Source organism: Homarus americanus, unplaced genomic scaffold (genome assembly GCF_018991925.1).
Source record: "Homarus americanus isolate GMGI-L3 unplaced genomic scaffold, GMGI_Hamer_2.0 scaffold58748, whole genome shotgun sequence".
Taxonomy (NCBI): Eukaryota; Metazoa; Arthropoda; class Malacostraca; order Decapoda; family Nephropidae; genus Homarus; species Homarus americanus.
In genome coordinates, this window is record NW_024729645.1 from 400,292 (window position 1) to 472,380 (window position 72,089).

General features: G+C 36.7%; 3 protein-coding genes across 11 annotated transcripts; 1 reads left to right on the forward strand and 2 right to left on the reverse strand.

Annotated features, from left to right (window-relative positions):
• Positions 1-12,085: 12,085 nt before the first annotated feature.
• Positions 12,086-42,463, reverse strand: LOC121866778 (platelet-activating factor acetylhydrolase-like). Of its 3 annotated transcripts, XM_042366482.1 has the most exons (11): positions 42,334-42,463; positions 33,184-33,224; positions 27,319-27,453; positions 25,783-25,880; positions 21,658-21,775; positions 21,195-21,354; positions 18,863-18,974; positions 17,575-17,777; positions 16,705-16,878; positions 15,878-16,026; positions 12,086-13,532 (listed from the first exon to the last, which is right to left on the reverse strand). In XM_042366482.1, the coding sequence occupies exons 3-11, from the start codon at positions 27,368-27,370 to the stop codon at positions 13,405-13,407; spliced, it is 1,194 nt and encodes a 397-aa protein (XP_042222416.1). In that variant the 5' UTR covers positions 27,371-27,453; positions 33,184-33,224; positions 42,334-42,463; the 3' UTR covers positions 12,086-13,404. The 3 variants fall into 3 exon arrangements, with proteins under 3 accessions (XP_042222416.1, XP_042222415.1, XP_042222417.1); XM_042366481.1 differs by lacking the exon at positions 33,184-33,224; XM_042366483.1 differs by lacking the exons at positions 33,184-33,224; positions 42,334-42,463 and adding an exon at positions 30,259-30,368.
• A 3,498-nt stretch (positions 42,464-45,961) lies between these two features.
• Positions 45,962-51,376, reverse strand: LOC121866779. The gene is made up of 3 exons (XM_042366484.1): positions 51,064-51,376; positions 47,020-47,176; positions 45,962-46,788 (listed from the first exon to the last, which is right to left on the reverse strand). The coding sequence occupies exons 1-3, from the start codon at positions 51,374-51,376 to the stop codon at positions 46,326-46,328; spliced, it is 933 nt and encodes a 310-aa protein (XP_042222418.1). The 3' UTR covers positions 45,962-46,325.
• On the forward strand, positions 51,305-59,108 carry LOC121866780 (glutamyl-tRNA(Gln) amidotransferase subunit C, mitochondrial-like). 7 transcript variants are annotated; one of them, XM_042366487.1, is made up of 5 exons: positions 51,305-51,410; positions 54,653-54,790; positions 54,997-55,168; positions 57,302-57,370; positions 58,796-59,108. In XM_042366487.1, the coding sequence occupies exons 2-5, from the start codon at positions 54,676-54,678 to the stop codon at positions 58,965-58,967; spliced, it is 528 nt and encodes a 175-aa protein (XP_042222421.1). In that variant the 5' UTR covers positions 51,305-51,410; positions 54,653-54,675; the 3' UTR covers positions 58,968-59,108. The 7 variants fall into 7 exon arrangements, with proteins under 7 accessions (XP_042222421.1, XP_042222424.1, XP_042222423.1 ...); XM_042366490.1 differs by lacking the exon at positions 51,305-51,410 and adding an exon at positions 51,461-51,542; XM_042366489.1 differs by lacking the exon at positions 51,305-51,410 and adding an exon at positions 51,581-51,601.
• Positions 59,109-72,089: the final 12,981 nt, after the last annotated feature.

Sequence of the window (72,089 nt, forward strand, 5' to 3'; positions counted from 1 at the left end):
CGTTTTCAATTTCGACTTTGCATAGCGGTAAAACGCCTTTGTGTTTGACTGGACCTCGCTTGCAACCAGCCTCTGGAACTCCTTTTCAGCCCTCCTACACTCTATCTTTGCTTGGTTTCTGGCTCTTGCATACACCCTCCTGTCTTGCTCATCGTTTGACCCAACCCACGTCTTGAATTTCTGGGTTTTCTTCTTAATTTTGTCGACCGCCGCATGGTCCATGTGTAGGGATCCTCTCGTATTCCTAGAAGCACTGGGTTTGGTCTTGGGTAAATATTTATCGATCAAATGGGTCACTTTACTAGTTATGATATTCAGCGTAGTATCTGCGTTCTTGTACCTTAATAAGTCAGGCCAGTTGATACCCCTCATCTCTTCCCTCATCCCATTGTAATTTCCCTTGTAATATTTGCACCTTGGCCTGGCCTTATCCTGAACTAGGTAACAGTTAAATCTTAGTGATGTGAAAGTGTAAATCGATGTAGGATTTTTAATGCTAGACGCGATTGTACTTTTGAAAACTAAATTTCCACCGAGTTGGAGGTACAGCCAAGCAGGTCGGGAGGCCAACAGCCTACACCCACAAACTCGCTGCCATATGACAAAGCTTTTGTTGATTTTTTTTAAGGAGTTGTGATCACGGCTGTGATAAAGGCCAATCAGGGAGTGTAGTACTGTGATTTTAGGTAAATCAGTTCATAGTGTCATCAGTGTCCGCAGAAGAGCCTGTAAATAACTTAAAGTGAATACATATTGACAATCAAGCTGGTAAGGACCACTGCCAGCCTATTTGTGTCATAGGTGCCACAGAGACTTTAAATTTTATTTTGTTTGTGTGCTTTCTCAAGGACTGAAACTGTGTCTATAATACACCATTCACAGCTATATACAGTGAACACAGTGATAGTTCATAGTGTCATCAGTGACCACGGAAGTTGTAAATAACTTAAAGTGAGCGCTAACTAGCAAGCAAGCTGGAAAGGCACCGTGCCAGCTGAAACCAAGTCGAGTTATAGGTGCCACAGAGACTTTAAATTTTATTTTGTTTGTGTGCTTTCTCAAGGACTGAATCTGTGCCTACAATACACCATTCACAGGGAGATACAGTGTACGCAGTCACAGAAGACAACTCTATAGGCAACAGTGAGTAGCTAAGTACTGTTCTTTTTTTTCTCTCTTTACTTTTTTTTAAATAGGTGTAATCTACACAGTCTGCAACCCCCAACAACAACAACCATGAGTATATGTGATTACTGCAGCCTGCAGTAATCACATATCCGACGTCTGCAGTCTGCAGGGAGACGTCGGATATGGAGGATACAGGCCTGACTAATGCGACGTTTAGGACGTTACTAACTGCCATAAAGTATGATGGCTGTTGCTGGTATTGCCCTGACTGTGCAGTCAAGGTGAATGAGGCGATTGCAAACCATAAGGGAACGAGTTCTCTAGGGACGAAAATAGATGAAGCTGGAGCCCTGCTGGTTGCCAAACTGGAGCAAGTTGGGAAAGAGATCCTTGCTAAGACTGAGGAAGTAGCTGATAGAATGGAGGTGGTTGCTAAGAGGAGTTATGCTGACATATTAGGAGGGCCACAGGAGGGGGCGGGGAGTAATGCAGGATCAGAACAGGTTCTACAGCAGATTGGGACTCTGAAGAAGTGTGTCGAAGAAATGAAAATTAACGGACCTACTGTTAGGGGGAGAGGAGGAACACCAGGAACGTTTCCAGCGCAGGAACAACGTAATAGTTTTTGGAGTCCCAGAGAGCCAGGCGGAGGGAACTGTGATTAAGGTAACACACGATAAGATACTGTTTCAAAATATTTGTACAGAGGTTCTGAAGATTCCATTAACCCCTCAGGATGTGAGGAGGCTGGGACAAAAGCAGGGGTATAAGCCTCATCCCCTCAGGATCACACTAGCGAGCGGGGAAGAGAAATGGCAGGTTATTCGGCAGGCAAAAAACTTAGCAAGGAGCGAGGCATTTCGGGATGTATTCATTCACCCAGATCGCACGGTAATACAGAGGGAACAGCACAAGAAGCTCCTGCAGGACTTGAAGCAAAAGAGGGAGGAGTCAAAGAAGAACGGGGACGGGTATACATGGGTTATACTCAGGGGGAGTACTGTCACCCCGTCTGGTCCCCGAGATATGCTAGGGACTGTCAGTTGGTTGAAAATGTTCAAAGGAGGGCCACCAGACTGGTGCCTGCACTTCGGCACCTCAGCTACCCTGAGAGATTGGAGCGCCTGAACTTGCCTAGCTCATATAACAGATGGGCAAGGGGTGACCTAGTTGAGGTGTATAAGCATCTCAGGGGGCACTACTCAGTCGAGTGTCCTTACTTGGAGCTGGCGGATGCTCGCCCCACAAGGGGTCACAGCTCAAGATTGAAGAAGCCTTAAGTCCAGAAAACTGTGAGGGCAAACTTTTTTGGAGTGAGGGTTATAAACTCTTGGAACAATCTACCAGAGAGTGTTGTGATGGCACCGAGTGCGAGCTCTTTCAAGACAAGACAGTTGGAAATGCTTACATAATACATGGAAAATCTAAAATGGGGGTCTCTTTTTCTTCTCAGCACCACAAAACACTCACTTTTAAGCTTGCCAGCCATTTTAAAGTGAATTACAGATGAAAATTTTGTCTGTGTACTGACTTTGGGACTCAAAAATACGTAATTTGACCAAATTTTGGTACGACTGAGGCAGGTCGTAAGTGCGGGTGGACGTAAGTCGAGTAGGTCGTAAGTCGGGGAGGAGCTGTAGAAGAAAATAGGAAGTCCATAGACACTGTTTTAGCTGATTTTGGAGAGGTTTTTAAGGACGGTTTAGGACGAGTCAAGGAAGGATTGGCAAATGTCGGTCTCAAACCTTATGCTAACAGTTTTTTCTTCCCAGAGCTCTTCTTTTAGCAGTGAAACCTGCAATAGAGCAATAATAGCAGTCACTTATTCAGATCAGGGCACACCAATAGTTCCCAGTGTAAATCCTGATGGAGGAATATGCATCTGTGGTGATTAGAAAACCAAGATAAACCCACAGTTGCAGGTAGCGCAACACCCATTGCCAAAACTTGAGGACGAGTTTACAGAAGTGTATGCTCACAGAGAGAGACATTGCAGTAGCTCCCAGGGCACTCCTTTGGTACCCTCCAGTTCCACTGCAGATTTGGCAAATCAGTCTGCCCTTTTACTGCCTGTAATGTGGAAATGTCTGGGTATCTACACCAAGCAGAAGCTTTTGGTAGTTGAGTGGAGTTTGTTGATATTATCATCCTGTACTGTACAGAATTTCATTAATTTTTGTTTGGCAACTTTTAATTGCTTGAAGAGTTGACATTGAATCTGAAAAATACCAAATCATTCACACTCGAGCTGTTCACGTAATCAATGGCCTTGTCAAGAGCAATCAACTCTGCTGAGAACTACCAAAACCAATCCAAACAAAGGATGTGCAGTAAGGGCTCTTTTTCTGTTATGAAATTTGTGTGTTTCATCCACCCTCTCAAGTGTACTGATCTTCTAGTATTGATAATTTCATATTACTATCTAAACAGTATCCAATACTGTACCCTCTAACATCTGTCTCAGAAAATATATTACCATAGCCAGATATATAATGAAAGCAAGGTTCTGGAATGAATTCTTGTTTTTCTTATCAAGAATTCAATTTCTGTAGGGTCTAACTGCATTACCTATTTTGAGAGAGAGAGAGAAAGACTCTCTTCTACACATATTTGTAAATAAAATCACAAATTTAAAAGTATATTTATAGTGTAATAGCCTGACTGTACATAAAGATACAACTCAACTGACAGACCTGAAGTACACATTAAACACAGTCTTGACTAGAAAACAAAAACAATTAAAATACCTTAATAATTTAGAGAAGCAATAACAAAATTTAAGCTCATATATACTATAGTAATTAAAATATAACAAAATATAATACAGTACAGCTGTATCATGAATGAACAAATTTTAAGTTAAAAATGAGCGAATAATGTTTGGAAAGCATATAATTTTCCATCACACAATAAAACTCACTCCAAGGAAAATAACCTGCAAGACATCAATAATTATGAACTTCAACAAGATACATGAACACAAAGGTTTCAGATAGAAGGCTTAAGTAAAAATTAATTTATGAGTGCTGTACTGTATTAATGTCAAGAGGAAACATACATATGATAGAGAAAAAGGTGACCAAGGTATTATCCATCACTGCAATGCTCAAGTCCATTACTAGATATAAGTGCACTGAATGGAACTTTTAACATTATGACATTTTAGATTTCATATATACAGGGGGGTCTCCGGGTTATGAACGGGTTCCTGAGGACGGTCTTAAGTCGGAACACATGCTTTGTGCATACCGTACTTACAGAACAATGTTTAAACTCTCACTATATCATAGCCTAAGTCCTTATATACATTTAAAATCACTTAATTTAAGACAAAACAAGAAATAGAATGACAGAATTAAGTAAATGAAGGTAAAAAATAAATCATCAAATAAATAAAATACAGTACAGGAGGTCCCCGGGTTATGAATGGGTTCCGTTCCGGAGGATGTTCGTAAGTCGGATTTGTATATAAGTCTGAAACAATGCTATATGTTCTGTATACCGTACTTGTAAAATAATGTTTAAAATCCCACTATATTATGTGTCCTTATATACATCTAAAATCACTTAATTTACGACAAAAGAAGAAATAGAATGAACAAATTCTGTAAATGAAAGTAAAATTAAGTCATCAAGTAAATAATACATATACCCTGTACCGTAAATTTCAAGTTTAACCCCATTCGTATCGGCGGGCGTGCGTAAGTTGGGGACCTCCTGTACATACAGTCCTGTACAGTTTTGGGTAGCATAAAATCTGTTTTTAATAGAAAAAAGAAAAAGAAAAAAAGAACCTTAAGTATTAAATATAAAAAACTACAGTATATTAAGAAAGGTTAGGATTACAGAACAGGGGAGTGTAAACAATACTATTCTCACTAACTTAGGGTACTGTCCAATAACTTATATTTCTCATTTAAGGCCCGAATTCAGGGTGGTGGTTTGAGCCTGGTATTAAGAGCTCAGCTCAGATGTGATCCCTCGATCTGAGATTTCATGCAGAGGGTTACCTATATTCAGAACACTGGCATGAATCCCTGATTGGATAATCTGTTTCATTTTTTCAATTTCGAGCAAGGACTAGAATATTAAAAATCCAGCCAATCATGTTTCATTTACACCATTATGACAGCCTACCATTGGGAGCAATGTTTACAAGATTATGGCAGCAGACATGGCACAATACATATTCTTGGAGGAGACATATCTCCTTGCTAGTTTAGTTGCCAAAAACAGTGTCATAGAATCAAAGAAGACAGATGCGGTGTCATTTCTATGCAAAACAAACTATTGGAAGGAAGCACTTTGAACCTATGGGAAAATATGAAAGTGAAAGCAAGGAAGTATACTGCATATTGACAGGCGAGTTTTACAAATGTTATTATAATTTTTCCTTTAACTATCTCGTCATATGGATAATGATGCGGATGATAGCGGTAATATCGAAGAACTTTATCATATGAGTGTCATAATCTTATCTTGAATATAACATAAAGGTAATACTGTACAGTTAAGAATATGCTCCCAAGAGTATCACATCTTCACTTATTTCTGTTGCATCATAATTAAGTAGAAAAGTATTATATCTTCAGTAAGATAAATAAAAGCTCAAAATGAAGTCAGGAATGATTCGGTTATATTTATTATACATAAAAAATAATTCAAAGGAAAAACACTTAAATTACAGAAGTGTCCACCTTCTTTAACATTAGTCCCCTGATCTTCCTGGACCAGAATCATGAAAGTGTTGTAGCACATTACAATAACTTTTACAGTAATTAGAATCTTTCTTATCTGGCCACTATTCACTGCAAAGAATCTCAAGGCAATCATCAGCTAATGGATGGGAGGTAGAGGTGATCCATAGCCAACAGGTTTGGCAAACTGATGTTCCATATCACAGGATATATCAAGCAATTCCTCCTTGCTGAATATGTACAGTACAGTGTTTGTTGTCTGAATGACTATTTGTCATAAAAGTTGAAAGGATTTTGCCTATGAATCATCAGTCTTTTCTCGTCAACTTGACGATATTGCCAAAAAGCAAGCTCACTGTCAAAGTTTATGTTGGCATCTGCTATGTTGCATGACGAATCAACCGCTAAACCTGCCTCCAAGCTGGATTAAAGCGAGGAGCGATGGGTTCCAACTTCAAACCTGGTTTGAACCTGTGCACAAGCTCAAGCTAGCATTCTGAATACAGTACAGTACAAGTAAACTTCATTCCTAGCTTGATCCTTTTTTTAAACCTGCACGCAGGCTAAAAATATCATTCTGAATTCAGGCCTTAGGCTGCCCAATACTATTCCCCCTAACACTAGGGGGAATTTTACATAATCAACATGGTTATTAATCTACTGTATTAGCAAGACTCAACTCAACTAAACAGTAAGGAAAAGGTTTTACGCAAGAAGGGAGTAAGCTACACAACAAAAGTTATGCCATTAGTGGTAAAGGAAATATCTGCAACAAGTTGGTTCCTGTTGGGGATACATACAGGAGAGAAAAATAAATAAATAAATAAATAAACTGATGCATCAGTGTCAGCTCTGAAACTCAGTAGTAGCCAGGTGTCTTGTACTTTAGGTACTGAAATTTTACAAGTAACTGTGTTTTGCTGTTAATATGAGTGCCCTATAATACAAGTACGGTAATACTGTACTGCACTGGTATAATGGTAACATAGGAGCCTTATTAATACAATACTACTGGCATAATACAAGCACTAGCCTCTTACTACCTGCAGTAGATTCCTAGCATCTTCCTCAGTTATGATTTGACTCCAGATAAAGGATACAGTGTACAGTACTTCTAAAACTTGGATGAGTCTAACACTGTTACAAATCATGTTTGGGAGGTGAATAACATTTATTTCAAATAATTTATTCATAACAAAAGCACTCCCTGTGGATGAAAAAGAAGAAAAAAACACCTGTTTAATGCCACTCAACTCTGCATTATATTTTAATCAGACAATGAAGATAGGGAGGACACTTACTCTTCCTTTTTCCCCAAAGCAGATGAGTTAATAAGAATTCAATCATAATTATAATAAAGTTAAAAACTGTTACCAATAAATAACTATTATTAATGCATTTACAATAAAGCTTTCAAAATTTACAATATATATCACTTATATCTCCTATCCTGACTTCACATTCAGGTGAGCAGAAGATCACAATTACTGGTCAAGACATAAACTGCAGTACAGGTACTGTATACCTGTGGAATTTCTAACCAGGATGTATCAGCCATAAATGATCTTGAGTTTGTTTAAATCTTAAACCTTTTGTATCAAGCAAATTGTCAAATAAATTATATTGTCAGGTGAACTAAATACCTTTCATGAACTTTTAAAATACTGTACATGTAATGCAATAATTTTTGGCACTGAAAAAATCATTGCCAAAAGTATGACAGTTATAGCAACAAAATTATTGCTGTGTGCAGATGTGTAGGGGTTATTCTCTGATACATTTACCTTTTTTGATACAGTACAGTATTTCCATAGAAGCTCATTAGTTTTAAAGAAAAACTACAATAAAATGAAGTTACCATAAAAAGCTACATAGTGTATTACACAAATATAATGAAATAACTTACTACATGTTGTAAATGGTAAAAACAAAGTAAAAATTCCACATTTAACAGTTTTGCATCAAAAGTGAAAATGGATCCGACAGCCAGACAGCCTCTTACAGGCTGTGCAAATACAGCACACTATCTTGAGACTAGTAAACAGAAAGAAACTAAGCAAGCTCTCTGCCATTTCCTCAGCATTCTTCCTGCAGTGATACACAAGCTATATACAGGGTACTCCCGTCAATTAATTTTACTACAGGTACCTATTCATCTCCATATTTCTACAGTGATTACATCAACACAAGGCATTTTAACATTCCAAAGCTTGCAAAAAAATAACATCTTAAATGTGTTTTGTCTTAATATAAAATGTATTATTCTTTGGCAAAAAATTCAGTGATGGTGCTTCATATTTTGCAACAAAAAGTTACAGATAACATGACTAAACTCTTTGGAAAAGACTGCTTGCCTTACCTTACTCATTTCAATACCTGCACAATAATTTGTAACAGTTGGTCTTTTTATGGAATGCCCAAAACATTGTAAGTTTTATGAATTTGATAATGCTACTTATTATTTACTGTACATATTAATAAACTGTACAATTTGTGGGATAACATGTCCTTAGTTAATGTATACTGTATGTAGCCATGCACCATGTTTTCCAATGTTGAATTTGGAAAATGATAACACTGTACAACATGCATTTTGTTAGGAGGCATGATAACTCAGCTGGTTTCTCAATAATGATGAGTGATAATGTGGGGGTGATCATTATATGCTCACCACACAAATGAAATAAATGGGACTATACTTTACTGATTTCAGACTTTACTATAGTGATATAATTATTGTCTTCAGACTTCAATACAGCTATAAAATTATTGTGTAACTTTATTATAGAAATATGATAACTTTCTTTAGATTTATTATTCCCTGCGCAAGTACTACCGGTATTTTTTAACCAACCCAGGCATTAGGACAGGGACTTGTCCTTTGTATCGAGTGACTTCTCGTTAGTAATTTTTATCCTATGCCTTATTATGCAAATGGAAACCCCAAAATTACAGTAAATATTTTACTTCGTATCATCAGAAAATGTTAAGGTGCTGACACATGCATCTGGGAAACATTCCAATGTTGGTCAGTCAGTGGTGTAAGGTTGTTCATAGTTGAGAGTGGAGATACAAATGAAAGCTACACCTATGTCCAAAACTCCCTCCTATTGCAAAGAAGTGGTATGGGCGGCTTCCATGCCGGTGTTCTCTCCTGTGCAAGGGGAACTTATGAGAAGCTTCTTCAGCAAGATAAACAATACAGAACTGTCAATAAGTGAAAATTACTACCTGTGATATCTAAATACAGTGTATTAGTATTATGTCTTAATGTATCTATGGAAAGTAATCATTTACGGTAAATATACATTTAGATGTGTTCTGTATCTATTTATTTTGGTAAGTTTTAATTGTGTAGTGTGTAAACTTCATCCCCCCAGGAATTCAGCCTCTATTTCTAACACTGTCAATGGGAAAATTGGTTTACTATAATGTTTTTTGCCTTATCCACCAATTCTGCAGAATGCAACCCTTTCATAAAAAGAGGACTGCCTGTGTGTATATAATGTATACTATACTTACCTTTACACTTTTTAAAGCTACCCAGTTAATGCCCTTCTTCCTTTATACATAATTTACACAATTAACATTGATGAACACAAAATTATATATCCATAAAAAATGGTTATGTTATAAAAAATATGCACTCACTGGACACAAATTGGCTATGCTCTAAAACAAAGGAAAATTTAATAAATTGTGAAGTCAATCATACAACACTTGAAAATCTAAGTACAGTACTGTAGGCATTTTGAGAATGCATGTAAAGAAGCCTAAAAAAATTTAATTTCTATACAGTACTGAATATTTTTTGCAAAATCCTGCTTCTACAAGCACAAATTAACATGCTCCAAGCATACACTGTGTGGGCACATAATGCCTCAGAATTAAAAGGAAAAAAGAATTAACTCTTCCCTTTGTTAAGAAAATACTAAATTGTGATGTGTCAACACACATTCAAGAATTTTACTCCATAAAATTCTAACTCAGAACTGAGGTAGTTACATGTCATCATCCACATGGTGGTACTGTACTGTAGTTTGAGCTATTATCATATTATTAACACATGGCCCTTAAAACTATAAAAGCACACTCGAGGTAATCTTTACAGGGATAAAATATGGTTCTTAAAGCTAATCTTAAAATCTAAGTAATGATTTCTCCGAGCTAATAATTAAGAACTGATAAATCATTCGTTTCAGTAAAGTAGGTACAGTCGATCCCATCAAATCCGCATACATGTTCAAATCTGCAACTTCCCATCCATGATCTGATCCACTGGAAAATACCCCAGGGACTCGGAGAGCATTAGTTTCTACATAGCATAAAATATGCTTTATAATGTCTTAAAAGTGAACAAACTTTGTTAGCTCACCTGCATCTGTAGTTTTCAATACCAACAATAAAACTCCTCACAACTGTGGGAATTGTTTGATTAATCTTTAATCTTCTATTTTGAAACCAATATAATGTAATGCAATATTGAAGATATAGTCATATCTACATCTTTTCTCACATTTTCTGTATCCAATGTGTATTACCTAATAAAAAATATTTTACCTGTATATCTATACATGTACCACAAGATTGAACAGTTGGTGGGAGGTGAGAGGCTGATTATCTCCACTACCCCCATGCCTCAATCCACTGACTCAACTATTGTGAGTATCTTAACCTCCTGACCTGATCATGGCTTTACTTACATTTTTTCAATTATTACAGAGAGTCCTCACTGTTCATCATACCTTTGTTCAGTGTTTTGTTAATTCGTCATTCAAAGTAGTAGATAGTAGGCAGCTACCAAACAGGGAGGTACTACCGCCTGGGAAGATATTGGAAGCATAATGTGTTGTCTAATGGTAGACCCTGCTGCCATATGGCATCAAGAAAATTGTTACCATGTCCCAGATTGCTGATCTGACTTTCTGCCTCATTTACACACAATTGCAGGGCCTCAATTGTTTCTCTTACTTTGACAACACACTGTACATATATCGTTTCTCACTATTGATCTTTTTTCTTTTTTGTATTTCTTTATAGTTCTTTATTATTATTATTATCAGTTGTTATTATTATTATTATCAGTGTTGTTATTATTATTATTATCAGTGTTGTTATTATTATTATTATTTTATTTGTTATTTTGTATTATAAATTGTATTTATCATGAACTATGTATTATTATTCTTATTATTATTATATTTTCGCCCCACCAGGCCCGGATGTGGGTCAGTGACCTGTGCCCGGGTGGGCGGATCCCTGAAGAGGGGAAAAAAAGAAAAGAAAAAAAAAAGAAAAGAAAAAAAAAGGTAATTATAACATAACATATCATATAGCTTCCAGGTGCGGAACGGTGTTAGTTACCACGGGTTTATTGTACAGCAATAATATACAGTGACCGTTAACGAACTCAACTCCGTCCAGAAGGTCGTTTCGTTAACCGAAAAGTTCGTTAACAAACCATTGTTTCAATGGGTTTTTGGGTAATTGGTTCCAGCTCACTGAAAATTTCCTAAATTCAACAAAAATGGTAGAAAAGTTCACTTACTTTGAGGTGTGTATGTAGAAGGCTCCTGGATGATGATGATGATGATGATGATGATGATGATGATGATGATGATGATGATGGGATTTAGAATGGGGGTGGAGGAGAAGGAAGAAGAGAAGGCATTGGGGTGGAAGAGAAGTCACCCCATGGCGCCATTTCACCAATAAAATTTTAGCTCTCTCGGTGTAATTCAAGATTATTTTCTTTAAATCAACACTGCACTGCATTATATATTGTCAATATGTAAAATATATTTCAAAATGACCAATAATTTGCTTGGAAACACAGAAAAAAAGCGTTTAGTTGAAGAGAGTCTCAAGCAAGATGTTACCTCCAGTGAAAACAGAGAGAGACTAACGCCTGTTTGCTGTGTTATGAGGCTGGATGCCGCGCATTAAACTAGTCACTTTACCTTCAATTATGTTCAATAATTGTTAAAATCACTAAAAAATTGAATATTAAACTTTTAAAATTATTGTATAGTATAAACTTCTTGATATTTACTAAAATAGTAAGGAATTTAAGCCCTAGAACCGATTAATGTATTGGCGGACTGATACTAAAGCTGGTTGCCCGGTCAGTGCAAGCGAAAACATGTTGAGGTCGGTTCGTAAGATATTCGTTAACCGAATTGAAGATCCTTATGGAAGGCAGTTCGTTAACCGAAATTTCGTTAACCGAGGCGTTCGTTAAACGAGGGGTCACTGTATCTGTACTGCACATTAAAGCATTTTGTAAGATATTATTAGAAAAATAATGAGAAATATCATGTGGTCATAACATATTTCCATGTACTACTGTATAACATACAAGTCAATGGGTTAGTTGTTATTCGTCCTTTCGTTAATAGTCGTGGTCATCAGGAACATATCCCTGACGAACAATGAGAACTCCCTGTATATTTGGTTTGATTATGGTGATGCTTTTCTTATTTTGTGGGGAATCTTAATACTTTAGTAGACTACTATAAAAAAATTATAATTTACATAAAAAACAACGTCAAAGAAACAAATAAATCAACACCTAAACTAACACAAATTTTTTTTACTTAATTTGTCTCTCTTCCTTCTCACATCACTTTTGAGCAGGACAAAAAGAGAGATGGGAAAAAGACAAATGCGATAGAAATGATTTTCCTTTTTTCTTCCTCTGTCTCATTCACTTTCAGGAGAAAAGGAGGAAGTAGGAGGAAAGAAAAGAAAGAGAAGATAAATGGAGGAGTCTCTCTCTTTCCTCCTAAGTGCAGCAAACAGCTGTGTTGGTCACATAAAGGTAAAAGCAACATATTGATTCTCAATTGATCCATCCAGGAGAGGGTGCAGTCAATGATACTTCTTGCAGCTCAGTAGGGGGTGAAGAGAATGGGTGTCATCCAGTCTGGTATAGTTCCTATATATTTATACTGAAATTTCCATGAATTCTTTTAAATACCTTTTGACTCTACTGTACTGTATATCCAATAAACGAATATTTTCCAGAACAAATATCATACCAAGTAAATATATTTATTATTTTAGGGGTTTTATTTATTTTGGGTGTAATATTTCGGGACCCAGAATGTGACTCCTTATTTCTCATAAGTGTCAAAGATTCCAGTCTAATCTCTATGGATTAGACATGATATACTGTACTGAATTTGGTAATATGGTTGTCTCATTGAAGTAATAGCCTTGTGTAGTCTCTCCTGTAGCTAGAGTTTGGAACTAAGTTCAGGACTCCTGTCTCCATACAGGCCATAGATAGTGGAGCTCTGCCAGTTTTCCAAGAATAGTTCACTTTTATTTTGAAGTTCTAGTCTCTCTCCTGTGAAGGAATCTAACCTCAGTTGGAGTGCATTACATAATTTTTCTGCAGCATTATTACACAAACACACACACAATGTATATATCTTGCACCAACACCAACACAGCATAAATAGAAGCCAATGGTATATGTAGTTTAAGAGATCATGTAAATCTAGTATATCCTCCACCAGACTACAAAGTTTTATACTGTACAGGCAAATGTTAGTAGGACTTAGGTGTAATACAGTTAGACAGCATGGTAACCCGCATCCCAGCCAAGCATGGCTTTCCCTTTGCCATAGAGACCATACACAATTTTATCTTTCTGGATCTCAAGGTAAGGCACATAGGTGTTGAGAGAGGCACCTTTCTCACCTGTGAAGGAAGAGCTGTTTTTAGCCAAGGCAGAGAAATACCAATTCCAAGAAATTCTAAATGTTATGGAAACAATACAGATATACATAGTAATTAGTAAGTTAATGGAATACAAGAAAAGAATAATTTTTATATTAATTTTATATCTAGACCAAAAAGCAGACAAAATGCACCAAGGAGTTTCTGCTACATATGAAATGTTTCTTCTGTGTAAAACTACTCTGTACCAGAGAAAATTAGTACCTACAGCAATTTACAATACTTGTACAGTACATCAATGGTTGTATCTACATACCCCATCACCTTGTTAAAAACCGCAAAAAACCTGATATTACTGTCCATGTATGCAAACCGTTCTCCCAATCTATTAATTAAGTTCATTTTGTTCCAGAAAGAAAGTTCTACAAACCTTCATCTTTAAAAAAAGATAAACATATGGCAATGCAGTGAAGTCAGCAAATAATGTTTTTAAAAATAGATAATGTATAGTACTTAGACTTCAAAAACAGAAATTTGAGAGCAATTTTTGTTAAAAATTTATTATCAAATATAGTTCATTTGACAAAAAAAGAAAAGAAAAGTAATACAACATTTCATAGACAAATTACAATATTCTCAAGTGAAATTCACAAATTTAAGATGCAGCTGGCTTTATTTCAACATCACAAAAGTCTTTCATGCTTTGTGTCCTCCACAACTTCCTGGATTGCTGTGATTACAACCTTCTATAATACACCAACCACATACTACCTCTCTTCTTGAAGTGTTACATACTCACTGGCATACTCCAAAAACTTGAAGTCTATGATATATAATAGATTGGCTTAGTACACACTCATCCCTGATTATTTGCATAATTAGAATTTGCACCCTTGAAGATTTGTGGGAGACAAAAATACTTTATTTATAATTTGAAGTATGCATGTTAGAAAATTGCAGACAGCTACTGCAGGCCAAAGCATAACCAATAAGCTATGTGTGCATCATCGTCAGTCTCATTGTAACTACAGTACCTTATATATACAGTACTATGCATAATTTCTGTATGCAAACATGTATTCATTTACTGTACTGTACTGTACTGTGTAATTCACTGTCTTACATAAATGTTACAGTAAATGTATCTCATTGAAATGTGCTTTGATTATTAGTTTTTATTTACTCCACATCTTCAATATTTCTGTATTTTCAACTATTTATTTATCTTATGCTAACACTGATATTGATAAAATATGCTTATGTTTATATTGCATGGATACACACAAAGATTAAAGTGTTTTTCCATTAGACCACGTTTTCTACTTCATAATTCTACATTACCTCTGTACTTTCACTATTTATTTACGGCATTAATATACAAATATGATATTCAAAGGGACTTAACCAAAGGGAACACAATATTTAACTTGCTCTTTATTTATTGAGTAACTATGCAGCACATGTTGGTGTCTGTGTGAACAAAGGTTTATTACTTTATGATAATGATGTTCACAGATTAGTAGATATGTGGCCATTTCTATAACATATACCCCATGAATATTCAGGGATGAGTGTATACAGTGAATTAATATGAAATGTTGTCAATCACTGCAGGCCAGGGATCAACTTGGCATACTACTTGTTTCAGCACTTTCCTGTCACTTTCAATATTTGTCTTGAATTACTCTTACCTTCCACTTCTTCCTTCCTTATTTGAGTTTACCTCATCCATTCCATACAAGAAAATAGGAGAAGAATAGAAGTTAGATAGACAGACATGATCCAGCTTTCCTCTAAAGATATGATACCACTATTTAGTTTAAGTCAATCTCTATTTTTTTCTGCAACTAAAAGCTTGAAGCCATTCTCAGTCACTTAAGGTGGCATACAAACTAAAATTCACAAGGGAATGAACTAGAGAACAAGAAAAGTGCACATCAGAGCAAACATCCTGTTTCAATATCAAAATGAATAAAAAAAAACTATCAAAACTAGATAATCAAAGGGTATTACAATTGACTCATCACTAAAGGGATAAATATTTCCAAGAGAAAATTAATTTTGTTATTCCGATTACTCTGCCTGCAGGTACATAAAGTAGCTAACATCTAACAAGGCTTCACTAAAATAAATAAACATGTTTCAGGGCCTCTGATACTGTGTGGTCTTTTCTACCATATGCAAAAGGAAGGGCAGTTTGTTCTCGAGCAATATCCAACTCGCCTACTAATTTTCTTCAAAATCATTAGAACTCTGCTTGTGAACTAACTCACTCACTGAAAAGAATAATGACCTTTTTGACAGTTGGTGTAAAAATTACCTAATAAGTAACTACATATACATTACCTGTAATGTAGTTTACTCACCTAAATGCTTGGCAATGAAATTCAGCATGAGCCTGTTGTTGATATCCATGGCTGTTTGTGGGTCGAGAGGAGAAGAAGCTCCGGCAAAGACCCGACCAATGTGTCCAACAAGGAATGGGGTGTCACACTGATTTTGGTGTACAGTTCCTCTGAAGGCATAAATTACATAATACAGTTGAGTATAGTGAAGTGATTATATGTTTTGCATAAATCTTATAACCCTGAGGAGAAAAAAAATGCATGCAAAATTGAGCAAGTGCTTGAGAAGACCTGGACTATATTGCTCTTCTATAATTCAGTAATGAGGAACTACATAAATTCTCCCAGATGGTTCCTATTATTCACATACAGTCATCAAGGTAATGTTTTGTTGAGACAGATCACTTATCAGTCATTGAAAGTAGGTCCCATACAACTGACAGCCTAATAGGGGCAGTGTGGATACATTAAGGTAAACTAGGCTTTGATGCACAAAGAGGCAGTGTGGCCAATAATGCATTCCAACACCTTCACTTTCTCAATTATAGAATAGAGTACCCAATTAAAATGGGTAAACTAGTGGTGCCTTAGGGCACAGACTGGCAACACTTAGGACAGGAGGCAAATGATACTGTATATCCACAGGGCTGCCACACCCTATCAGACATTACAGATATGTTACATCTCTCTCACTTCCATACTTCTGCACTCTATCATCCCACCTTATTTGTCAGCTTTTTGTACTTTACCCATCATCCAACTTATGTGCATAATTATTTCACCATTCATTATACCCTATAATTACTGTATAAATTTCTCTTATAAGAAAATACACCAGAAGAACATACTTGATAGTAACGAAGACTGTTGTGTCTGAATTGAGTTTACTCATAGCCTGAAGATTTGAATCAGACTGAAATGCCTCAGTTGATATACAGATTAATGGTTGAGTGACACTTGGACACAAGGCATCAACCTCATCCTTGATAGGGAACATCCATGGGTCAAGTGCCAAACCTATTCTAGAAAAAATTAAACCATCAGCTAAAAAATGCTATACAGTTCTGTACAGTACATTATTGTACGTATAAAAAATTTCATATTTAAAAAATTCAAACTATTCTGCCATAATAAATGAAGATGTCGTTGTGCGTCGATGACCCGTGACCTGTGACCGGGTGGTCTATTCCCGTAAAAAAAAAAAAAAAAACCCTTGGAATGTAAAATTAATGTATTGAACTACAGTACTTTACAGTAGTATACCCAAAAGAAAAAGAAAATAAATTGACATTGAAAAGTTACAGGCATCAAGTAAATTGGGCTGCAAAATGTTGTTTTTTTTTCTAAGAGTCATTAGGACAAATAACTACCGAAATCTCAAACTTCTTACCCCAGACTCTTAATTAGTGAGTTAAGAAGTACTGTACCTATTTTGAGATTATGAACAAAATAAAAAAAATAAAAATTTACACAAAATACTTGAAATGTGAAATTCAGATAATTAATTACTTCAGTATACAATATCCAGAAAAGAATTTAGTACAAGAAATAAGCATAAAAAAATCAGAGAAGCCAAATAATTAGGGTTGCAAATGAATAAATTTATACGGAGTTATCTGGACAAGTAAGTACTGTACTGTACAGTGTACCCAAATTACAAATTGTTGACCCAATTGGTTTCAGCTATCTTAAAAAAAACCCAGTAACTTTCTACTTACTTGAATCTCTTATCTTTAGCCAGAGTAGATATGGCCGTTACACCTCCAAATGAATGACCCGTCATAACTGGCTGTGACATGTCAAGCCGCCCAAAAAGCTGCTGCAGATCAAAATTTGAAGGTAGTTCGTTTTTAACTTTACCCTCGTTGAGTTTCTCAAGAACATCCAAGGTGCGAATACACTCTTCTACTCTTATTTTTATCTAGAACATAAAATAAATGTTATTTTACTCTCCATGCTCAGAAGAAGTCAGTAAGGAGAAAATGAGTGATAGGTTAAACAGCACATATCATTTGATCTTATTGGTTCATGGAAATATATGATAGAATGTTGAGGTACATAAGAGGAGGGATACAAGGGAGTTAAGACTAAAAATTAGTTAAACTAAAATGAAATGGGAACATATTAGGGGCGAGGGGGAGGGGAATGTTGGTTTACATGAAACCCCATTTTATGAAGCCTATACAGTGCTGTATAACTGCAGTATAGATCAGCTCAATACAAATTATTTCCAATACAGTACTGTATTAAGTTATAGTAAAAGATATCTATCAAACGCTTTTCTTTTACACTGGCAAAGGAAAATTTAAATGTGACCTTTTTCTTTTTTTGCATTATACTGTACTGTAAAGGTAGCACCAGACCTAATATTAATTTATAAATTTTTCAGAAAAAATAATAGTCTGAGAGAACTCTAGGCCACACACTTGGCTCAAACGAAGCAAACAGCCTGAAGGTACATTACAAATAAATTTTAAGAATGGTTGAAAATTTTTCAGCACATATGAGCAACTATATTTATCAACTCTTGAGAGTGGATAAATTTTGAGTAGCCCAGGTGTCTGAGGAGGAATATACACACACTGTACTAGCCAGTGCTTGCTCTTAGATAGAACAGACACCACATAATAAGTGCAATTGTTTTTCCCCCTTCTTAAACAAAACAATAAGCAAAACTCTAGCAAACACTTTATGATGTGCATAAACTTCCAGATAAAAAGCAGAGCAAAACGTAGTAGTTCCCCAAATAACCCCATATGAGCAGTAAGAACATGAAAGTGGGCTCCATAAGCTTGATAGTTTGTAAGGGACAGTGTAAATTTGGTACACAAGGAGGCAAGCACTGCAATAGGCTGACTTCAATTCCCCAACTGTAAAATTAGGTACCCATTTACATCTGGGTGGCCTCAGGGGCACTGGGCTCAAATTCATGATCCTTTATACAGGAGACAAGTACTATATCCAGCATTTCATTTGAAGATAAGAGATGATGAAAAGTAAATGTACCTGTTGATTTCTCAGTTCGTACTCCTTCAAATCAAGTGGGGTCGGTTTGAAGAGTATATACTCCTTCTCTCCTTTCTCATTAAGTGTGAAGCTTGCACTTCCTGAACGGTCCCTGAAATTAAAAGCAGAGTTGCTTTGTACATCAATTACCAGAATCCAGTTTAAAAAATGTACATTATGTAGAATGCATAATGTAAAGACCCCTTGAATCTTAATTTTTATCTAAAACCAGACCCTACAGAGGATCACACATCAGCCCCTCAAATGCATACCAATGTCTGGCCTGCAACAAAAAGAAACTTTGAAATGCAAGATGTCCAGTCAACAATGAGTACTTAAAAGTACACACACACACACTACACTACCAAGTCCCTGCATTTTAAGTCATGTTAGTCACTAAACTGCCACTTGTACAATATAATGTTCACTATTTTGTGGCAATTATACTTTACTCCTATATTTAAATGCAATAATAAAAGTTATGACCATACTGTAATAACTTACAGTAGGGTCGGGATATATAGCGACTTTATATAACAATTTTTTCATATCGAGGCTACCAAAATCATCGACATTTTCCTACATATAGCGGTAATTTTTTTTTTCGCCAGGGAAATCGGGCAGGAAATATTTCAAATTTAATCACGACAACCAAAATTATAAAATTTTTCCAATATATAGCGATAAATATCTTTACAGTAGACTCACAACTTATGTGGGGTTATGGTCCTGGGATCTCACATAAAGATAAAAACCGTATAAAGTCAGAAACACTCCTAAAAATCCCCTAAATCGCCCCAAAAATACTAGTTGAAAAACTGTACAGTACAGAGTACTGTATATTTAAATGTACTGTACTATAAAAGACTAAAAATTTTATCTCATGCAAAATATATGATGTCTATATTCAAATTATTTGCTGTCTTGCAAGGATTCCAAAAATAAAATTTATATTCTGCTAACTTTAGACTGTGCCATTTTATGTCAAGTTTAGTCACTTTTATTGGCCTCCAGAACCTAACCCTATTTTCCCCATTGATTACATGTAATTATATATCGCGATTTAGTATATAGCGAACATCCTTGGACCCTATCTAGCAATATATCCCGACCCTACTGTATTGGCTTCACTATGAAAGATTCTCAACTTAACTTTGCCAGGTCCTCTGCCTGACTATGATAAATTCTTGGCCTGACAGGCTTTTGGCTTAACCATGACAGATTCTTGGGCTATAAACGGGTTAATGTCCTAACTATCCCAGGTCCCCAGTGCATATATGTATTGTATAGATTCCTGCCTAACGAGACATAACATGCTGTCATGTTGTATAGCAATGGGCTCCTTAGCCTGGCGTGCGTGTGGACTGATATTTGCTTGTGAGGGAGGGATCCAAGTCAGCGAGAGAAAAGAAATGAGCGAGTGAGTGCGTGCATGCACATGAACTATTTAGGGAGAATGAGGAACACATTTAAAAAATTTCCCAATTTTCTACAGCATAGAGTACAGTAAACTCTCTCTTCCATCATTTAGTATAATGTCACAAACTTAAAAGAAAACAGTCTTAATCCTTTAGTACAATAGTTTTACTGCTTTTCACTTCTCCATATCCTTAACAAAATAGCCCAACCTTACAACATTTTATTTATCTCCCTTATAATTCCTCTTTTGTCAACAAAGTATCCTCTCTTTCATTCTCAATGACAATTTCCATTTATTTTTTTACATTCTCAGCCAATTTGTGTCCCTATAGAAATGATTTATATTCTCGTTTTAACCTTGTACCCAACTTTCTCCCCAACTTTTTTCTGTCCTCTTTGCATTTTCAAAAATTTTCCTTACTTCATTTCTAATTTTTCTGCACTCTTCTCTTCTTTCACCTCTCCTTACCTATTACTAGTGCTCATATATCCCTCTATTTTCCTAATTTGAACTCTCAGCCTTTCATCCCACCAATCCCCTTTCTCATTCCAATTTTCTTTTGCATTTTTAAGGCATGGATTTCTAATCTTTTCTCAAACCATGATTGAAAAGAAATTTACATTTCCCATGAAATGGCCCTGATTTAGCTGACTGTGATGTAGAAACTTGTGTGAGTTCCCATGGTATATGGGTAAAGGTATACACTGATACAAAAGTTTGGGATTTCTTTTCCAGACCAGTAAATATGCACATTGTTAGTCTGGATAATTATCTCCAGGAAACATCCTACTTTACAAAGATAGGGGGCTCCTAAGGACCTAATTAAAGTAATTTGAGCAGAGGTACACATGGCAACAGCATATCTACCGTAATATGGAGTGAAATCAAATAAGAAATATAAGAAACACTTACCTGTGTTCAACGGCTGCAACAACAAACCCATGAGAGGCAAGTTCAGAGCAAACGGTGCTATAAATTGAGCGATTAGCACTCAACCCATGAGAAAATACTACAACAGGAAATTTTTTTTCAGCCATTGCTGCTTCCCATATTGCTGGGGTTGCTACTCCCCCTGAAAGTTAAATGAGATTGGTTACTTGAATTTCTTGCCAGCTCAGGTAATTGATGGTTAGTGAGGAAATGTGTGATATGGTCATTTGTACATTAGCAGTTCATACAGAATCAGATTAGAATGAATATAATGTACACAAGTCATAATATTTCAGTAGAAACAAAAAGAAAAAAGAAGATATGTTGGAGTGATATGAGACAGTGGTTGAATGTATCATACAAATAATTACACAGACCTAAAATAACTAAACTTTATATATCCCAATAGAGAAATAGCTAAAGGTGTTTCAAATTGCACACTTACGCATTTGCCAATTGAAGAGCATGCTGAAGAGGGAGGGTATGGAGGGAGCAATGAAGGTTGCCAAGCCCCGAGTGTACTCTTCCCCCAGAAACCAAGGGGTCCATTTCTCTGAATTGCTCTGTAGAAGTTGTCTGTAAGTTACTTCACAATTTTAAGGAATCAATTATGGTACATTACATAAAGTATAGGGAAAATGAAAAACTGAGTAGTCTGGCCAGTCATACTGTACTCCCACTGCTGGTGATGCCTCTTTAACAAAATATTGCACTGGATGAACATTAATTTATTGGAATAAAACACATTTTCATTAACACAGTCATAGTAAAAATAAAATACCTGTATGGAGGATATTAGTAAAATGGTATATTGCCTTTAAAAATCTATCTTTTCTTGCAATTTAGATCATATATTTATTTCACCTAAAAACCAAAGATATTGCCTTCCTTGCAGGACATGATGCTTTTCATATTCAGATTTAATTTCATGTGATCCACAGAGAAAGCAAATAAGGTACAGGGGTCCCCATTTATTGTCACAGATGCATTCCTGGAAAGGTTAGTCTGGGTTGTGGGGAAAAATTTTCACCGGACATAAGACTACTATAATATACTGTATTTGCTAAATTTTCAATAGAGGAAAAAAAAAAAAAGCAGTTATTTACTCTCCAGGAATGCACTTCTGGGTCTGCTAATTTTCTTGTATTATGGGGTGTAACACTGGCCCTGATCTTCTCAGCATTTTCATGAATGGATTTTATAGTGGAATACATTTTGTATACAAGCTACTGTACTGTATAAAACTGGGGGGAAGGTTGTTATGCTGCTCTAACATTGTCCAATTGGATGATATGTCCTGCCACTATACAAAACAAGCTCTAACAATGGCTGGTGAGTATCTAAGGTGGTAGCTATATAATGTACCTATATGTCACAATTGATGGTCCATATGATGGAAAAAGCATATTAATTATGGAAAAGAAAAAATAACATCCAAACTAACCTACAGCAGTACCAATCCTTAACAGCTCTGCCATATGTATTGAAATACAGTATACTCTTCATTTACGCGGTCAATTGAACCCGTGGAGGTCCACGTAAAACAAGAAACGCGTAAACGAAATAACAGAACATATGGGATTAATTGAAATAGAGACTGGGTCGACCCCCAAACTACACTTTTTCCGACACAATAGTACATTGTAGTAAAAATAACATCTTAATTTTATGATGGTATGCACACACAATTAATATTTAAGAGAAATACAGTCGCCAGTTAATGTCCAATCAAATAATTGACTCAACTCCACCCCCCCCCCCTCTTCCCACGCTCGCTGGCTCTCCCTCTCTAAGAAATGTTTGGGAGAAAAGACTAAGTTTTTATGTTTAGTAATAAATAATACCTCAGACTATGTTAAGGATATTATAATTGACATTGCTGGATTCCTTGCAAGACTGTGAATACAGCAAAAGTCCAAAAATCCGGACCACCCGAGAATCCGGACTTTTCGAAAACTCATTTTTTTTTTAATTTAGCGGGCTTTTGTGTGTATGTGCGCATGCGTGAGCGTCACAGCTGCACAGCGACAACAAGCGACCACGCGGTCGCCACTTTAAAACGAGCAATCAAACTGTGACAACGTACAGTATGAAATTTTGAGTCCTACTCTTTCCATTTACAGAGTACTGTACAAGCCCATAATAATGGCTCCTAAAGTAGATAAACTTCGTTGTGTGACGAGAAAGAAGAACACGTTGAAAATGAGTGACAAACTTGAAATAATTAAGAAATGAGAACATGGTGTGAGCAATACTGTTCTAATGGAAACATACGACATTGGAAAGTCTACAATTTATGATATAAAAAAGGCAAAGAATAAAATTCTAGAATTCACAGCTTTTTCTTTAAAACTGCTTGTTTTGATTAATGAAGCATGCTATATTTGCTAATGAATAAACTATCAAAATGTACCTGTTCATCTCTTCTTTATTCCTCCTTAAATTTGAATTTTAAAAGTACTGCCTGAGAATACGGAAAATCCGAAATCCGGCCTGACCCAATCCCCAAGCAGTCCAGAATTTTGGACTTCTACTGTAATTTGAATATAAACGTCATATATTTTGCACAAAAGATAAAATTTTTGCTCCCTCTAATAAAATTCTTAAATTAGATCTAAAATTTGTATGTCTAATGCAAATTTTAGGTTGTTTATATTTAAATTAATCACCATCTTATAAGAATTCCAGCAATGTAAATTATATTCTGGCCCGGTAATTTCTACGAATTTTATGAGCTAAAAACAAATATCTTCAGCTGGGCGACCTTGTGCGCATCCTGCCCACGCCGCTTCCCGTGTAAATGATGGAATGAACTGCGTAAATAAAAACTGTCGGTCTGGCAAGGTGCCGCGTACATGACCAAACGCGTAAACTAATTCCGCGTAAATCGAGACTATACAGTATTACCCCGCCTAACGCGGTTTCACTTAACGCGTTTTTTCATATACGCGGTGCCTCGCCAGAGCTGAACTTTCACTTAACACGGATTTTTTCCACATATACGCGGTGAGTGTCCGGCTCGAGACGCTATTTTTAGATTTGCCCCACCCGCCACCCTGCCTGACTGCATGTTTTAGCTCATAAAATTCATACAAATTACCCGGCCAGAATATAATTTACATTGCTGGAATTCTTATAATTTGGTGATCATTTTGAATATAAACATCATATATTTTGCATTAGACATACAAATTTTAGATAAAATTTTTTCTCTGAGTAAATATGTTATCTTTTGTGCAAAATATATGACATTTATATTCAAAATATTCCTGGTCTTACAAGGAATCCAGCAATGTCAATTATATTATCCTAACTTTAGTTTGAGGTATTATTTATTACAAAAAGTTAAAATATTCTGGTTTTCCCACACATCTCCTTGGGACGGTTGGTGGGGGGTGGGGGGGAGGGAGGGACCGACCGACCATCTGTTACCCTGTGAAGAATATTTTTTTTTTTTATTAACTGAAGATATTTGTTTTAGCTCATAAAATTCATACAAATTACCCGGTCAGAATATAATTTACATTGCTGGAATTCTTATAATTTGATGATCATTTTGAATATAAACATCATATATTTTGCATTAGACATACAAATTTTAGATAAAATGTTTTCTGAGTAAATATGTTATCTTTTGTGCAAAATATATGACATTTATATTCAAAATATTCCTGGTCTTACAAGGAATCCAGCAATGTCAATTATATTATCCTAACTTTAATCTGAGGTATTATTTAATACAAAATGTTAAAATTTATTTTTTTCACCCAACATCTCTTGAAGGGAGGATTGGTGGGGGGTGGGGGGGAGGGTTGGGACTGACCGCGCGGTTGGAAGAGGGGGGGAGGCAAGGTGGGGTACTTTGATTGACAGATAGTGTCGTGAAGAATATTTTTTTTTTATTAACTGAAGATATTTGTTTTAGCTCATAAAATTCATACAAATTACCCGGTCAGAATATAATTTACATTGCTGGAATTCTTATAATTTGATGATCATTTTGAATATAAACATCATATATTTTGCATTAGACATACAAATTTTAGATAAAATGTTTTCTCTGAGTAACTATGTTATCTTTTGTGCAAAATATATGACATTTATATTCAAAATATTCCTGGTCTTACAAGGAATCCAGCAATGTCAATTGTATTATCCTAACTTTAGTTTGAGGTATTATTTATTAAAATTTAGTAGTTTTCCCCCAAAAATTTCTCAGAGAGGGAAGAGCCGGCAGTGTAGTGTGAGAAGAGGGGGAGGGAGTTGAGTCCATTATTTGAATGGACATTAACTTGGCGACTGTATTTCTCTATTTCTCTTAAGTATTAATTGTGTGCATGTACCATCATAAAATTAAGATGTTATTTTTACTACAACATAGTTATGTGTCTTCAAAAAGTGGAGTTTGGGGGTCGGGCCGGTTTCTATTGGAATTAATCCCATATGTTCTGTTGTTCACTTAACGCGGATTTCACTTAACGCGGGACCCTCTGGGTTCTATTGACCGCGTTAAGTGGGGTACAACTGTACTGTATACTGTAAAGACATTACATTAAACCCTATGCCTTACCATAAGGTCTGTTACTTTTGATGGATAATAAAGGCGCATCAGCGTTCCTTCCTTTGTTCGACCAATCATAATATCAGTACAGCCTACGACATGTGGCCCTGAAATAAACAAACAATCATTAAATGATATGCTGAAATAAAACAATATATATATATATATATATATATATATATATATATATATATATATATATATATATATATATATATATATATATATATATATATATATATATATATATATATATATATATGTGGGGTATGCTATAACGAACGGATCCTACTACGAATATTCCTATAACGAACGGTTTTACCTATAAAATTGAGAATGCTATAACGAACGAAACTCCTACAACGAACATTATTTAATTTTTTTTTTCTAATTTATTGTTTTTTTATTACAAATATTAATGATATTCTTTATTTCAGGGGTTTAGATGCATATTTATGCACTTTTTTACAATTTTTACAATTTTATATTATATTTTTCAGTGTTAAGTGGTTGTATTTGGGGGCCTGGAACGGATTAATCCTATAACGAACGAATGCTATAACGAACAAGGTTCTAGAACCAATTAGATTCGTTATAGCATACCCCACTGTATATATATATATATATATATATATATATATATATATATATATATATATATATATATATATATATATATATATATATATATATATATATATATATATATATATATATATATATATATATATCTTGATAAAATCACACGGGAAAAGGGAAACAACGGAGCACCTTAGCTTTCGTCTTCATTCAAGACATCTTCAGAGGTAACTGGATTACATGGACAGAGAGAGGCTTAAATATACAGGGTGACCTTTAAAACATGAGGTCAGGTCATAATGATGTCATCCACTAATCCCCACACCAACACACACATAGAGGAGCTTAAGAGAAGGGGGGTGACGTGACTAGTCAGGTCAGGTCAAAAATAAGGGACCCACTAAATAACTATCATACATCTAGATCAAAGGTTTTCAAAGCATTTTTAACCTTGGGCCACTGACAAATAAATTTATGTAACATATTATCAGTTTTGAACTGACCATCACTTAGGTTTATTGATTTTAATTCCTTAATCAAACTAGCTTCAACCAGAAGTCTTTCTGTGACACAAGATGATTTAAATACTTTTAAGCTTTTTTCCCAAGCAATGGGATGATTATTATTCCTAACATATATATATATATATATACATATACATATACTTTCCAGTGTATTTCATGGTCATATACCATGGAAAATGCAGGTTACACATATTTTGTACAATTACATACCTCAAGAATGGTGAATCACTGATTGAAAATGAGAGGATTGAGCAAGATTCAATGCACTGATACCATAGCTTGCATATATAAAATTTGTATACTGTATAACAAAAGAGCCAACTGTACATATTAAGTGCCACTATATATAATGTATCAACACTGAACAGTACTTGTATAAATTAACATTGACATTTGTACTGTACAGTAAAGTAAATATAAAGCACTTGTATATTAGTCTCACCTTGAGGTAGAGGTGTGTGGTTTGAAAACCTTGGGCAAGGCTTTCCTGCCATGGTGTGTAAGAAGCGTACTGAACTCTGCAGAAACAAAACTGGCCAGCCTGTTGCTCCAACCCCAAGGAATATTTTGTGTACACCTGTAAGAGTAAAGAAAGACACGGCATTATATACAGCATATGTGGTACAAGACAGTAACATTACAGTCAAATTACCCTCTACAATGAATCATGGAAAGGAACAATAATGAAATTCTTCTTCTCTTTAATTTAGATGAGCACCTGCTATTATAAGGAGCATCAAAAGTAAAATTAACTGCATAGTGAAGACAGTTTTCTTGTAGGTTCAACAAAGGATTCAAATACAAAACCCAGTTAAAGGCAAAGGAAACAAATTGAATGACCCAAAGGATACACCATCACTAAGCATCCTATGCTTAGTGGCAGAAGTGCACCATTCATCTGGAAATTAGTTATACTGTACTGTAACTGAGACACAAGCATACTTCTCACTCATAACAAATCTTGATTCTTGGTCTGTACCCTGTGATTGTCTCAAGGAGCCTATGGGTTAAGGCTTCTAGAGTGACAACCAAAATCGAAATCAGCCTTGGAATGGAGAATACCATATATGAAGTTAATGACCAAAATACTCTCTAAAAAAGAGAAGTGCAGTATGGACTAACTTTGTGAGCAGGCATCATCACCATCACTACTTTACATCAATTTGTCTGTTCCGTTGTTAAGCATGATCACAGTTATTAAGATTTGGTATGATTATGTAAATAGCTCCAAGAATACTCAGGAATGTCTATTTTTTTAGGGGCGAGCAGACAACACTAAAACCCAAACATTCTGTTACATAATTAGTTTAATTACAAAGGTCATGTTGAGATGAATACCTGCATCTGTGAAATTGTATACAATACAGTACAGTATATATGTTAGGATCAAAGACCCCAAACTCACTAAAATGCATTGTGGACATTTTCAAAATAACCAGAGAGCAAAATTTTGCTCTAGGTTAAGTTAGGTATGGTTATATTTCTGTATAACCACTTAATTTTGGCCAAGGACAGACACAGACTATGAGCTGCCCCTCTAATTCAAGGGGATGGTGGCTGCACCCATGCAGGTTAACTTTTCTTCATAAACAAGCCTGGGCACCTCTGGGTACCTCAGCTAGCTAAATATAAATACTGTACAGTATTGTACAAAAATATGCATAGTAGCAAAGCTTATCCCCTTCTCAGGCTGTCCACTTAAGATCAAATAGAGAAGGCTACCATATTTTGTCTAGCAACAAGAAACTAAGAGGGGGTAAGGCATGATCTCATCTGGTTCAAACTGTCTGTATGGAGTGTCATCCTTCAACCAAGCATAGCATGCTCTTTGGCAACAGCAAGCTTTGCCTGGGGGCACCTAGTGGTGGTGATGATACACCACTAATTAACATTCAATGGTAAAGTGTGTTTACATTTAAGATAAACCTGCTATGCTGTACTGTATGCAATGTAATGTCAGATACGTACAAGAAAATGCAGTTTGTGTAGGTTATGGTAAAATCTTGAGTAACCCCCCTTATCACATTGTCAAAAGAGGCTACAGCAGAACTCCCATTAAACATTTTGCAAACAAAAATGCAAGTATTAAATTCATAAATACAGTATCAATGTTCAGAAACTGTTATCCAAGTACTTTACATTCCATACAATAATTTATCTTTGATCCACCAACAGTAATGGTACAGTATTATCTTTACCAAAAACATAACACCCACAGTACCACAAGTTTCTCAAGCTTCCTATTTGCTTATTTTGATTGAAGTATTTATTAACATCAACAAAATACAACAAAACCTTAAGACTCTATAATTGCAAGACATAACACTACTGGCACCTTAAATAAAAATTAGGTTTAGAGGACACCATACTGTAATAATGTGGCACACTCTTATCTCCTCTATCAGTAACTGCTGACCCATGATACTTTTACCCTGTCAAAGGTCACCAAGTGATAAGCATGTCCAAGGTGCCAAGAACAATGGTACTGTACTGTTCAAGGGTGAATGTAAATAATAACTTAAATTTCAAAGACAATCTGTGTAATACAGTCATCACAGAAAAATGTCTAAGAGTTTTGCCAAAATGAATAAATTTATGGATATATGTTAATTTATGCATATATTATTCATGTGTGTACAGCTGTGTATATGTTAACAAGTGTGTGTGCTCTAAGTCTAACATATCTGACCCACTGAACTCTTTTTAACAATCCAAGTTTTCAGAACAGGGAGTTAGAAATCTACTTGTGCCTTCAATTTTAGCTCACCAGAATATATTCCTCCAGACAGGAGCGTGTGTGTGTGTGTGTGAAGTGACTCGCATTGTATTATCATTTGGTTTAAAAAATATAGCTCAGAAATTGGATTCAGATATGCTAAGCTTACTCACACGTATCATACTACACAAGAATCATAAACCTTCTCTGGTTACTGTTGTGTACTGTACTGTATATAACAACAATATCCAAAAATATTTATGATTTGTGTTGAGTATGACGTGTGAGTAAGCTTAGCACATCCAAATTCAATTTCAGATATGTGATTTTTAAATACAAAGTGATAGCTCCATGTAAGTCACTTCACACACACACACACAATTGTCTGGGATATTTTCTGGTGAGCTAAAATTGAAAGCACAAGTAGATTTCTAGTTCCTTCTTCTTCATACTGTAATAATCACACATATCACAATATACTGGGTACAGTACAGTACTGTATTCACAAATATTAACTTTGTTAGAAAAGCATAAAAATACAGTATGCAATACAGTACTGTACTACATTACATAATGAAGCCAACATGCACTACAGTATAGCACTATTTTCACAACTATAAACAAACAAGCACAAAAGCCTTCTTGGATGTCCAATTTCCTAATTACTTGATTACAGCGTCAATTATAATGAGTGCACGTAAGGACCACCACTTGTCAACTGCGGTGTGAGAGAGGTTCCATGCGGGGTATGTACTGTACAAGGGTGAGATACATGTTGCCAGTTAGTATTTATACAACTCAGCGGTCCCCATTCATACCGAGATGAATTTGAGATAATGGATGGTGAAATTAAATACAGTAATGATGTATCGTAGCATTTCTTGACAATCAACTCACTTACAATTCCATTTCAACTAAATTCACCCCAAGACAATGTAAAAACAAAAGGACATTTCTGAACCTATAACAGAACCGAGACAATGTAAAGTCCAGGGCCATACAATCAAACAATAACCAAGTGATAATAGTAGTGAAGACTGATAATAATGATACCAACTGACAGTAACATGTTAAATGAGGGTGTTAAGTAATGGGATAAGATAAGCATAGTACAGTACTGAACTGTAATTACAGGATATCTACATACATGAGAATTTGTATTTGAAATAAACATACTTAGAGAAGCAGTGAATTTATAGTGTAAAACTATAACACACACACACACAACTCAAGATAAGTGAAGAAGAGGAATAAAAAGGATGACAGGGGAAGAAAAGGAAGCAGATTTAGAAACAGGCAAAAACATGAAAAATGAAATAACAAAATAGATATCAGAAGCATGTATGATAAAAACTAATGCAGGGCCCAGTCTGGGCCTCCTTTAAATTTAATGCGTGTATACCCTCCTTTTACGAGTCCAAGGCACCCAAGATAACAAACCTTTTAAAGACATAAGGTTAGTTGTACTGTATGTAGAACTTTAGAAGTGAAGTAACATAAGACATTGCCTGTGTAGGGCTTAAATCTTAACAACATTAAAATCACTGTGTAAAGCATATTTTTTCCTTAAGAGATGTGAACATTCAAATTTGCAAGTAAAAGAAAAAAAAAAAGGTGTTTCGAGTTATTGTTTCAAAGAATAATAATTATGCATCAAATTTTTGCTAAAACTTTAATTTCTCTCTACAAAATGTGCCATCACTACTCAACTACATGTACCATTACTTTGGATACTGTGGGTCTTCCTGTATAAAAAAGGTTGCATTCAGTCAAAAAGTTTGAAGGAACTCCAACTATAAAATACTTATAGTTTAGTCACAATTTATTATCAAACCATTAAAGATGCTTCAAAATATGAACACTACTCCAGTACTGTATACAGCATTTGAAATTTTTACAATCAAATCCAATGAAAACATGAAACAAATAAATGTTATAATTAACTAACAAAAATGCATTTACTTAATCAATCAACTACCATGTCAGAGGGGTGAAGTGTGATTTGAAAGACATATTGTACAGTACTGTGATTGTAACAAAAATAGAAGATGGATTGAATAACCAGAAAATAAAAAGAAATGACAAGTCCATGGACACAAACACTGAAGTAGATACAGCAATCTACCGGTATTGAAATTTAGGATTAATTAGAGGGAGTGCCAATCTGAAAATGTGAGAGCAATATAAAATAAAATAAAATAAAAATTATACTATATACAGTACAGTATATATATATATGACAGACAATGTGAATAACCGAGTCAAAATTGCAAAGAATGAAGAGAAGAAAGTTAATGAAGTATAATACTGCACAATATGTATACTGTACAGATAACATACACATCAAGGAAGATGAATACAGTATAATATACATAATGTAACAGGAAGATGATGCTCAGTCAATGATGAACTTGGATGTGAAGTGCAAACTCTACTGATGTGTACGTTTTCAACATTATCACCATCCCTCAGACACCCAAAAACTTTACTGTATATGTATTGTATTGTACTACAGTATACTGTATCATATTAAGAATCATACAAATAACTCGGCACTGAAAGCCCAATGGAATAACATGAAAATTAATCTGAATTTTCTAAGTCGTCTTTTTTTTTTAGCTTTATTATTCCTCCACAGTATCTTTTCAGTCTTGTCTTACTGTACCCTAAGCTTTACTTGAGCCTTCTTTCCATGAGTTGCAAACAATGGCTTTTCCAGATGAGTGTACTGGTTTTGTAATTATATCAGCCACAATTATATCATAAAAGTGTAGATAAATTCAACATTACACACTCTTAATCCAGAGAAGAAATAGAAGATTAAATACACTGTCCACAAGAATATTCCTTATTAAAATTGTGATGGACTATAGGAGAAAAAATGATAGTGTAGAGTGTCTTCTTATGGGCAATACCCAAAAAAGACTACACTTAAACCTGGCTTGTCTAGTGCACCAAAGATGTTAGAGAAGAACATGATGCAAAATTAACTCTGCAGAGAGGTGAGTGTATGTCCTACACTTAAAACACTGCAAATTGTAAGTGGGTGGAAAAGAATAAGAGGGCAGGGAGTTCTGATAGATGAGAAGTGTGAGGAATGAAGGTGATTACCAGTAAGCTCAACTGAAGAGCCATTGCTTATAAAGAAGTTCTAGCAAGGTCATCAGTTACTTGCACAAATATCAGACTGCAAAATTGGGGTGATAAGATAAACATAAAGAAAACATGTACAGTACAGGCAATTTTAAATCATTTGGTCAGGTTCCACTGATTAGAAAAAATACCTCATGCAAACAATTCATGCACATGATACTTCAGTACATATTGGCAAAGGGACAATGGGAGAAGAATATTTCAGTACTAAAACTCAAGGTAGAGCACAAAAATAGGTACACAATTAGCAACAAAATAACCTTATACAGTACTAGGTGGGACCAATGCTTTATATATACATACACACATACATATATACAGTATAATAAATCGAGCCAGCTCACTAATTGTAAGCTTAATATTTCAATAATAAAGGCAGGCAAAGAAGCAAAAGATGAAGAGTGTTGCTGCTTAAGTGACATCAATAAAACTACCCACCACCTCTGTGATTACTTCAGTCACTCCTCAGTTCATGCAGTCTGAAAATAAAAAAAATTGGGTTATGTTGAGATAAAAGAACCCAAATTACATAAATAACTCAAGGCTGTCATCACTATATCTATTACCTATCACACTATATATACTGTACTGTACTGTACAAGGCAAAAACGCTGAAAAAGAGACAAAGAGAAATCTACATATTGTACCATTTTCATATAAGAAAGTTTGTGAACCGTAATATATAAAGAAATGTTAGTTACAGGAAAATTAATTAGAAGGTATAAATGAATGAGATAAAAGGCAAGAGAGAGAGAGAGAAGATAGAAAACACTAAGTATGGTAAATCATGGGAGAAATGAAATGGAGGCTCTTTTGGGTCACCCTGTTGTGTCAAATTATAGCTGTACTGTATGTAAACTATGTGACCTAAAAATCTGCACGACTGAGAGAGATCCCCCCTGATCCCCTTAGCTGATGAGGCCAAAGATTGCTATCATGAATTATGTCAATACTGTATTCATGAATTATTAATACCACCAACAGAGTAAATAGGGTAAAAGGAATGGAGATCTCTCCCTTACTTTCTTTAGGTGGAGAATTTCTTTATTAAGGTTTGCATTTAAAAACTACTACATACTGTAATATTCCACAAAAATGTGTTTAGCAAACTTAAAATCCGCCAATACAGTACAGTACTGTATTCAAATTCCCATTATGGCATAAAGTGACTCTTTACTCAGACCCCTGTAGTTCCCACATCCAAGTGTATTTTTGGTTGCAGATATGGTTCAATTACTCTTATCATGAATAAGAACATCACCAAAGTCACTTACATAAGGGAAGAAGAGACAAACGAACAATCAGTCAAACAAACACTGACAAATGTGATTGGCTTTGTAGACGAGTTAAACATCACAAATGTGGAAAAATTTAATATATGCATAGTGCATAGCGAGGAATATCGTAAAAACGGCACAGAAACTCAAGTAAGTAACAGAATATAGCACTGTAATGTGTACATAACCCCTGACCTGACAATTCGTCAACAAAAAACAAAAACAGCAAGAGCTCAGGGACAAACTGAAGGAGCTTTGCAACGACCCACAGTATGGAAATGCTCAACTAAAATCAGAAGAGGCCAAGTATTCAGGATATAGGAAGATGGAGAAATTGAAGTAATGTACAGTCCCCTTCACTAGTGTGTTTACAGGGGCTCATCAGGTTTTGTGCAGTGTGGCACACTGTGCTTGCTTACCCAGTACATTTGACAGAAGGAAACTAGCAATAGTCAACATAATATGGAATCAAATTAAAACAAATATGTCAAAGATATTGATTTGTGGAATGTTTATATGATGAGCTCCTGTAAAGTGAAGAGAGTTGTACCTTCCACTAATAGGGGGCAAGTGGTGAACCAACTGTAAATAATATTAACATTGTGCATGTTGTACCTGTAAGTACTGTAATACTAGTACCCGAGTGAGAACAAATGCTCTAGAATCAGTCTTCAAAATGACAGTCCTAAAAACCGGGTCAATCAAATGTTGGTACACAAATGCCCAAATTCTAGTTAGCTAATAAGACTGATGTATTGAGTGCTTATGCAGACACAGAACACCAGACATCACTGGAATTAGCGAGTCATCTTGGGGTCAAGAGGATGTGTCACAAAGCGAATTTTATTTACCAGGGTATCACCTTCCATTTATAAAGGGAAAGAACCACAAGAGGTGGTGGTGTACGACTGTATGTGAAGGAGCTAAATGAAATGGGATCATCCAATTCTATTTAATGTGATTTGATAGCCCAAAACAAAAGCAAATTGACAATAGGTGTGTGCTATAGGGCTGACTTAGCCTCGGGGAGGAAGTAGCAGATCTCCATAGAGTCATCCAGAGCACAAAACCTCATCATAGAAGATTTTAATCATGAGACAATAGACTGGGTGTATCTTACCACACAAGCTGAGGAAGAATTCCTTGATGTCATTCAAGATTCATTCTCACGCAACATGTGTCAGAACCAATGCGGAGGGGACAATATTCTTGATTTTGTCTTGACGAACGAGGAGGCTATAGTGAAAGAGGTCCATGTTGGGAGAAACTAACTCTGACCAATGTCCACTACATACTGAGATAATCGAGAGAAAGTAGTTGAGGAGAAGTACTCTTCAACCATAATGTAGAGATTACCAGCTCATGAGAGACAAACTAGAGAGAATTAATTGGGAGGAAATCGTAAAAGAGGAGCCAGATATAGATGAATCAATGTAAAATTGCATGGAAATCCTTGAGTTACAGAGTAGAGGAATGTATACTCCAAAAAACAAAGAGAAGAGGGAATAGGACCAGGTGGATGAATTACAGACCTATGAAAGCCGACAAGAGAAAATACCAGATGTGGAAGAAATACCGGACGGAGCACAGGGCACCATGCAGATAATGTAATATACAAGAGCCCAAAATCTGGCCAATCAGGAAATTAGATCATTCAAATGACACTTTGGGATGAAACTAGCCTAAAATACAAAGTACTAAGAAAGATCCCAAGTCCTTTTATGTGTATGCTAGGAGTAAAATGAAAACCAAGGATACTGTCAGCCCTCAAAAGGACAAAAACAAAGTGGCCCTGGATGATGACAGACAGACAGCTGATACATACCTTAAATGAATACTTTGCATCAGTATTCACACAAGAGACAATGGATAGCATGCCAGTACCTAAGAGAACTTTTTTTTTTACTGGGTAGAAAATTCATTAAGAAAGATGGCAATTACAAATGATGTCATCAAAAGTAGCCAACTTGAAAGAATTCAAAGCCCTTGAGTGGATGGGGCACAGACCAAGGTGATAAAGGATCCCAAATGAAATTCCCACCCCACTAAGAAACTTGTTTAGGAAATTTAGGGAATCCTTGGGTCAAGGTAAAGCGCCAAGGGACTGGAAATTAGCCAACATCACCTTAGTATACAGGAAATATATATATATATATATATATATATATATATATATATATATATATATATATATATATATATATATATATATATATATATATATATATATATATATATATATATATATATATATATATATATATATATTTCTGGCGTAACCACAATGAAAACTGATATATCTTGATATACTAAAGCTAAGGTAATATTTTTATATATATATATATATATATATATATATATATTATTACATATATATATATATATAATATATATAATATATATACAGGTCCTCGGTTAACGAACTCAATCTGTCCAGAAGGTCGTTTCAAACCGAAACCATTGTTTCAATGGGTTTTTGGGTAATTGGTTCCAGCTCACCGAAAATTTCCTAAATTCAACAAAAATTTTAAAAAAGTTCACTTACTTTGAGGTGTGTATGTAGAAGGCTCCTGGATGATGATGATGATGATGGGATTTAGAATGGGGGTGGAGGAGAAGGAAGAAGAGAAGGCATTGGGGTGGAAGAGAAGTCACCCCATGGTGCCATTTCACCCATAAAATTTTAGCTCTCTGGTTTAATTCAAGATTATTTTCTTTAAATCAACGCTGCACTGCATTATATATTGTCAAAATATAAAATATATTTCAAAATGACCAATAATTTGCTTGGAAACACAGAAAAAAAGCGTTTAGTTGAAGAGAGTCTCAAGCAAGATGTTACCTCCAGTGAAAACAGAGAGAGACTGACGCCTGTTTGCTGTGTTAAGAGGCTGGATGCCGCGCATTAAACTAGTCACTTTACCTTCAATTTTGTTCAATAATTGTTAAAATGACTAAAAAATTGAATATTAAACTTTTAAAATTATTGAATAGTATAAACTTCTTGATATTTACAAAAATAGTAAGGAATTTAAGCCCTAGAACCGATTAATGTATTGGCGGACTGATACTAAAGCTGGTTGCCCGGTCAGTGCAAGCGAAAACATGTTGAGGTCGGTTCGTAAGAAGTTCGTTAAGCGAAATTTTTTTCGTTAAACGAATTGAAGATCCTTATGGAAGGCAGTTCGTTAATCGAAATTACGTTAACCGAGGTGTTCGTTAAACGAGGGGTCACTGTATATATATATATATATATATATATATATATATATATATATATATATATATATATATATATATATATATATATATATATATATATATATATATATATACAGTTGTACCCCACTTAACGCGGTCAATTGAACCCAGAGGGTCCCGCGTTAAGTGAAAACCGCGTTAAGTGAATAACAGAACATATGGGATTAATTCCAATAGAACCCAGCCCGACCCCCAAACTCCACTTTTTGACGACAAATAACTATGTTGTAGTAAAAATAACATCTTAATTTTATGATGGTACATGCACACAATTAATACTTAAGAGAAATACAGTCGCCAAGTTAATGTCCATTCAAATAATGGACTCAACTCCCTCCCCCTCTCACACTACAGTACACAGCCAGCTAACAGATGGTCGGTCGGTCCCTCCCTCCCCCCCCCCACCCCCCACCAACCGTCCCAAGGAGATGTGTGGGATAACCTCAAACTAAAGTTAGGAAAATATAATTGACATTGCTGGATTCCTTGTAAGACCAGGAATATTTTGAATATAAATGTCATATATTTTTCACAAAAGATAACATACTTACTCAGATTAAACATTTTATCTAAAAATTGTATGTTTAATGCAAAAAATATGTTGTTTATATTCAAAATGATCACCAAATTATAAGAATTCCAGCAATGTAAATTATATTCTGGCCGGATAATTTGTATGAATTTTATGAGCTAAAACAAATATCTACAGTTAATAAAAAAAAAAATATATTCTTCAACACTATCTGTCAATCAAAGTACCCCACCTTGCCTCCCCCCCTCTTCCAACCGCGCGGTCAGTCCCAACCCTCCCCCCACCCCCCACCAATCCTCCATTCAAGAGTTTTTAACATTTAGTAATAAATAATACCTCAGATTAAAGTTAGGATAATATAATTGACATTGCTGGATTCCTTGTAAGACCAGGAATATTTTGAATATAAATGTCATATATTTTGGACAAAAGATAACATACTTACTCAGATTAAACATTTTATCTAAAAATTGTATGTTTAATGCAAAAAATATGTTGTTTATATTCAAAATGATCACCAAATTATAAGAATTCCAGCAATGTAAATTATATTCTGACCGGGTAATTTGTATGAATTTTATGAGCTAAAACAAATATCTTCAGTTAAAAAAAATAATTCTTCACCGGGTAACAGATGGTCGGTCGGTTGGTCCCTCCCTCCCCCCCACCCCCCACCAACCGTCCCAAGGAGATGTGTGGGATAACCACTAAATTTTAATAAATAATACCTCAAACTAAAGTTAGGATAATATAATTGACATTGCTGGATTCCTTGTAAGACCAGGAATATTTTGAATATAAATGTCATATATTTTGGACAAAAGATAACATACTTACTCAGATTAAACATTTTATCTAAAAATTGTATGTTTAATGCAAAAAATATGTTGTTTATATTCAAAATGATCACCAAATTATAAGAATTCCAGCAATGTAAACTATATTCTGGCTGGGTAATTTGTATGAATTTTATGAGCTAAAACAGGCAGTCAGGCAGGGTGGCGGGTGGGGGGTGGTGCGAATCTAAAAATAGCTCTCGAGCCGGACACTCACCGCGTTGCTGTGGAAAAATCCGCGTTAAGTGAAAGTTCAGCTTTGGCAAGGCACCGCGTATATGCGAAAACGCGTTAAGTGAAAGCGCGTTAAGCGGGGTAATACTGTATATATATATATATATATATATATATATATATATATATATATATATATATATATATATATATATATATATATATATATATATATATATATATATATATATATATATATATATATATATATTTGTCAAATTACGTATTTTCGAGTCCCAACGTCAGTACACAGACAAAATTTTCGTTTGTAATTCACTTTAAAATGGCTGGCAAGCTTAAAAGTGAGAGCTTTGTGGTGCTGAGAAGAAAAAAAAATGTCCATTTTCAAAAAGCAATTAGGTGGTGGCAACTTCTAAATACTGACCCACCACGGAGATATTTGGAAAGGTAGCAAGTAAAGACGATGTTGCAATAATGCAGAAAGACCTCCACGAGATGTTCAAATGGTCTCAAGACTGGGAAATGCTCTTCAACATTACAAAATGCAAGACCTAACATGTAGGATACAACAACCTTAATCACAACTATTCTGTTAATAACACTTTCCTGGATACTGTTGATAAGGAGAAAGATCTAGGCATTGTGATAGATCATTCACTGAAGGCAGCAAAACAAATGGGGACAGCAGTGAGAAAAGTCAATTAAAAATTGGAAACTATAAAGAATACCTTCAAATACTGTACAATGCAAAGATAGGAAAATGCTCCTTCAACTGTAAAAACCTCAAGTACACTCGCACCAAAAAGTATCGGTGCAGGGTGTGATTGACGACTTCCGAAACGATACGTATACACTGTGATATGTAGGGAAGGTTGGTAAGTGTATCCTCATAACCCCCCCCCTCCACTAGGTGTTGCCATATGGCTGACAATCAGTGTGTTTGTTTCCTCTTTTCGGAGTGCTGCTTTGTGTCGACTAAATGATGAGCGAGGGTTCGGTCTCGGTGAATGTGGGTATAAAACAGAGGCAATATGAAGCAGTAGAGATCTACTCATGCCAGACGACATGGAAACCTCAGAGGAAACACGAGGAGCTATTATTGCCCTTCATAACAAAGGGTTCGGTGTCACAGATATTAGCCAGCAGGTTGGAGTCCACAGGAATACCGCTGCACGATGGATTCGGCGATACCTCGAAACTGGTGCTACAGACGACAGGTCTCGGAGCGGCCGTCCACGCTGCACCACCCCTCAGGACGACCAGGTTGAGTGGTTTATTTGGTAGCATAAATTAATGCGGCGATATTCACAAGTATCACAAATAATTTTGTTAACAGGGAGCTCCTCATATTTCATACTGTCTATTTATCACTTCCCTACCTTATTTATAACGGTTTGTTTCACTTGACCAGGCCATAGTAGCTGCTTGTGATGCAGCTCAGCAGGATTACAGGACTGCCAACATACGGCTGGAACAACTCGCCTTTCCCAATACCTATCGTCACTGGTCTCAAATTGTTCACACTACAGTATGCACCGATACTTTTTGTTGCGAGTGTACATCCAAGTCTGGATTAATGTATACAGGAATAAAAAATGCAACCACCTAAAAGATCTAACATCACCAGAAAAGGTGCAACACAGAGTGACTAAAATGAATATAGAGTTATGGAGACTGAGGGCCTTAGGACTGAAGACCCTTCAGAAAAGGCACAATAAGGCAGATCTCATTGAACACTCAAAATCCTGAAAGGGGAGGAAAACGTAAACCCGGGACATTTCTTTGTGATGTCATGTATAGCCAACACGAGAGGACATAACTACAAGCTCACCAAACTATCATGCAGAATGAATATTAGGAAATACTTTTTCACTCAAAGGGTATTGGACCCTATGGAATAGTCTAAACAGCCCAAGCTGTGGAATCAAGAACAGTACTGGGCTTAAAAATAGAACTTGACAAAATTATCAAGAACAATGGAGGGATCCTACACAGGTCTCCTTCCCTTGGCATGGCCACCTCTAGGTAAATAATTAGGCACAGGATACAGGTACGGCAGCCATATGCGAAACGTCTACGCCGATTGGTACGGCAGACGGTTAATATTCGTCAATTTGCTGTCTGCAGGATTCCAAATTTCAATATTACAGACTCAAAGACTATAAAAACCCAAACATATGACTTCATATAATTTCTTGTGCAAATCAATAATAACAGAGTATCTCACAAATTTCTAGGCGTAAATTTCTTTACCCACCATGTTGCCAGTCACTTCTCTCCTCCTCATCTTTGCGACATGACAGCCAATGACCTTCAAGTATCATGTTATGTGACTTGGCTGGCCAATCATTTTGAAGCAGCTTTCCGCAACGCAATTTTGAAGGCTCGTGGTGGCGTGTGATAAGTGTTCTCTCCCATGTCTCGCTGTTATTCAGAGAGTTTATGAGAACAACAGTGAAGCAATCCAAATATTACAAGATAAGGTGTCCTACCAACATCAAGACTGTGTCCAACGTGTGGAAATTTTTTACTTTTAAGAAAAGACAAATTCTTTTGTCTGAAACTAAAAGCTTACCAGATTACCCAGCTGTATCTTCCACCGCAGTAGCAGGTAAGCTCCAAAAAAATGGATAGGTTAGTTGTTTCTTTTTTTGCTGTTTTATAATGTGCTTTACTCAAACCTGACAGCCATTCTGGTGCAAATTAGCAGTTTCGGCTACAAATGAAAATGTTAATTTTTCAAAACCGCTAATTTGCACAAGAAATGAAGATCAGATTTGAGTATAACACACCATAATACACACAAAAAACTATTTTTGTAGCAAAACCTGAGAACTATCAATGGACGAATATTTATCCGGCAGCCTAATGCGCATGCATGGTGGGCAGACTATAAAATGTTATTTACTAAGATGGCCTTCTTTCTGACTAACCAAACCAAACCTACCATTTAACCTAACGTAACCATTAAGAACACAGTCCGTCAATATGGCTGCCGTACCTATATCCAGTGTGATTTTTGGCGTACAAATGTCATACCTGTATCCACTATGAAATAATTATCTACATGGGTCAGATCTTTTTTACCAAAATTGAATATGTACTTTAATTAACTTTAACACTGGATACACCCTATTCCATGGTCTTAATCCTGGTGATTCCTAAAATATGAATTAAATTTTAATACATACCAGTACTTTCCCACATGGTACAGTATATGAAAGACTGATAGGAGATAAGCAAATACCAGTCCACTTTGAAACTACAGGTAAAGTTTCTGTGATATCACATAACCTGCTAAAGGTGCCGCCACATCAATATGCTCATCTGTAAAAACCAAACTTGTCTCATAAAAATAACTGCTATCTGTGCAGTGCTATGACTAAGTCAAAACCCCTGCCTTTCAAACTTATGCAATGAAGGATGACGAATGAATAACTGTATTCTGTGAATATTGTCACTCCACAACACTATTAAAGGTCTCCACCTGTCATGTTGACTCTTGCCACTGATGTTCAAGACTGACAATATCTCCGGTGGGTGGCTATCCTTCCGCTACTCCCAGCCTGGTGTCCTTGAGGCGCCTCATCCCACTCCCCCTCAAACTGTCCGCAAATTCCGCAATCAGCTGAGAGCAACAACACGCGCATGCGCACCTCCCTCGCTGCCACGATCACCACCATTTTTGTTTACATATGACGTCAAGAATAATATTTATGTTGACATCCAGTGTAAACAGTATACATATATATATATATATATATATATATATATATATATATATATATATATATATATATATATATATATATATATATATATATATATATATCTCTATATATATATATATATATCTATATATATATATATATATATATATATATATATATATATATATATATATATATATATATATATATATATATCTATATATATATATCTATATATATATATATATATATCTATATATATATATAGATATATATGTATATATAGTCACTCCACAACGCTATTAAAAACATGTTGACTCTCGTCACTAATGTTTAGGACTGAGTGACTGACCATATGAGAATACAGGTAATAAAAACCAAGACCATAAAAGATTACGATCTACTGCAAAACTCATATATAAATCCCTCTCTACTAAATTCACAAGGTAGGTCGAGCAATGCAAAGGCCAAGGCACACAAGCACCATAAAGACCCACAAGGCAAGCGAGAAATTCGGCAGAAAAACAAGTTTTACAACAGGAAACCATACACAAATAAATCGTATTCACTTTCGAAAACTGATGATGGACAAAAGTTGAAATATAACTTATAGTAAAGCTGGTTCAATTCACTTGAATACAGTATTTACAAGAAATATATATATATATATATATATATATATATATATATATATATATATATATATATATATATATATATATATATATATATATATATATATATATATATATATATATAATTTTTTCCGAAAGAGTAATGGTCACACTAGTAAATGAAGAAAAGCCCACATTAGAGAGATAAGAGGCGAAATCTGGAGCTGGTATAGTTCGGCCCAAATACAGTACTAGGAGACTTCAGGCAACTAACAGAACAAGCAGGCGAGGTCATAGAACATGGGGATCAAGTCACATGAGCTTACTCCCGAGTTGAGGAAGGGTGGGATTTGGGATAATCTTTACTTTTATCCTCTTCGCAACTGATCAGCTTGTTAGCTGCTTGGGCGGTCGGTCATGTCTCTGATACGCACTGTTGGCAAGTATTGGGCATGCAATGGCTCCTGAATGTATCTGAACCTGCTCCAGTGTTGATCAAGTCTGGTCTTGAAAGCGCTCACACTCGGTGGCTGCGAGATTGTTCCAAGAGTACACAGTTCTCACACCGAGAAAGTTGCCCTCAATTTTCTGGGCTTGTGGCTTCTTCAACCTTGAGTTGTGTGACCCCTTGTGGGGCGGGCGGGCGTCCATCAGCTCCAGGTATAGACAGTACTCAGGGTCAGGTCAGGGGTCCACTGACCATATGCCAGGTTAAAGTTGGTTGTAGAATTAATAGATAAGGCTTCAAAAAATTTTCTACTGAAGTTACAATTGGACTTATAAATTTAAGTATACTTGATATTGGAAGCATAATGTATTGTCTAATGGTAGACCCTGCTGCCATATGGCATCACGAAAATTGTGACGAAGTCCCAAGTTGCTGATCTGACTTTCTGCCTCAATTACACAAAATTCCAGGGTCTCAATTGTTTCTCTTACTATTGACAACACAGCATAGATAAATTGTTTCTCACTTTTGCTCTTTTTTTTTATTTCTTTATTATTATTATTGCAGTGTTATTATTATTATTGTTATTATCATTATTAATTTATTATTTCATTTTCATTTATTTTTTATTATAAATTTTATTTATTATGATTATTACTATTATTACATTTTCGCCTCCCAGGCTCCGATGTGGGTCAGTGACCTGTGCCAGGGTGGGCTAATCCCCGTTAAAAAAAATCCAATCTATTGCATGGCCTTCATTTTGTACATGGTTGACGATGGTAGAGTTCACCTGTCCATATCTTACAGTATGTTTGTTTATTTATTCAAATACTTAAATTACGGCCAGTTTGACCAATATAAACTTTGTTACATTTGTTTATAAGGAATTTTATACACCGCAGGAACACATTCCGGTTTCTCTCTATTTGTTGGAAAAGCTGAATATTATTTTCTTTTGATTTTGTTTTTCATTGTTTAGATTCTTCAATAATGAGGATGTACAGTAGTTTTATTGTATGGTAGTTTAAAATATTTTTGGTTGCCATGTTCCTGTCCACAGGGTGGTCTATTATAAAAGTTGGATTTAGCAGAGTTTAAAGCATTACGTAAGAACCAATTTGGGTATTCTAATCTTTTTAATTGACATTTTTTACCTCAGAAATTTCTTTATGTACAGGTATATGATGAGACCTAGAATTTTTTAGCCTCTGAGGAAAAACCCAGATGCCATACTTTTCTTTATTTGCTCAGGATGGTTACTGGAAAAGTGAAGGTAACCTGGGTGCGTAGGCTTCCTAGAAACAGTGAAGTCTGATTCATTACTTCCTCTCATAGTCAACATATTTAAAAATGGAAGTTTGCCAAAAATTTCACATCTACTTTAAATTTAATGCTGGGAACTAATGAATTTAGCTTCAGGAAAAATGATGAAAAGAAACCCAAGATTCGTCCTAAATGGTGAAAATGTCGTCAACATAGGATAGCATATCAACTCTCTAGGGTTTATTAAAGGTAACAAGATGGATTCGTAATATTCCGTATAAAGGTTAGATAGCACTGAAGACAAGTCTCCCCCCCCCCCCTTCCATTGAACAGCCAAACCATTAGCGATAAAACTCATCTTTGAAAGAGAACAAACTTAAGGAAACACAGTCTAATAAGAGAAATAATCTTGGTCACTGGTGATGGAAGTACTGTTGGTCTTCCATTAACTTATTTTCAGTAAAAGAGTACTCAATATTACCAAGAACAAGGACACAGAGTACTTAGAAAAGCATAAAGTTATCAACCCCACTCCCCCATATTTTTATGGGCTCCCTAAGATTCGCAAAGAAAATGTTCCTTTCAGGCTCAATATCAAGTAGAGGTTCATATTCTAGCAAGCTATCAAAGTAATTGACCAGTTTACTGACTTCTGTTAAGGCAGAATTTTCTCATTCACACAAACTGTAAGACACTCTTTAAGATTTAATTGATAAAATACGAGGTTTTAACTTTCAAAATATATTAATGCAGAGTCTAGATGTGTTTTCCCTTTTCACTAAGGTATCATTCAAGATAGTCAGTTGTGCTCCGTGGTGTGATGATTCAGACAGATGAGGACATTCTACTTCTGACACTGGGACTAACCAAGAAAAAGTGGAAAGAATTACACGAAATAAATATGGAAAAAAAGAGCACCATCATCTAGTAAAGGAGGTTTCCCTTGATGAGGAAAATTAAAAAATTAGATTATCTCAGGCTCAGCTCAAAGACGTCTTGCAGGAAATCTATATCATCCCATGTAAGACTGGCCACTTGTCTACGGTAAGTAAAAACAGAACATACAGTACACTGGTATGAAAACTTTATTAATTCTACATTGGTATATAATAAAAATAACTAAGTAATTATTAACTAAACACATATATGTATGAAACGTTACTTTACCCTTTATTGTTTTGTTTGTTTCATTATGGAGCGTAAGAGCCAAGCGGCTAAAGAGCCAATCAGTGGTTGAAGAGGATAAAAGTAAAAAATAAAAGAAATAAATTTCAACCTTCTACAAGCTAAAATATAACTATTTCAAATCTTTGTACATATTAAATTGGTATAATTTTTCCCCAGGATCATTCACTAAATTATATACCCAGATATACATTGGTATGGCAATATTTTTTAACCAACGTATGTGTAACATACAGCATTTTTATCATTCTGGATATTATGCATCACATTTTGAGGAACTGGCAAATGATGAATCAGAGTCAGTAGATGCAGTTGCAGCAGAAAAGGTGGAAGGTGCTGGGGAAGGTGCAAAAACATGTTTTGAGATTTCATACTCGTGTTGTTCTTCCGCTCTTGCAATGCAGTCCAGAACTTCTCTTTTGATTTGATTTTGAAGCCTACGAGATAGCTTCCTAGTAGAGTGACATGCGCTAATAAAAAAGTAATCCAAATCGTCCTGTTTGTAAGACATTGCCCTTTTTTCATGCAAATACGTAATGACCTTATCGACATCACTTGGGGTGGAAGACTTCCTCTTTTTACGACAACGGGTATCCCCATCTTTTGAAGTAGATACAGAACCTGCAATCTCTTCCTGCATGTCACATGCAGTTGTTACAGTACTTTCATTGTTGTCATCAACACAATCTATGTTGATATCCTCGATGTTTGTGTTAGTCCTAAATGAAATTAAAGTATTCTTTAATTTAAAACTAATAATGATCGAAGTCAAATGAAATACATGATGTCCGTGTTCAATTTGCAGCAGACAAAAATATATACTGTATATACAGTACATACAGATTGCAATGTTGACGGACGTCAATCTATTGCTTATATTATGTTTTGTTTTATATCTCCTCAGATTTTATTATGTACATATATAAAAAGAAAAGAAAAAAATCACTTACTCTCTTGATCTCATTGATGCAGTTAAAAACTGCATTTGCTTCTCGTAACGCCAAGGCTTCCAGTTCTTTGCTGCCTGACCACTGGTGGTCTTTCTTCGAGCTTGTGCTTGTCGATAGCAATCCCTGAGTTTCTTCCAGTCTTGCTTGATACTTTTGGCTGAAGAAAGATAAAATCATCCTTAAGTTTCCGTGGTTGGGAAGATATTGGAAGCATAATGTGTTGTCTAATGGTAGACCCTGCTGCCATATGGCATCACGAAAATTGTGACCAAGTCCCAGGTTGCTGATCTGACTTTCTGCTTCATTTACACGCAATTGCACGGTCTCAATTGTTTCTCTTACTATTGACAACACAACATACATATATCGTTTCTCACTTTTGATCTTTTTTTTCATTTTTGTATTTATAGTTCTTTATAATTAATATTATTATTATTATTACAGTTACTGTATTATTATCATCATTATTTTATTATTTTATTTTTGTTTGTTTTATCATAAATTTTATTTATTATGAATTATTATGACTATTATTATTATTATTATTATTATTATTATTATTATTATTATTATTATTATTACTATTATTATTATTATTACATTTTCGCCCCCCCAGGCCCCAATGTGGGTCAGTGACCTGTGCCCGAGTGGGCTAATCCCCGTAAAAAAAAAAAAAAAAAACAGGCTTAAAGGGAACAACAAATAGCCATTAGCCTGAAACTATATAAAAAAGTATTCCAAGTGAAAAGGAACAACTATTCGGGTTAAAATAAACAAATGTCAGGTTAAAATCAACAAGTGGTAGACATAAAATGAAAAACAACTACTAGGCTATGGCTGTGAAAAATAAATACTAAGATGCTTCCTTATGCCCTTGTTGCAGGTATCGCAACAGGCGGCACATTCCAGACGATTGGCTTTAGTTGCTGATGGGGAAATACAACGGTTTCACAAATTGTATGTGAAGTTTGCAATGCCGTTTGGATCAACTTGCATCCTCTCTCCATGCACGAGCTCAATGTGGACAAGTGGAGAAATATTGAAGAGGATTTCAAAGTAAAATTGAATTTCCCCCACTGCATTAGTGCTCTTAATGGAAAGCATACTTAGGCTCACACTTTTTCCATCTATAAAAAGCAGTATTCAATTGTTCTTCCAGGCCTATTTTGTGCAAATTACAATTTCACTGTCATGGACACAGGCATTTATGGCAAAAATAATGATGGAAGCATATCTAAAAATAGCACATTGGAACTCGTTAGGTGTTCCTCCAGATAGGCCACTAGTAAATTCCACATTGCCAGAGGGTAGAAGGGCTACTGAAAAAGTTCCAGATGCAGATTGCAAGTGAGGTCAAGTCAAACCCAAAGGCTTTTTACCACTACGCAAAGTCGAAATTAAAAACGTGAGTAAGCATATCGGACCTGAGGCTTGAAGCTGGTCCGTAGTTATGCAGATTCTAACCAGGGTAAGGCGGAGGCGGTGAACAAATTTTCATCGGTGTTCACAAGAGAGGATGCATACAATCTTCCTGCGTTTGAGGAAAGACGGTTTGACACAGTGCTGACCCATATTGTGTTCTCGGATGGGGTTATAAGAAATAAACTGCCAAAGCTAAAGATTCACAAGATTACCGGCTCTGATATGGTACACCCCAGTGCTAAGAGAACTGTGTAACGAGCTTGTGGAGCCCCTTAAGATCCTGTTCTGCAAATGCCTGGATAAGCAAATGGTTCCCGATGACTGGAAAATGGCTTATGTAAGTCCTATATTCAAGAAGGGTGATCGACACTCTACGAATAATTATAGACCAGTGACTGACCAGCATAGTGTGCAAAGTACTAGAGAGCATCGTAAGAGATGCCATGATGGAACAACTACTACGAAACAACCTTACAAAGGACTGCCAACACGGTTTTATGCCGGGAGGATCCTGCTTGACACAATTACTCAAGGTACTGGATATGGGATTAAAATTCTAGAACAAGGCGGAAATATCGACAATATACGCCTAGATTTTGCCAAGGTTTTCGACAACGTACCCCATGAAAGGCTGAGACTTAAACTGGAAGGGTACGGGATTCGGGGAAGTGTCCTAGCGTGGATCGGAGACTTTCTGCATGACCGCAAACAGTGCGTGGTGATAAATGGTACGAAATCGGCATGTGTACCTGTGACAAGCGGGGTACCACAGGGGAGTGTACTGGGCCCGTTGCTGTCAGTTTGCTTCATAAATGATATGCCAGAAGCTATACACCTCTCAATACAAAATTTTGTGGACGATGCCAAGTTATTTAGGAAAATTAAGAACCAAACAGACTGTCAAGAGCTACAGAAAGAACTCCATGAGCTTCAAGAATGGTCGAAAAAATGGCTGCTAAGATTCAATGTCACGAAGAGCAAAAGGATAAACTTGGCTCGCACCAACAGTAAGGGGGTGTATCACATCTCCCAACAAGACGAAGAGACTGCATTGAGACCGAATGTGAAAAGGACCTGGGTGTGTATGTCGAGAATGAACTTAAGTTCTCGGGCCATTGCAAGATGATGATGAATCAGGCAACGAAGCTAGGACTTTTAAGAAGGTCGTTTAGATACCTGGATGATCCATCGCTCGTCACGATCTTCAAGAGTGAGGTGATTCCCCAGCTGGAGTACTGTCTGGCCCCTGAGGTATGCTGGAGACTACCATTTTTTTGGGGGGGGGGATTAGCCCACCTGGCACAGGTCACTGACCCACATCAGGCCTGGGGGCGAAAATTTAATAATAATAGTAATTCATAGTAAATAAAATAAATAAAATTTATAATAAAAAGTAAAATAAAATAATAATAACAACACTGTAATAATTATAATAAAGAAAAGAAAAACAATAATCAATAGTGAGAAACGCTATATGTATAGTATGTTGTGTTGTCAATAGTAAGAGAAACAATTGAGACCCTGCAATTGTGAATAAATGAGGCAGAAAGTCAGATCAGCAACCTGGGACTTGGTCACAATATTCGTGATGCCATATGGCAGCAGGGTCTACCATTAGACAACACATTATGCTTTCAATATCTTCCTCAGTTACCCAGAGATATTAGAACGCCTGCTTATACTACAGACGGGTGACCTTATCTAAGTGTATAAACATCTCAGGGGGCATTATTAGGTCGAAGGTACCTGGAGCTGGTGGACGTCCGCCCCACAAGGGTTACAGCTCAAAGTTGAAGAAGCTACAAGTCCAGAAAACTGTGAGGGCAAACCTTTTCGGAGTGAGAATTGTGAACTCTTGGAACAATCTGCCAAAGAGCGTTGTGACGGCACCGAGTGTGAGCTCATTCAAGGCCAGACTTGACCAACACTGGAGCAGATTCCAATATATCCAGGAGCCAGTGCATGCCAACAGTGCGTAACAAGAGACGTGACTGACCGCCCAAGCGGCTAACGAGCCGATCAGTGGTAAAGAGGATGAAAGTAAAAATGAAGATTCGTTATAGTTGGTGATGAAGCGTTTCCTTTAACATGCTGTTTGATGCGTCCATTCCCAGGAGACAATTTAAATGTCACAACACCTCTTTAATTATACACTCTCAAGAAGTAGAGTAGCAGAAAATGCCTTTGGTATCTACACTTCACAATGGAGGGTATTTAAAAGACCGTTTCAATGTAAATTAGAACTAGTAGATGAAAATGTTAAATCAACATTCTTCAAAATTTCTTGAGAACATCAAGCCAACAGACTTCACCCTTTATTCAGAATGAAGAGAAGAGGGGAGATTATTTTCCAAGGTTAATGAAAACTGGAGCCAATGCTGCAAGAGAGGCATTTGAAGTTAGGAATTTCTTCATGGAGTACTTTACACCAGAGGAAGGAAGTGTACCGTGGGAATTGGATATACCTGTACTTACCGTCATTAAGAAAGAGAGAGAGGTGCTTCCAAATGTAAAGATTTAACCACGATCACTTCATTAATAGGTTTAATGGTAAAATATATACTTTTTTGTTCGGTTAATATGGAACACAAGCAATGTATTTTACAACAATAAACTACTTACAATCACGCTGTAGGTTTTGTGCTATCTGTTCCCAAATGTTATATTTTCTTTGAACATCTCGATACTCCTCCATTCTTATGTCATATAAACATGGATGCTCCTTCACTTCATCAATAAGTTCCTCCATCTTCTCCACCACTGGTGCACAATGAAGGGCGAGACGACGTGGGTTGGCCTTAATAGACGGCACGACCTCCCTCCGCCTGTCAACTAGCGAGAGAAAAAAATTTATACTGCGCATGCCAACCAAAGCCTCGGAAAAAATCGCTGGCCAAGCGATCTGAAAGCCACGTATCTGGCATGGCCTGGCCATGTGGCGCTGTGGCGTACGTAGCGTAGCTTCTTGTGTGAGTTACACCCAATTGAATAACCACTTCAGTGATTTAAATACACGTGGCTTGCACAGCTTCTGGTGTAAGACTAGAGTTGTACTCGAATTATCTTATACAGCTGCTCTCTTGTGTTTACAAACAAATGGCGTAGGTGGACACTCGTTCTCATACCGTACAAATTTATGATAATTTTAGTTAGTTTAAGAGTAAGTGGAACTGATGTCATATCACCGAAACCGGATATCTTAAAAAATACTATTTAATGTTATAAAATATTTGAATGCCTAAATTTGACAAAGGTATTCCTCACCTTATTTATTCTAAGCAAAGAAAATAATATATTCGTCTTCACCAGATGATAAACTAAGCGTGTTTATTCTGGGGTAGTGTATGAGGAAACCGCTACCACCAGAAGTTATTCGATTTCTTTAATTTTTTCCCACATATGTTCTTATCATAGTAAGTATTTAAAAATAGGCGACATTTACTACCGGGTAGAACCTGACCTAACCAACCAAAGAACCTTACCTAACTAGGGTGACCACATCCATAACCCCAAAAATGAGGACACAGGTAGTTTTCTGATTTTCAACTCATAATATCTCAGTCTTGTTTTTGTTTGAAATTATCATTAGACTAAAAAAAAAAATTACTTGTAAGCCCGGACCTACGGCCTAGAAAACAGTGCGTTAATGTTCGAAATAAGGCAAACAGAGTATTGGGTTTTATATCTAGAAGTGTAAGTAATAAGAGTGCAGAGGTCTTATTGCAACTATATCTTGCGCTAGTTAGGCCACACCTAGATTATGCGGTTCAGTTCTGGTGCCCTTATTATAGAATGGATATAAATTCACTAGAGTCGGTGCAGTGAAGAATGACAAAAATGATTCCGGGACTTAGAAACATTCCATATCAGGATAGGCTAAAGAAACTAAACTTGCATTCCCTAGAGAGACGAAGAGTGCGGGAGATATGATAGAAGTACTTAAGTGGGTGAAAGGAATCAATATAGGTGATATAGATAAAGTTCTTATAATATCCGAGCAGGATAGGACTCGGAACAACGGATTTAAGTTGGATAAGTTTAGGTTTAGGAGGGATATAGGAAGGAACTGGTTTACAAATAGGGTGGTGGACGAGTGGAACAAGCTTAGCAACCTTGTAGTAAGTGCTGGAACGCTGGAAAGTTTCAAAGGGAGGCTGGATAGATTCATGGATGATAGAGAGTGGTAGTAACTCTCGACAGGAGCTGCCCATGCACAGGCCAACCGGCCTATTGCAGACTCCTTATTTTCTTATGTTCTTATAACGTTAGTTTTGGTCAGTTTAGGTTAGGTTAGTCAGAAAGAAGGCCATCTTAATAACTATTATTGTATAGTCTGCCCATCACACATGTGCATTATGCTTCCATACCTACTGTATAGATGTTTTGTGTATGGCTGCCATTCCTGTTTCCTACGCCTATTTTTTCAGCGGTAGCCAAGTGATTTTTAAGGATTTTTCATTTTCACCACTAGCCACTCAGGTGGTCTGTCAGTACTTTGTCATAACCTAAATTGTCCAGGATTATTACAGGAGGAAACCTGATTACCTGGAGAAGGTAATAGTGTAGGTTATAGTCTAGACAGTTGTATGCCTTAACTACCTACTGTAGGACATTTCACCATCAATAGGACATAAATGCTACAATACCTCATTGTTTTGATGAAAAATGCACAATACATTTTGTGATATAAATTTTATGATTTGTTTTTGCTTCATGTATACTGTACACCGACATCTGACCCCATACTGTCTTCATTTCAGTGACTGCCAGTAGGTACAGTATAGTTGACCTTAAATATAAATTCTTAAAATACTGTAATTTGTTTTGGTTTTGTTCGGTAGTATTTTCGGTAAAGTTAGGTTATGTTAGATTTGGGTTTGGTAGGTAAGGTTTGTCTAGTTAGGTTTAGGTAAAGATTAGTTTGACACCATAATGGGGATTTAATAACCAAAGTAGGTTTACTTAATGTTTTCATGGCGACTTGAAAGAATATAATACTGTACATGTGTAAACTTAATTTTCGTTGCTGTTACATCAACGAAGATTCAATAACCATGATTGGACGACGAACTAACAGTGTAACAGAGTAAGTTACTCAGGCATTGGACAAATCTCAGAGCTCTTGTGGCAGAGAACATATCTCTAATCATATGGTATAATGGGAGCCAATGTATTACAGTACAGTACTAGGGTGATACAATTATTGTAGGTGTCGGCTTGTGTTTCATACTTTTTCTTTGTTTCTTATTTCATCCGGTTTTGTTTAAGTACAGGAACAGTTCTGTATAATATTATTACTGTACAGTATTTCACTTAATATGTTTATTATTGGTTTATAATCATTGCACCAAAAATTGTCTCCATAAACACGTTTTGTGTAATTTTTAAGAGGTTTTGAGGATTTTTTTTCTGCAGGAATGTCTTTAACTTTTATAATGGGAGTCTATGGGGTTCCATGCCTGAAGAAAGCTTTCGTAAATATATTTTTCATAAATTGAAGCACATTTTCCCATAGACTTCCATTACAAAAACTGAGTTATGTTCCTACAAAAAATTATACATATACAGCACTGTGTATCTTAAAATGCTACAAAATATATTTTTAAAGCCAGTGATGTCATCATGAAACAGTGACTCAAAAATTTATTAAAACTTTTAATGGAAAAAGTCAAACATCTTTGGGATTACCTGTATAAACAATGACTCATCTATTGTTAATGTAGTTTTTGAGGGAGAATATTGTTACATTATATTTTACACAACAGTGTACACCCTGTACATAGGAATATACTGTACAGTACAATATATGAGGATGTTCCATGGCTTTGTAGTTACTGTATACAGGGGATCCCCGGGTTACGAACGGGTTCCATTCCTGAGGACGTTCTTAAGTTGGAACAAATGCTATATGCATATCGTACTTACAAAACAAAGTTTAAAATCCCACTATATCATATGTCCTTATATACATCTAAAATCACTTAATTTAAGACAAAATAAGGAATAGAATGACAAAATACAGTAAATTTAAGTAATAATAAGTCATCAGGTAAATAAAATACTGTAAATTTCAAGTTTAACCCCATTCCTATTTGCAGGCGTTCATAAGTTGGACGTTCGTAAGTTGGGGACCTCCTGTACTGTACAATATAATAATTACCAGGTTGAGTGTTTGTTTCTTATAGACATTAAAATGTAACCTATTTTTCAGGGAAGAGTGTAAAAATCTCAGAAATGGCACTTGTCTGCCAAAGACAAATTGTGCTGAGATGCAGTTGGAGGAAGCTGCCTCCAAGGATCTCTGTGTCGTATACAATACCACAACAAGCTTTTGCAACTGCTAAGAAAGGTTGATAAACAATGGATAGAAAATATATTTAGACTACTGTATTTTTGACATATGCTTACATTTTACAGTACAGTATTCTAGTTCTTTAGCTTTATATTTAAAAATTGGAATATTGTACACTAGCATTAAATCTGATTGTTGTCTCACATTTTTTCACTTACTTTTTTGGTGCCAAAGTATACTGTATTACATTAATTATTCTACAGTTGCAGATAAGGAGTCAAAGGTCCCACAACACCCTGTCTTTCCAAGCATCAATGAAGAAGATCTCTTACCCAAGACAGTGGTGGATCTTAAGCTTGTACAATTGCTAGAAAAACTATCACTTGTTGATTTTGCTAATATGGAAGGTCTGGTCAGATTAAAAGCTGCAATAAGGTATGAAACAAAAATATACTGCAAGTACTGTGTGGAATCTTTTATTGTTCCTGTCCACCTTTCTTTACTAACTGGTTCAACATACATAAGTTACCCAATCCAGGTTTGATTTAGAAATGAGGGATTGATTTTGAAATAACTTTTTGTAATTAAGGATGAATTGGAGGACTCAGATCTATCTTTACATTTTTCTAGGGGCTAGGATTGTGTTGTGAAAGATTGACTAGTTTTAATGGTAAAGGATGGAATTATGGGGTAAATCTCAATCACACGTCATTTCATCATATTGAAAGTGGTGCCCTTGGAGTTGGGTTGTCAGGTTTTTAAACAGTTAATAGTCAACTGGAGAGAGCAAGATCTGGGGTGTAGGAGTTGGTAGATTAGCTTTGTACAACTTAACCCTTTCACTACTGATTGCCACAGTTAATATTTTGTTTGGCTGACACCAGACAATTTTATTGGGTACAGAGGCCACTAGTACCTTAGGGGTTAAGGCACTCTTGAATTGAGGTCATCCTTTGGTACTGAGGTTTAAGGAAATTCATCTTGTAAAGACCTTGGACATCTTCAAATGTTTATCAATGTTAATCACAACACTTCTATGTGATATGCCAACCTCAGTGTTTGTTTCATCGAATGAAACTATGGTCCTCTGTAATTAAGCTTTTGACTTGGGCTACACTTGTCTTACTGATGGCATCTGAAGGTTATCTTTACCAGGGGTCATCCTTAAACCTCTTGTGCCCTTGCTCTGTGCCATACAGTCGTACTGTGCATCAATGAATTTTATTTGCTGTGAAACCTACTGTTCATAAGAATTTTTTGAAACTCTGATTTCCCCAAATCTTTAATTTCCTTAAAAGTCATAGTGCAGTGTAAACTTTTTTGAAACAAAGACCCAAGCATCTCAACTTATGTTGACCCCAAATTAGAACCCTGCCATATTGCTGTACCCCTAAATTGCAAAGCCCTTTCATTGCCCTCAGTATGAAAGTTTTTTTTTCTTCTTGGGTCTTTATCTTTAATGGGTAGGCTTTAGACCGAGTCTTAAACTCTTACTGAAACTAATTCTTCAGTTAAGTCTTGAGTGTTTGTCCTTCCATGTTTGGAAGAAGTAAGCTGGGTATCTATTAAATTTTCTCAAATAATAGAGCAGTCAGTTTGTATTTAATTTATGAACCATTTAAAATTACTGTACAAGTATAACTTTTAATTTTTAGAACAAGAGGAGCTCTGAACAATTACTTGTCACTCATGCCTATATTAATCTGGCTTACATAGCCAGGCTGTGCAAATAGAATGTCAGAGCTCAGGGGTATATTTGGTTGCATGTCCTTTCTGCAGGACATGCCATCAATCCTAAAATGAGGGGCCTGGGCACCTGCCAAGATATTCATTAGGTGTCTAATAATGTCGTTGGACTGTGTAGCTTGGTTAAGTTTGTGTGGTCTGGTCAGCATCCTTTTAGATATGGCCGTCTCTTGCTAATTTGGTTAATTTTACTAATGGAATGCACGTTACCTGTTCAGTGGAGTATTGTATCACCTGTTTTCTAGCTGGCTTCAGTTACCTGAGCCCCCAAGTACATGTAGAGGGCATGAGATTACAATGGCAGATTAATCCTGAAATCCCATTTTATGAGAGCCCATAGCCAGGCAACTCAGCCCACTCTCCTTCCTGCTTTTTGGTGAGAAGTTAGTGAGAACTAAAGTGTAAGTCAAGCCAGAAATTCCAAGTTAGGAAAGCCTGGCAGTTGAATTGTAAGATGCATGCAAACCTTCCACTTCTAGGGTTTATCTAAGCTTTAGGTTAGTTGCTTTTAACTATAAGGTTAGTTACTGTCTCACCAATACCAGGGTACCATAAGTCCAACCTGAAGGCTTGGCATACATACAGTATTACACAAACTGCTTACCAAAGGGATCTAAAAATGGGATTTCAGGATTAATTCCCCATATTTCAGTAATTTTTAGCTTTGAAAAGCTTCAGCTTCTTCTGGGAAGCAAAAGGTTTATTTAATTTGATTATGCATAAACAAATGAATGCATTTTTTCAGGATCTTCTGATGTGTATTTTTTTTATATACTGTACTGTACAGTATACTATATTACCGTGTATTAAATTCTTTAATAGCATGGCAGATAAACTGAGTGTGGTCAACACGGAAGGAGTGGAACCGCTGGTCACTGTGCTTGAGAACAGGTATGTACAGTACTGTAATTAAGATCTGCTAAGTAAATGTTCACCTGTACACATAACAGTTACAGCACTTAGAAATAACTGATATACCATAAATACTCATTTATAAGCCTATCACGTGCACAATCTGACCCCTGATTTTTTGGAAAAAGAAAAGCCAGATTTTTACCTGTGTGTTTAATTTGACCCTAGCTTTTGAGAAATACTGTGCCAGGTACTGTTTAATCATAGACAAATTTTGTATCAAGAAACCAGATTCTCACCAACACATCTTGACCTTGATCAACACCACAACAGCTGACGTTATGAACAATGTTAATAATAATTGATATACCAATTCTTTAACTGAATTCCTGCCAGTTTCCAACTTGTATTTATAAATTTTGCCAGATTCAACCCAAAAGTAGCTTTAACTGTACACTGTAACATTAGGAGTCACAGTTTAATGTTAAGGAAGCCACAAGTTCAGAAAACTGTCTGGGCAAACTTTTTTAGAGTGAGAGCTGTGAACTCTTGAAACAATCTACCAGAGAGTGTTGTAACAGCACCGAGTGTCAGCTCATTCTAGACCAGCTGTGACCAACACTGGTGCAGGTACCGATACATTCTAGAGCCAGTTTATGCTCAGTACTTGCCAACAGTGTACAACAGAAATGTGAGTGATTGTCCAAATGGCTAAAAGGCTGACAAGTGGCGAAGAGGATAAATAATAAATAATCAAAACTTAAATTGTAGGCATGTAAACAGCAATAATGAAACCATAAAAAGCAATAATGAAAGCATTACAAAAGCAAAAATTATACAAATTAGTGTACACACTGCCTCACAGTCTCAGAAATGCTGGCTGCTTGGCCTCGACACTTACCTTAGTAATGCAGCTATGCTGCCTCTCCCAAGCAAAGGTAATCCCACACTCCATGGTCCCCCTACCCTACTAAGTGTGTTCACTTTAGCACACGAAGAAATGCTTATTTTTAGGCCAACCCCCCCACTTTTTGTATAAAAGTTGATTGTTAAAACTTGGACTATACTGTACTTGAGTATATACAGTAATAGTGTTCTGATTTTTGTTTGTGCCATGGTACATACAGAACATCCATTCAATTACTGGTATTAGTTTTCCTTATTTTAAGGTTTTCAGATACTTGTACCACTAGAATAACATTTCATTCCATATCATTGTTCAGTTTTAATATCATGATTAATTGAAATTTCTTAGGTGGTCTTTAATAACTTACCTTATACTGTGATACTGTGCAGTATAGAGTAGTGATTGATAAAATTGGAAAACAAATTTGGAATGCATTATTATGGTTTAAATTATTTCTTTGGCATAAAATGGTCTTCATACATGAATTCCTTAATATTCAAAAACTGTGTTTATTTCTTGTATATCAATCCAGTAATCAGTTTCCTGTCAACTCTCAGGTCTCTTACTCTGGCAGAGGATGAGGTAAGGTCTGGTGACATGAGTGAAGAACTGCTGGCGTGTGCCAAGGAAACTATTGAAGACTACTTTGTGGTACCACCAGGAAACATCACCTATACAGAACAAAAAGGCTATCACCATGAGCTTGAAAACAGTGATGAGGATACATAAACAAGATGACAGTTGTTTAGTAGAAGAATTATTCCATAAGCATACAATATTGTTACTCATGCTCAGATTTCTCATGATTAGACTTAGGACTTTGTATACCAGTACTATAATTACTGTATATATAAATTAATTTATTTAAAATAAGATCTTTTCATACCTTTGATTTTGAATACAATACCTGTAGTACACATCTTTGTGATTTACAGTACATGGCAACAGGTGCAACCAATACTGTGCTGGGTTTATCCTAGAGCACATGATAGTGAAATAGTATGCATTTCTTTTAGAGCATCAGATTTAGTCAAGAAAGCTACTGAACATGTGAAAGTCAACAGAAGTGATCCAAGATGATATACAGTAGTATTAACGAGTGTACTGTATAGGGGAGGGGTCTAGTCAAACTGTTAAAATTGTAATCTGAAGAAGAGTGGAGCTTTCTCCAAGAGTTGCTGGTTTACACAATCATGAAATGTGTAGCCTGTCCTACGTTTAACATAAACACGTCACAAAAATATGTTGTTCTCTTTGATACGATGTAAAAAGAATGGGCACATGGATGACTCATGTAGGATGTTTTATGGACGATGGAGCATAATATGAATGAGCGTAGGTGTTATTAATATAATATTGGTGCAGCTGTGACCATGTCTTCCATACAGGATTCGCATCCAAATCTTCATTTTCTTAATTTGTAGTTTTATATTATTTTGAGGGGGGGAGGGTTCTTAAGTCCCATTAGAGCACTGAAATGATAGTTCCACAACTTTTATGGTTTCATATGTAAATACAGTACACACTGCGGTAGCCACCACTCAGCTGCGAATTATGAATATTTGACTGCAAATTTTAAAAAGGAGGTACCTGTGAACTTAAGAACATGAATTTGTATTTCACAAATTATTGCGACTCCTCTGTATTTGTTCCTGAGGACGTTCATAAGTCGGAAATGTATGTAAGTGGGTACACATGTTATGTGCATACCGCACTTACAGAGCAATGTTTAAACTTCCACTATATCATAGCCTAGGTCCTTATACAGTATACAGTACTTCTAAAATCACTTAATTTTAAAAGAAAAGAAGAAATAGAATGACAAAATACAGTAAATGAAAGTGAAAAATATGTCATCAGGTAAATAAAATACAGTACTGTAAATTTAAAGTTTAACCCCGTTCATATTGGTAAGCATTCGTGAGTCATATGTTTGTAAGTTGGGGACCCCCTGTATAGAATATAAACACTTGTACCAATTATTTAGCAGGAAATCACTAAATATGAAAGGTAATCAAAATTTAACAGCTGAATACCCCCATAACGACAATGATAACAACAATGACACCATTTGGACAGCAATAGTTTACCTTTTATTCTACTGACAGGCAAGCTAAAAAATGAGAAGATAGATAGAAAACTAAATTAATCAAGGATTAATAATAGATTCCAACTCGGTCTCAGCGAGTCCTTTTTCACTTGCTTTAATTTATTTTCTCTATTTAATTGTACAGCTTGTTGTAACCCTGCCATTACTCTAAACCATGATTGTGACACATCTTGATGCAGTGCTACTAGCTACCATTTGAATTTTTGTGCAGCACTTTGAATTGTTCACATATTAGCTGCTCCCTGTACTGTATATCCTGGTTGCTTCCTCAGAGCCTCAGTACCATAATGACTTTGTAACCAAGGAAGACACACATGCTGTCTTTGCAAGACTCTCCTTTTAGATTGTCAAGTTTAGTATCAACGGAAAGGTTATTCCTTGTAGAATGCAGCGAAAGTGCGAAGAAAAGCATTTTTGAAGAGAATTGGAGTGATGGAATCATTTTTCTGTATTAGGTTGTATCTATACTGGCCAACTGATGATAAGATCTCTTTCCTGTAGCCAGTCATGGGGAACTAATGAGAGCCTGGAACCTGCCTCCATGTTTCTCATGGACTCAATGTACTTACAGTATTTTTATTTTTTGGTAAATTCAGTTTTCATAATGTTTTCTAGGAACCTAACTATCACATAAATTTATGGTTTAATGTAATAGACAAAAAAATTAAAAGAAACATCTGAAAGGTTTATGTGAAAGTTGGTCCCATAGGCATGACTCCCAGTTAGGGACAGTGTACTGTATACTAAACCTTCAGAACACAAGCAGGCAGCTTGGCTGGAACTGCACTCGACCTCATTCACTTCCTAAAGTTGTAAATTTAGGTACCCATTTACAGTTGGGTGAACTGGGAGCACCTAGGAATTGAACCAGACCCCTGGAAATGGAGGAGAGTGCTGTATATTTAAAAACAGCTGTTAAGGGTTGCATATGCCAGACTCACTAAATGGTAAGTGTAGTAATTAAATATTTGGCAATTTTTATGCATACAGAGTATTCACTGAAATTTGAAGCCAAGGCAAGTGCAATTGGTCGGATATAATCTCTAATTTAAGATTAGAAAGTTTTAGATATAATCTCAAACTGGGACAATATGAGAAGACAAACTCAGGTTAAGACAATCTCAGACTGAGACAATCTTAAACCAAGAAAATCTCACAATAAGAATATCAGACTTAAGACGCTACACCACGGCTGTGAGCCCCGTGAGGTGTCACACCCACAAGATAGAACTGAGAGGAAACAACAACTATAAAACAGACCTTTGCTAAGTATTTTGGGAGAGCAGTGTGACCCTTGGCCACCAGTAGCACCATATCAAAACCAGTACTGTACAGTATATACATTTTTTTCTCTCTTGGACTAAAGACAAAGAAGATTAGAAAAAAATTTGTGATACAGGAATTGAGATTATCATCCATCTCACCATGAACTGTCCACATATCCATACTTAACAGCTTTGGTGTTCTACACAGGTTCTTAATTTGTAAGACAAAAAGTATAGTTCAATAGTAGTAAATGTCAAGTTAATATATTATGTACACTAATTTTCGATAGAAGACGAATCTGAATATGCTTAATGATGCTAAATGGCAAATTTCTTGTGACATATTTGTGTTGGTAAAAAATTACAGACACCAAAAAGGGCTTCCGGAACGATGAAAAAAAATCGATGGGACAGTTTTCTTTTATTAAGCTGTTTTATTAAACCTGTTATAAGTATTTTATGGTAATGCACTGGAAAGAAGTTGGTCAAGTCAGATACTGAGATATGTAGTAGTGGAAAGCTCTGTCTAACAACTTTCCTTGCCAGCGACAAATCAAGACCAATGACTTAAACTAAGCTATCAAGACCACTGACTAGTCCTAGCTATAAAGACCATTAACTAGTCCTTACATGACCACTGACTAGTCTAGCTATCAAAACTGATGATTAGTCCTAGACACCTAACCAGAATCAAATCAAACCACTGTCTAGTTTTATCCAACAAGTAACCCCTAGCTAGCAAGCAAGCACTCCCAGCCGGCAACCTATCTGAGATAGTGATGTGTACGAGCCAGTCATCAGAACCTAGCTAGTAGGGGTAATGGCCTAGATGCTATTAGTGATGGTAATGATAGTAGTGGTGATGGCAGTAGTTGTGGTGGTGGTGTGTGGTGGTAGTAATGGAAGTGGTGGTGGTGTGTTGGTGATAGTAATGGAAGTGTTGGTGGTGTGTTGGTGATAGTAATGGAAGTGATGGTGGTGTGTTGGTGATAGTAATGGAAGTGATGGTGGTGTGTTGGTGATAGTAATGGAAGTGATGGTGGTGTGTTGGTGATAGTAATGGAAGTGATGGTGGTGTGTTGGTGATAGTAATGGAAGTGTTGGTGGCGGTAGTGGTGGTGGAGGTGCTAGTGGTGATGTCCTCGGCGGGCTGTTTGCCAGCCACTTGGCTATTCTGGTCTGGGCGTGTGGGACCAGCTGGACCCCATGTACCCGCACTACCACACTATCAAGCTATCACACTACTACACTACCACTACCACACTAACACGCTACTACACCACCACACTACCACTATCACACTAATATCCTACCACTACTACACCACCACTCTACCATTACTACACCACCACACTACCACTATCACACTACTACACCACCACACTTCCACTACTACACCACCACTCTACCACTACTACACCACCACTCTACCATTACTACACCACCACACTACCACCATCACACTACTACACCACCACACTTCCACTACTACACCACCACTCTACCACTACTACACCACCACACACCCGCCACCACCATCACACCACTACACCACCCTCACACCTCCACCACTACACCACCACTCTACCATTACTACACCACCACCACCACCATCACACCAATAATCACACCACCACACCTCCACTACTACACCACCACTCTACCATTACTACAATCTCACCACCATCACACTACTACAATCTCACCACACCTCCACTACTACACCACACCACTCCCACCATTACTACACCACCACACTACCACCATCACACTACTACACCACCACACTTCCACTCACTACACCACCACTCTACCATTACTACAAACCACCACACTACTAACATCACACTACCACACCACCACACTACCACCCATCACATTCACTACAATCTCACCACACACTCACCACCATCACACTACTACACCACCACACTACCACCATCACACTACTACACCACCACACTACCACCATCACACTACTACACCACCACACTACCACCATCACACTACTACACCACCACACTACCACCATCACACTACTACACCACCACACTACCACCATCACACTACTACACCACCACACTACCACCATCACACTACTACACCACCACACTACCACCATCACACTACTACACCACCACACTACCACCATCACACTACTACACCACCACACTACCACCATCACACTACTACACCACCACACTACCACTATCACACTACTACACCACCACACTACCACCATCACACTACTACACCACCACACTACCACTATCACACTACTACACCACCACACTACCACCATCACACTACTACACCACCACACTACCACCATCACACTACTACACCACCACACTACCACCATCACACTACTACACCACCACACCACCACCATCACACTACTACAATCCTACCCCCACACTACCACCATCACACCACACACACCACCACACTACCACCATCACACTACTACACCACACCACACCACACACCACCACACTACCACCATCACACTACTACACCACCACACTACCCACCATCACACCACTACCCCACCACACTTCCATCACCTCACTACTACCCCACCACACTACCACCATCACACTACTACACCCTCACCACACTACTACACCACCACACTACCACCATCACACACTACTACACCACCACAGTACCACCATCACACACTACCACACTACCACCATCATACTACTACACCATCACACAACCACTCACACACTACACCACCACACTCACCATCACACTACTACACCACCACACTACCACTATCACACTACACACCACCACACTACCACCATCACACTACTACACCACCACACTACCACTATCACACTACTACACCACCACACTACCACCATCACACTACTACACCACCACACTACCACTATCACACTACTACACTATCACACTACTACACCACCACACTACTACACCACCACACTACCACCATCACACTACTACACCACCACACTACCACCATCACACTACTACCCCACCACACTTCCACTATCTCACTAATACACAGGGCCGGATTCATAAGAACATAAGAACATAAGAATGGAGGAAACTGCAGCGGGCCTATTGGTCTGCAGCGGGTCTATTGGTCCATACTGGGCAGTCCCGTTTACACCCAACCCCTATTGCTCATATGAGCATCCAACCTATATTTGTAGCTATTCAGCGTATTCGAGTTAATGATGATATTTGGTAACTTGTTCCATTCATCCACTACTCTGTTTCCAAACCAGTGTTTACCTATTTCACGCCTAAATCTAAATTTGTCTAATTTAAAACCATTGTTACGAGTTCGCTCCTGGTTGGATAGTTTGAGTACCTTTGTAATGTCCCCTTTGTTTAGCCCTGCCTTCCACTTATACACCTCTATCAGGTCGCCCCTCGCTCTACGTCTCTCGAGGGAGTGCAAATTAAGATGCTTTAACCTGTCTCTATACTCAAGGTTCCTAATGCCCGGGATTAGTCTTGTCATTCTCCTCTGAATTCTCTCCAAGGATTCTACATCCATTCTGTAATACGGTGACCAGAACTGAACTGCGTAATCCAGGTGAGGTCTCACAAGACCAAGATACAGTTTTAGGATGACCTCGCTAGTCTGGTAACTAACACTCCTTTGTATGAACCCAAGTACTTTATTAGCCTTGTTACGAGCAAAAACACATTGTTTACTTGGCTTAAGGTTCCTACTTATCATTACTCCTAAATCTCTCTCGCAGTCGGATTTCTCTATGGCATCGTTGTTCATCTGGTATCTGGTTTCCCTGTTTACATCTCCTATACTGAGTACCTTACATTTGTCCACGTTGAATTTCATCTGCCATTTTTCAGACCATTCGAAAAATTTGTTTAGATCTTCCTGTAGTTTTGCGGAGTCCTCGTCAGGAGTGGGCAAAGTGGGCAGCTGCCCAGGGGCTTCCACATATTACAATATTTTATTTATGTGTTTATTCATTTGGATTATTTTTATTTTCATTCTTTAAAATTCATGTTTATTTTTGACATGTGTGGTAGTAGCTATATCAGGGCTGGTCGACTTGAAACCACATGAATGACTCCAGTCATATCTCACTTTTGTTTGTGTGTGTGTGTGTGTGTGTGTGTGTGTGTGTGTGTGTGTTGGGAATTTGTACACTATCAATAAATATACAGTTAATTAAAAATTTCTCAATGTTCTAATTTCCTCAGTATAACTGCATATGGCTTCAAAATTCTCCAAAGAAGTGTTCAAATTTAAATATTTTCCCGGGGGCTTACAGCGCTCCCCGGAACTCCCAGATGTTTAGGCTGACTTCACTCGCCACCCCACCCTCTTGGGTAGTTACAATGAGGGGGGCCTCCACAAAGAGGCTGCCCATGGGCCTCGGCAGGTCTCAATCCGGCACTGCTAATACACCACCACACAACCAATATCACACTACTACTCCATTACAGAACCACCATCACACTACTACACCACCATACTACCGCCATCACACTACTACACCACCATACTACCACCATCACACTACTACACCACCATACTACCACCATCACACTACTACACCACCATACTACCACCATCACACTACTACACCACCATACTACCACCATCACACTACTACACCACCACTATCACAGCCACAATAATATATTGTAACACCACCTCTGTCACACTACAATACCACCACGCTAAACTAACACGCCATCACACATTCCAACTACCAAGTCATCATACCACCACACCACTAGCATACCACTATACCACACCACACCGTTACACCACCACGCTACCACACAACCACACCGTCATATCCTACTACCACACCAACCTACAAACACCACACGCTCCATCACCACCACCACATCAATAGACAGGTGTAGGATTTATACATTACTAGATTGATTAATGTTGTAAAGTATCTTATATAGTAGTAATGGAACACCTGAAGATTAGTCACCCTAATGCTAACCTAATATAGTGTTAATTTAACCTAACTGAACCTAAACTAGCTTAACCTACCCAAACCTAAACTAGCTTAACCTACCCAAACCTAAACTAGCTTAACCTACCCAAACCTAAACTAGCTTAACCTACCCAAACTTAAACTAGCTTAACCTACCCAAACCTAAACTAGCTTAACCTACCCAAACCTAAACTAGCTTAACCTACCCAAACCTAAACTAGCTTAACCTACCCAAACCTAGACTACATTACTCTAAGTAACCCTCCCAGGCAACATTAGCTTGGTTAATCTTCCGGGAAATTATGCTGGGGTGTTTAATCTTCAAGTGATCCGCATAAGGACAGACACTGTATAAAGTTACAATAACATCGTGACATAGCCCAGAAGAAAATAGACCTGCGCTATTTACACTCCGCTCCAGCACGTCAGCACCGTCTGTTGTTCTCCATCCAGGAATGACTAGTTTATAGAGACGCAAAACGAACCATCTGTGATCTGCCATGTTCTGTTTGTAATGGAAGTGTTTTGGGTACCAGCAATTATGTCACTCCATTATCGACGTTAACACAGCTAACAGACCTAAAACAAGAAGATATTATAGACACGTGATAGGAAGAGGAATAACTCGTGGATAGGCGGGAAACAATGCCGGATTTAGAAATGTTCAGTGTGTGCGGCCGAACATGGCCACCACATTTTCAGGGCACCAAACTTTAAATTTAGAAAATAAAATATACAAAGCTAGCTTCTTAAGGTTTGTTTATATTGTCACTGACTAGTTAGTTTTCCGTTGTTTTATGAAGTTGGTAATCTGGGGGAGTGGGATGTATATAAGCTAGGATACGCCGTTACTTACTCAAGAGATTTAAGGTAAATATAAATTTTCCCATATTCTAGGCCTTGGGTAATAATTTTTTTTAGGGCCATTTTAGTTTTATAACAACGGCTTGTGGGTGTTTTACTAAAATTAAATAGTGTGGGGGATAAGGGGCCCCCACGTCTGAACTGCACAATGCCCCTTCAGGCCTAATCCGGCGCTAGGCAGGAGAATTAGAAAAGGCCATAAATGAAGAGACGATAATAAGCTTGGGGGGGGGCTGAGCTCCAAAACGAAGCTGGTAATACATTTCGTGGTCACGTGGCCATAAATCTGTGCAAAATTGTCTGCTGTCCTTCCTGGAAACAAAGATTTGACACAGGTGCTTCTTCATGACTTGAATAGTTACAGTACTGTACTTGAATCTAAACCATAAAGAAATGGCTGGCAGAGCGAAGACAGAATACCAAGACAACCAGAGAGGATGGCATACCACGTCCTAGCCGCGCTATTGTTCCCTCCTGTTTTATTATATGAACCGATGGAGATCCTACCAAGAGTTTGCACACAAAATTTGAAGAGTTGTTATGCAAGAACTCCTGATATATGATGATCTAATATATATATATATATATATATATATATATATATATATATATATATATATATATATATATATATATATAATTTTAGTCACTAAATTATTAAGGTAAAAAAATTACGTTGCACCGCAAGGGGCCTCCGCAGATAATTCCCATAGCACATTTGATTTGTGATAGATATAAATAAAAACAAAAGCAACCATGTTACTTTAGTCGAAAAATCGTTATTGTTGACGTTATATCGTGGAGAAACGTGATGTTATAGAGAAAACGCCAATAACATTTCTGATATAATGCAGCAAGTCTCATTCTTCTTCTATGCTTCTTTCCAAAGTCATCGCGAAACGTGATTTTTGAACTTTCGATAACCATGACCCTTACCTTTGACCTTTGACATCTCCCAAAAGTTCTGTGCTCATTGTTTATCCAACATAGTTCATCCAACATAGTTCATTCATCATGTTTGGTCAGATTTGGTACAAGTATGGCCGAGATATTCTTCATTACTTTATTGACGATGGCGCACAAACATAAACACAGACAGACAGAGTTATTGAAATATATCGCAAATTGTTTCAGGGACGAGGTAACAAAGAATAGTGGCAGTGAAGACTCGAAACCTCCAAGCCCTTAGGTCAAGTCTAAAAAAATTGGAAGCCAATTTTTGCAGTGAGACAATATAACAGTACGTATTTAGTTATATTAGAACCTCAGTGCTTTACAAACTCCATTAAGGCCTCTATATATGAGCCATAGTTTGAATAAGTTAAATCAGATATATCGGTTCAAGGTTAGGCGCCCCATCTTATTTCACCTGATGGTTAATTGAAACACCCTAACCCCAACCTAACTCCCTCCAGCTTGAGTAAAGGTGTTTAATCATCAGGTGAAATAAGCTGGCGTGTCTATCTAACCTTTACGTGACCCTACACGTCTTACACAATGAAAGGGAAAAAAGTTCACGCTCCAACATTCGAGAATCCGGACCCAGAACTAAGACATTTTTCGTACCAACTTAATAGAGTTGTGAGTCCGCTACCCAGTGTATTGTTACTTATTAATAGGTAGCCTAATTCAACTTCAACTCGGTGCACGTCCATCAAATATAGAGAGTAGAGGGTTGGCGTGTATAGCTTGGGTGTGTGAGTGTCTAGATATATAAGCGAGGAAGTTGGTTGTGTGAGTGTAGGTATAGACTATCGAGGTGGAGCGTAAATAAGGTCGGTATAATGTGTAGTGTAACAAGGCTGTAATGTGTGTGTGATTGGGGTGGGGGATTAATCATAATAATAATGTAGTCGAGACCGATACCACGAACGTGACAATTAGCATATTTAGCCTTTATGGGTCACCTTAAGATTAGCCCATCCGAATAATTTCAGGGTAGTTAAACATCAAGCTGATTAAGCTGGGATTGAAGGGGCTAATATTCAGGTGTTATACAAAGAGTAAAATTACGAAAAGACTTGGTCTCGCCTACATCACTGCCGGGCTCCGTCTACTGTAGGTGTGAGTGTAGTGGGTGTTGGAAGGTCTGGCAAACACACGCAGCCAAAAACAGCACCACCTCACGTCACTTCTGGGCCACAATTATTCCCCAACAGGACGCTACACCACATACTACCAGCATAGGAGGCAGGTGCTGAATATGAATAAACGAACGTAAAAGCGGACGTCCGAAGGCAACACTGTACTGGCGATGATGTAAAATGTTTACTTCACAGTTGACGATATTACAAATAAACAAATACATAAATAAATAAGTAACAAATCTTCAAAGTTTCGTACGTACATTTGTTATTACCTTAAAGGGAACGAGAAAATATATAATTAGGACAGTTTCAGTGCAACTTTGACATCCTTTTAGTAGTTATCTTGTTATCGTAACTTGAAGTATGTCAATTACAGACGTTCATATACTCTTTAGAGAAAAAAAAAAAAATCGAAGCATGATTTTCTTTGAGTTCGTCCTTAAGTGATGCGGGAGAGAAAAGCACAGCGTACAGTACTGTATAAAAACACCAAGAGCAAGAAGGCGGTCGAAGGTTCGGTCTGACGAAAACTTTTAAGAATTCAGTTCTTCGATTACATGCAGTCTTAGTTATCGATTTACTTCTCTAATAGTTTTCTTTTTCTTTTCCGTCTTCATGTCTCTCTCTTCTTACATTCTTTTTTTGTTAAGTTCTTTTCTTGTATTTTCCTTTGTTCTGTTCTTCATTTTCTGCCTGCTATTTTTCTTCCCTCTTCTTTCTTTCTTGTACTTTTTCCATTCTTCTACTTGTTACTTCATCTTTTATCTTTCATTTACCTTCTTTTCTCTCTTTCTTTTTCATTGTGCTTATTATTCATAGTTCTCTTCTTTTTTGCTTCTTCAACTACATTGTCTTCTTTTCTTTCTTTATATCTTCTTTATTTCTGTTGTTGTTGGCCTTCTCCTTTACTTCTTCTTTTCTTGTTCTTCGGAATTTATAATCCATCTTCCTCTTTGTTTTCATTTTATATCTATTTTTCTTTCTTCATCAATTTATTCTTCGCGACTCTCCTCTATAGATGGTGTTGGATTACAACGCGTTCACCAGCTGGTCCTCACCCTCCCCCCTCACCACCAACTAACACCAAAAAGATTTCTGACGTCGCGTTCTCCCTGTTTCAAGGAGATGGAATTCTCACCCCCAAAAATGAAAATACCTTAAAACAATTGAAATGCTGTAAAGATGGCCCCTGAGATGGAGTGCAGCTAGGAAAACGCATTGTAATATATGTTGATTAGGCCAACTGGCGGGTTTTCAAAGGGTCGAACGATGAACGTCTCTCGTGATTGACAAAGTCAGTGCACCTAAATAGCGAATTTTAAGCTAAAGCGTAAACAAATAAAGTCCATAAATTAGCATTAAAATTATTCTAAGACTTTATTTTGAATAGATAATTTCTCTTAGCACCAGTTAGGGGACAAAGTAACATCCAGTATCTTTGTAAGGATTCTATACATTATTTATTTACTTTATCTTATATTAACCCGTTGGACAAATTCACACACCCTTGTCTCATACAAACCATTGAAAATCTGGATGCAGGAATCCCTTAATCATCAATACCCAATATCTTTTTATGTTGTTGGTTCTTTCCAGATGATTCAGTTGGACTTAGTCATACATGAAGAAATAAAAAGGTCTTCAAACATTTGTACTACTACGAAGTTGGACACTGAGGCTGGTATCAACTAGCAGCACTATGCAAGAAATCTGCGGTAGGAATTTATTTTGTTTCCTGTGAACCTAGTGAGGACGAGGCGATGGTGTTGAGAAAATGTGGGGGTGATGCGTGAAAGGTGGGATTGGGGGACTTCAACTGAGAGGGGAGGGGTGTTGCTGACGTGGAGGTTAGAGAACACCCTGACGAAGAGCAGTAAACATCCGCAACCTATCTAGCCCCTCAGGTGGGCGTGTAAACAAACTTTTCAGAAACGCAAACAAATCCAAAGTTTACCTGTAGTTAACAAAGCACCAGGAGGTAGCTTCTGTCCGTGAAGACCGACTGCTATTTTACAATATAAAAATGTAGACAAACGGCCCTAAAAGAGGATTTTACAGGTCGTTGAGCTTCCAAATTTGAAGTACTGTAATCTTACCTGGTCTTCGAGGTGTGCTAAAGTACCATTTGATCACATAAGCCCAAAGAAGGGCCACCGGATTAATGCAGGCACTAATTACCAAGAAGTCTTAAATATTTACCAAAGCACAAACGAATATGCGGACTAGGTAACGCCAGGAGAACGTAAATGTGATCCATCAAGAAATAAGATCAACAAAAAGTTACCCAGAGAGGAAGCGGGTCAAAAATATTAAAAAAAGATCCCAAATACTTTTATGCATGTACTGCACCAAAAGTAAAGTGAAGGCGAAAGATACTGTCGGCCCTCTAAAAGATGACGAGAAGTAGACAACAGATACACCTCCATATTGATAATTCTCACCAGTGTTAGGACAAGAGACACTAGATAACATGCCAGTCTCTAGAAAGACGTAAATTTGAAAATCGAGATAAGAAAATGTTCAGTTAAGTCTACAATTACTCGCATGCA

Bases quoted from the DNA above. Each gene is read 5' to 3' on its own strand.
- LOC121866779 (XM_042366484.1), bottom strand. From the start codon at position 51,376: ATGGCCAGGCCATGCCAGATACGTGGCTTTCAGATCGCTTGGCCAGCG. The intron at 47,177-51,063 runs GTAAGTAGTTTA...ATCTTTCTTCAG, and splicing joins ACAAAACCTACAGCGTGATT to CCAAAAGTATCAAGCAAGAC. The intron at 46,789-47,019 runs GTAAGTGATTTT...AATTTCATTTAG, and splicing joins GCATCAATGAGATCAAGAGA to GACTAACACAAACATCGAGG.
- LOC121866778 (XM_042366481.1), bottom strand. The intron at 21,776-25,782 runs GTAAGGCATAGG...CAACTTCTACAG, and splicing joins CAAAAGTAACAGACCTTATG to AGCAATTCAGAGAAATGGAC. The intron at 13,533-15,877 runs GTGAGTAAACTA...CTTCCTTCACAG, and splicing joins TTTCATTGCCAAGCATTTAG to GTGAGAAAGGTGCCTCTCTC.
- LOC121866780 (XM_042366486.1), top strand. The intron at 55,169-57,301 runs GTATGAAACAAA...ATTCTTTAATAG, and splicing joins AGATTAAAAGCTGCAATAAG to CATGGCAGATAAACTGAGTG. The intron at 57,371-58,795 runs GTATGTACAGTA...GTCAACTCTCAG, and splicing joins GTCACTGTGCTTGAGAACAG to GTCTCTTACTCTGGCAGAGG.